This window comes from Pinus tabuliformis, chromosome 4_2, assembly GCF_031772625.1.
Source record: "Pinus tabuliformis cultivar Carrire ecotype Pingquan chromosome 4_2, CPIR1, whole genome shotgun sequence".
Classification (NCBI taxonomy): domain Eukaryota; kingdom Viridiplantae; phylum Streptophyta; class Pinopsida; order Pinales; family Pinaceae; genus Pinus; species Pinus tabuliformis.
This window is the reverse complement of record NC_142304.1, coordinates 341,044,552-341,116,640: the sequence shown is the minus strand read 5'-3', so window position 1 is coordinate 341,116,640 and position 72,089 is coordinate 341,044,552. Positions and strand designations below refer to the sequence as shown.

Here is a 72,089-nt window from a genome sequence, read left to right as displayed (position 1 = left end):
TGTACCACTTCTCCCCTACATTCAGAATCTTGGTTGAATCTAAAATGATAGAGGGTTAGACGGTGAATGCTACCCCAGCAAGAGTCACCTTGTTGTCTTGAAGATGAGCTGTAAAAAGGTTTGGTGAGCTCAGGGCGGTGTTGAACTCTCTCTACTTGCTCACAGAACTCATAGCAGCCAAGATATCTGAAACATGTGACAACCAACTGAGAGGCCTGCAATTCTCTAAGGTTTGATGGCCCTTCTTTGATAATCCTACCTACCTTGTGTGGTTTTCTCTGATGCTTAGCTCTATCTGCTGAAGTTTCATTGCCTGTGTCTTCCTCCTCCTCATAGTCTCGGTCTTATTTGTCCATGTTTGAAGGCTTGAGGTTGTATGAAGGGAATGAGTGAAAGTGTTTTAGGAGTGAGGGGATGGGAGATGAACTTATGGGCTAGAAAATGAATGGGGGAGTAGGAATCATAAAAATGAGAGTGAGGGCTTGTTTTGTTTGAGAAATTTCCCTTGGGGAAGAGGGATAAAGGGATGGGGATGTTATGGAATATGGATAAAGGGATATAGGGATAGGGAAAGAGTTTAGATTTGTAGTGATAGGTGATAGGAGGAACAATGGGGGTTTAGAGTTTTAGGCATAACTAGGGGAAAATTTAGGGTTTTAGGCATAACTAGGGGAAAATTTAAGGTTTCACACTTGCTATCGGGAATGATGTTTAAGAGTTTGATTTGCAAACCGTAGAATGAGAGGAAGACTTACTTGTATGAAGGTAAGAGAGGGCAAATTTGAAGCTTGTTTGAAGTTTTGTGGCCTTTTGGCCCTTCTGCTCAATGCGAAGTGCTGGTGCATAGACACGCAGTGCCACCCTAGAAGTGTAGCGCAGTATAAAATTACACTGGGAAATCCTCTAGATGCACAGTGCCGGGCCTAGACACGCAGTGCCACCCTCCAGAAGCATAGCGCCAACTCTCCTTCGTCCAAAACTCGCTGAAACTTTCCTCTTCTTCTCACTTTTTGACTTCTTGCTTGCCAAATGAGAATGATGAACTTGAAAATGAAATGTGAGGCTTTATATAGGAGTAAATTTTGTTTTTTCACTTGAAAAACCCACTTTCTTATGTTTCTTGACCTTTCTCAAAACTTTGTTTTTAATGCCCTTTCTCCTTTGTTTCTTTTCAGGTGGATAATGCTCTACTTGAACTGATTTTTGCAGTGTTTCTTTGTCTTGCAACAAGGAGAGATGCTTTGGTGTAGCTGGGATAATTTATTACATAAAGTGACTTAAAATTACATAAGAAATACAAATTAACTCAAAATCTGTTTTCACCTCAAAAACATGTTTTTGAGGTGAAAATTACATTAGGTTAAAAGATAATGATATAGTGACTATGACCTACAAGCCATCATGCTCGATTTATTTATCATCCTCATACCCTTGCTACCCCTTTATTTACACTTTTAAATCAGGCTCTTGACCTTGGTAATGAAACCTTAATACCTAATGAAAACATACCCTAAGACCTGATGAAAACATGTCCTATGACCTAATAAAATCATGATTGCAAATTGACCATGAAACCATAACTGAAGACAACCTGAAGAAGGGTCAGCAAGTATACTCTATGAGGGAGAAATTGAATTTTCTGAAGAGAGGACAACCATCAGTGGATCAGTTTGATATGACCTAATTAAATGATGTAAAATTTCAGTATGGGACCCCTAAGATGAAAATGCAAAGAGAAAATTTGATCCCTGATGGAAGTATGTAGATACTAACACTAACATCATCTACAACATCACAGACTCCTGTACCAGCAGAAAATCAGGACAAAAGGCTAAAGGACAGTGCTCCCCCTATGGTGAGAGAAATTTCAGCCAAGGAATTCAAAATATACAGTAAGAAGTAGAAGACAAATACTACAAGTGAAACACAACAAGAAGATACTACACAGCAGTGCCTAATTGTCATGACAGGCCGATTTGTGCCATCATCTTCTAGAAGAGAAGAAATGACTGTAGGAACCCCTATGTATTCAACCAGTCCATATGTATCATCATCTCAGTTAGGAGAATCACATCAAACTCAAAGAGAACAAAGCATATTTACATTTTACAAGGAAATTAAGCAGAGGAATGAGACTTTGAAAGCTTCCCTTATTTACAGTTCTGGAAGAAAACATCAAATTTACAACATATGATACTTTCTACCTTTGACACTGAGAAGGTAAAGATTCAAATGGCCTTCCTAAAACCCAAAATCACTCATCCTAGAAATGCAAATGATTACACTAAATCAGTTTTTTCTTTTGATGCAAACTTAATTCATCCTATTGATGAGATTGAATTACATGAACAATCTGGTAAGCTGATATAGTCTTCTCTCACAAACTCAGCTATGACAACATCTAAGATTCAAGCATCATTAGAAAATATTCAATCTTAGTTGAAGTTAGAAAAAATATCTTCCTTAACTAAAGATACAAGGATCAAATCTTTAGAGGATTTAGTGGTAAAGCTGGGATATGATCCCACCAATGTGAAAATAGCATAAGAGGTAATCAAGAGAAATAATGCAGACATAGTTTCTTTGAGAAAACAACTTAAGCTTCCTTCTACAGAAGAGCCACAGACTAAAGAAATAGGACATCTAGAAAAAGAGAATGAGAACATGTTCAAAATCATAATTGAATAGAATGCATAGATAGAAAAAATGGAAACTAAAATTGAAATGCTTTTAATGGAAAAAGAACAACACGGAACCTACAAATAAAATGTTGTTCTTTCAACAGTTCCAGGGACAATAATGCCAGTTACAGCTACAACAACAACAACATCTACATCAACAACAACTTTAGGAGTGGAAACTAAATTTACTGATTCAAAAATAGACCTTGCAAAAGCAATGGAAGATTTATCAATTAAGGGAAAGGAAATTGAGAAATTGAGAACTGAGCTTAATAATTTGCAAGAGAAGAAATTGAAGGTTGATAATGTATATTTAGCTGAGTTGCAGAAGACACATAAGCTTACGCAAATAATTGAATTCTTAGAAAGCTAATCTGTCATAGCTGACACCATTACACGGGCTAAGAAACATATCTGGATAGAAATAAATGAGGCCATCACTGATATATGGCCTTCAATTGAGATCATCTTTGAGCAAGATGAACTAGTGCACAGAACCAAAGAAGTAATAGACGATATGAATAAGGATTGGGTTTAAAACTAGGAAAAGAAAATGCATTAATAAGGGTTTTGAATTCCAAAACCAAAGATTAACTGGAGGAATATAACATAGGGATAGGACAGAAACTATTTTGGAAGTGAGAAGTATTCTCATGAAGAAAAATTTGATGATGCAACTAGAAAACAAGTTCCATGACCTCAAATCAAGTATCCAAAGGTTTCATTGAAAATTCTATGTGTTACATCGAAAAGGATTGCCTAGATTAAAGGGCATTGGAGATAAATTGATTAATTTAGAAGAATATCAAAAGAAATTATATTCAAATGCCAAAGATAAATCCATATTTTTAAAGATTAAAGGTACAATCACAGATAAAGATTTTATGGAAGGCCTTAGTTATGATTTACTCATCAAGCATGAGATAAATCATTTTTTCTTATTAAACCAACTTTCAAAAAATACACTAAGGTGCATGAAACGTTCAGAAAATTGGTCAAATATACAATTCCAGATGAAGAAAGGTGGGAAGAATTATGTAAGTGATTGGAGTAAATGAGTCAGTAGTCATCAACAATTATCAGCAGTAGAGTTGCAAATTAATCAACCCACACTAGCACCAGAATCCTCGAAAGCAGCGACAAAAACTTCAACAGTTTTATTTCCCTATGTTTTTGCACTATTTTTACAAAAAACAATTTTATATATTTTTCAAACAAATCTACATATTTTGGGAAAAAATTATATAAATATTTCCAAAATCAAATTTTGAAGTGTTGCACTCTTGGGATAAGTTCTATTGAGCAAAATTACATGTATCTAAAGTTGTTCGATATTAATAAAAGGATTCTAGATTTGCTTCAAACAACTTGTCATCTTTGTGAGTTCTTCTTAAGTTATTCATTTCATTTTGTTGTTTCTGCATGTATTTATTTTTATTGAAGAAATTTGGGTAAGATATAACTAAATATCAGTCTATCTTAAATCCCATGTGAAGTTATAACGTATTACAAAGATTAGTTTATTAGATTATCTATCAAAATTAACTCCTCTACATTAATTAATTGTCACTTCTTCATAAAATTAAATGCATTTTGTTGGGCAGTGAACATTGTTTACTAGCATCTTTTTCTTATGATAATTTTAAATATTCTGTTTGAATATTTAAAACTCGTAGTTTCTTATAATTCTTCCTTCCAAATCACATTAAATCTAAATTACTGTTTAGAGGTAAAGAATCAGCCCTTTCATTGTATTAAGATAATTTAGGATGCAATACATGTTTACATAAGTGTAAAACTGTTATGAAACCAGCTCACAAAAAGAAAGAAAAGAGAGATCCACGCCTTAGAATTCAGCCTCTTCGAGGGGGCAACCTCCTTTACATTACATAAATGAACAATTCTTGGATGATACAAATGAAAAAACCTCCTTTCTATATATAGGAGTCTAAGGAGTCACAATATAATCCAGCCGACCTAACAATAATAATATAAAGCCACAAAAATAACAATAGAGGGATTCTATGGGGCACAGAAATAACAATATGGGGGTAATAGGGGCACAACAATATAAATAGGGGGTATAACTACAATAGTAATGGGGTAATCACTAGTATTATAGGGACCCAACATGCCCCTCTCCTTCAAAAAAGTGTTGTCCTCAACGCTTGAGCAGTTCTGGATACTTCTGCATAAAATTCTCATCCTCCCATGTGGAATCTTCAGCGGATAAGTTCTTCCACTTGATAAGATACTCTGAAATTGATCGATTTCGTAGCTGTCGAGTTCTTGTTTCTGTGATTGCTTCCGGTTCCAATATAATTTTTCCTTCCTCGTCAAGTTCTGGCAATATTGTTTGAATTGGGAGCTTGTCACCTATAACCTTCTTTAAACATGAAACATGGAAAACTGGGTGCAATCGAGAAGTTGCAGGAAGCTCCAATTTGTATGCCATAGTACCAATATTTTCCAACACCTTGTACGAACCATAATACTTTGGTGATAATTTGTTATCTTTCTTAGCTTGCTTTAGGGACATTTGCTTATATGGTTGTAGCCGTAGGAATACCCAATCACCTACATCAAAACTTCTTTCACTGCGATGTTGATCTGCCTGTTGCTTCATTCTATTTTGTGCCAACACGAGGTTATCCTTTAAGAGTTGGAGGACTTGTTGTTGATGTTCGATGTGATGTTCCACTGCCTGAACCTTAGAATTTTCTCTTAAATATGATGTGATGGATGGTGGTTGATACCCATAAAGTGCCATAAATGGGGTCATTTTTGTTGATGTATGGAAGGAAGTGTTATACCACCATTCAGCTAGAGGCAACCATTTGACCCATTGTGTCTGTTTATCAGATACAAAGCAACGAAGATATCCTTCCAAACATTTGTTTACTATCTCAGTTTGCCCATCAGATTGAGGATGATAAGATGAGCTATGAGCTAACTGAGTACCAAGACAAGAAAATAATTCTGTCCAAAAATTTCCAGTGAAAATGGGATCTCTGTCACTTACAATAATCTTTGGGTTTCCATGTAGCTTTTGAACTGTTTCCATAAATGCAGTAGAAACTGTACTGGCTTTAAATGGATGTGATAATGCACAAAAGTGTGCATACTTGGTAAGTCTGTCAACTACCACCATGATGACACTCTTTCCCTCAGACTTGGGTAAACCTGTGATAAAATCCATTGAAACCTCCTCCCAACGTTGGCTTGGAATGGATAAAGGTTGTAATAGACCTGGTGTCTTAATTGTTTCAACTTTATTTTGCTGGAAAACCAAACATTCCGCCACAAACTTTTGAATATCTGATTTAAGGCCATCCCAAAAAAATTCCTTCTTAACCCTGTGGTAAGTTTTTAAAAATCCTGAGTGCCCTCCTAAGGGAGAAGTGTGCAATTCCATAAGAATCTTTTGTTTTAGCTGGGAATTCTTACAGAGGTATAAGCGATCTTTGTACCATAACGAATCATTTTGCCAGCTAAATGTATCAGAAGTACTGGAATCTTGTTGTAGCTTTTGAATAAGTGCCCACACTTCTTCGTCGTTCTTCCATTCCTCCCTTGCTTCGTTTATCCAATCTGGTTGGATAATAGAAATGGCACACAACAATGCTTCCACATCCTCATCCTTTCTTGAGAGTGCATCTGCCACCACATTTTGCTTCCCTTTTTTGTAGATGATTTCAAAGTCATAACCCAACATCTTTGTGACCCACTTTTGTTGCTCTTCAGAGGATAATCTTTGTTCTAAAAAGTATTTAAGGCTATCATGATCCGTTTTTACCTTGAAGTGTCTTCCCATTAGGTAGGGTCGCCATTTCTTAAGTGCATGGAGTATTGCCAACATTTCCTTCTCATAAATAGCTTTGTTTAAAAACTTTCCCTTGATTGGACGACTTTCAAAAGCAATGGGTCTTTCATCTTGCATTAGAACAGCACCAATTCCATTTCCTGAAGCATCACATTCCACAATAAAGGTTTTTGTGAAGTCCGGCGTAGCTAAGACCGGTGCTTGGCACATTGCCTCTTTAAGATGTTCAAAGGCCTTTGTTGCTTCCGAAGTCCATGAAAATGAATCTTTCTTCAATAATGTTGTTAGAGGTGCTGCTATTCTCCCATAATTCTTAACAAACTTGCGATAATACCCTGTCAACCCAAGAAATCCTCGCAGATGCTTTATGGATGTGGGGATTTTCCATTCCTTAATGGCTTTAATTTTGCTAGGGTCTACCTTAACTCCTTCATGAGATACAATATGACCCAAATATTCCACCTCCTGGACTCCAAAGAAACATTTGGATCTTTTTGCATATAATTGTTTCTCCTCCAATAGTTGTAACACCCTGTCAACATGTTCAACATGATCCTTCCAAGACTTGCTGTAGATTAGTATATCATCAAAAAATACTAACACAAATTTTCTAAGGAATGGTTTGAAAATTGAATTCATCAAACCTTGAAATGTTGAAGGTGCATTGGTAAGGCCAAAAGGCATGACCAAAAATTCATAATGACCCTCATGAGTTCTAAATGCTGTTTTCGGAATGTCTTCAATCTTCATTCTAATTTGATGATATCCCGAACGAAGATCCAACTTGGTGAAGTAAATTGATCCATGCAATTCATCCAGTAATTCATCAATAACAGGAATGGGGAACTTATCTTTAATAGTGAGCTTGTTGAGCTCCCTATAATCTGGACACATGCGCCATGATCCATCCTTCTTGTGCACCAATACTACTGGAGCTGAGAAAGAACTTTGACTCGGTTGAATTATACCAGCCTCTAGCATTTCTGCAACCATACGTTCAATTTCACTTTTTTGGACATATGGATATCTGTACGGCCTGATGTTTGGAGGAACACTTCCTGGAATCAGATGAATAGCATGATCATGATCACGCATAGGTGGGAGACCTTTGGGAGTCTCAAATACCTTGGAATGATTGTCCAGGACTTTTTGGAGATCTGGAGAAATAGATGATTCCAATGTGGAAACATCTAGCGAACATAATTGTGCAATTACACCTCTTTGCTCCTTTTTTAGAAGCTTTGTCATGCCATTAGAGCTGATTATCTTTCCTGGTTTCCCTGCAATACCCCTTAATTCAACTTCCTTTCCTTCCACATAAAATTTCATGAAAAGTTCTTGAAAATTAAAAGCTATTGTACCCAAGGATTGTAGCCATTGGACTCCTAGTACAACATCAGCACCTCCCATTGGAATGGAAAGCATTGGGCTAGTCAATACATATTCTCCCATGGATAGCTTGATATTATGGCATTTTCCAGAACAATTTATTGTTCCTCCATTTGCAATCATCACTTGACACTCTGGTGCTGGATATAGGAAGCAATTCAATTCTTTTGCTACCCTACAATGAATAAAATTGTGGGTGCTTCCTGAATCAATCAACACTATTACCTTTTTCTTCTTGATTTGTCCTTCTATCTTGATGGTTTGAGGAGTGGTAATTCCTGCCAATGCATTACAAGATATGGTCGGATTTATTTGTTCTTCATCTAGGCTTTGTTCCTGGAATATATCCTCTTCTTTTGACCTTTCTTGCTCCTTTTCTTCTTCCTCTTCACAATCTATGTAGAATAATTTCTTCTCAGCACACTTATGACCTTTTGTGTATTTGCTATCACAATTGTAACAAAGCCCTTTTGCTCTTTTTTCTTCCAATTGTTGTGGTGTCAACCTTGTAGGTTGTGGAAGACTATGGGCAACAAAACTTCCGTCTTTATAGTTGTGAACGGTATGCTTCCTAGTTGCCATAATTTTGCTTTCCATTTTTCTTGCTAACCTGAATGCCTTCTCTAATGAATCAGGTTCCCAAAGGCGCACATCATGTTGGATATTATCCTTTAAAGACCCTATGAACACATCAATCCTATGCTCCTCTGGAATATCTTTTACCCTTATGTTCAACTTTTGGAACTCATCAATGTGCTCCATTATTGAACCCTTTTGTTTGAGACTTATCAATTGGCTAAAAAAAGTGTTGCTTTTTGTATCCTCATAATGTGCTATCAATTCTTCCGTAAAAATTGCCCAAGTGATAAATTGTTTACGAGAACAAAGCCATTGATACCATACAAACTGATTTGGTTCCAAATATAAAGTTGCCATACGTACCTTTTGTGTGTTTTGCACATTATTGAGATCGAAGAATTGCTCCATCTGTAATATCCATGTGGCGGGATCCTTGCCATCAAACTTCCTCACATCGATTTTTGGAACATGGTGAGTCTTCGATCCAACATTAGAGTCTATGGAATCATGATTAACATTTCTTTTATTCTCATCATGAGTTTCATTTAGTACCCTTTCACCCTTAGGGACGATTTCTTGTAGCAACTTATTCATATTTATCTTCAATTCGTCCATGTCTGTCTTCAAATCTATCTTCAAGTCATCCATCTTAGCTTCCACACCTTTCTTTAAACCATCCATCTTAGCTTCTACATCTTTCTTTAGACCATCCATCTTAGATTCTGTTCCCTTTTGTGCAAGGGACAGTTGTTTCACTTGGTCTTGTAATTTTGATATATCATGTTGCATTTCTTCCTCTTCTTCATGAGTCATGCTAGAGCTTTCAGGTCCCTTACTAGGTGTTTGCATTTTCTTTCCTCGGGGCATCAGTTACCGATAATAATGCTTTACTATGCCCTTTGAATTCCTTCAAACCAAGCTTATGCAAAAATAAAAAATAAAAACTACACACCTTTTTTTTACTTTGTAGAAGCCTGATATTGAATCTGATGTATCTCTGTAATTTCGGATCATCCAATTCTGAAATTGCTACCTGAAGTAGCCTTCTGCGTCCTCTTTCCAATGCCACAAGTCTGAGCCAAATTAGATTCTCCAAGGAAGAGTTATGTGAAATCTCCCACAGTGACTTGCTTTTAGACTGGTTCAGTAGAGCGAATTTGTACGACGTGCCACGAGTCACTGTTTCAACTTTTGAATCTGAAACACATATAAAAGAAACTAAAGTTCGTCCTCTTTCTGTACCTTTTTACGAAATTTCAATCCGATCCTCAGAGAGAGAGTTATGACGATTTTCCCTAGGTCACCTGTTTTGAATGTAATTCAGGAGTCTGCAAAAATGCAACTTCCTCAGATCATATCTCCGAAAATATCGCGCGAAAAGCTCTGAAATTTGGACCCAAGGTTCAACGCCAATTCTTCGCAAATGGGTTTTTTTTGCGACTTCTGAAACGTCACAGAAAAAAAGTTATAGCGAAAATTCCACGATGACCTGTTTGGAGCAGCGAAACCCTAGAATCCAAAGCTCTGATACCAAATGTTATGAAACCAGCTCACAAAAAGAAAGAAAAGAGAGATCCACGCCTTAGAATTCAGCCTCTTCGAGGGGGAAACCTCCTTTACATTACATAAATGAACAATTCTTGGATGATACAAATGACAAAACCTCCTTTCTATATATAGGAGTCTAAGGAGTCACAATATAATCCAGCCGACCTAACAATAATAATATAAAGCCACAAAAATAACAATAGAGGGATTCTATGGGGCACAGAAATAACAATATGGGGGTAATAGGGGCACAACAATATAAATAGGGGGTATAACTACAATAGTAATGGGGTAATCACTAGTATTATAGGGACCCAACAAAAACATTGGTCCTCCATAAACTAAAAACAACAAAAAATTTTAGATGCTCTCGCATAGTTACCTAACCTAGAATTATCTCATAGGAAAACAGCTGTAATCCCTTAGGCTATACACTTTTTGGGCTTCTAGCATAATCCATTTGGGAAGTCTAAAAGAACGGTAACTCTAGGAGTTCCAACTACCCTCAAGGATCTTCTAGGAACCCCTCAAGCCTCACACTAGGAAATATTACCCAACAAGTTCCCCCTCCAAGCTCCATCCTTTCCCAAGATGAGAAAGGAAAATTTCCCACATATTCCAATGAGAAACTCCTAATAGTTTACATAGGTCATAAGCTTCAATGCATATCTAAGCTCATACTCAACTAGTCTCAACAAAACTAATGATGTTTGAATGATGACCAAAACTATGGAATGAAACCCCACAATCATGGAAAACATGACTTATGTATGAATGAAGTCATTTTTCCAAATGTCACCAAGGAGCTCACCCTCACCACATGGGAACTGCTATAGCCTTATTTGGACATTCACTTTTGGAATTAGGATAGAAAACCAAGGTATGACATAGACTTATACATTCCCTTTCTAATAAACTTTTGGTTATGTCCATAAAGTCACTTTTGGAATATAATATTATTGACATGGGTTACGAATCATGTCATAGTTCCACACCCTCACCTTTCTTACTATGGAGTCATATCCACCCATACTCTTTTCATGTGGTGTTTCGCATCCATGCTGTATTTTATTATAACATGGGTGTGATTACATATATTCATAGCTAGGCTCACTAGCATTTTAACATAAAATCTCTTTGGCCTTAATCACACAAGCATTCTAGCTTCAAGACATATAAACATAGGCACACACACCCGAAAAAAGAAATATGCACATATAAATACATGGGCACATACAATCAACACAACCTAGTCCACCAACCTAATAAAAGTATCTGCAAACATATACATGGGGTCATCTTGGGGGTGTTACATCCACAAACCAATTTTATTTCTTCCAACAAGCCATATTACAGGTCCACCTCAACCTAAGTCCATGCCCATCTTCTATCGTTTTTTGAATCCAAATTTAGCTCTAACTCCACAAATTTGTGGATCTTATTTCCTATTGAACTCAAGATTTATTTTCACCAAGGCACTAGAGGGAACCCCAACAAAATCTTACATATTGTTTGTGGAAAATTGGTTCCCTTGAGAAGTCAAAGTCTATGCTTCATCTTTGTACCACAAGACCTAATGGTCCCCAACTTTGAATTTTACCTTAAAGGTCATCTGCACCTAAGTCTGAAATGTAGAAGAAAACACATCCATCCTCTAGTTAAAACATGGACCACTAAAGCTTATCCATTAAAGAAACCTAATTATCCTCAATCCATATTTTAATGGATTCTAGCGAGATAATCTTACCATAGAAACACTACACTATAGTCTTTCCCAAGATGTCTAAGACCTCCTCAATCCACACATCCAACCCTAACACCATTTTCACCTTTGTTTTCTTTAGCACGAATGAACCTTTTCCTCCATTGCTTGGATTCCACTTTTTGAATGACCTCCTAGAAGAACTTCATCCTAATCTACTCTGAAGGATCTAGATATTCAATTTCCTGGGGAAGTGGAGAAAGGCATTCGAAGCTTAGAAATGATGCATGTACTACATGGTCTATTTGGAGATTTGTCTCAGTATAAAACAAAGGGCTCACCACCTCAATATTTTTCCTAGAGTTAATAGGGTTATTAACATTCTCATCTAGATTAGAATTGAGATTGACAAGTATCCCTCGAGACTTCGAGTGGAAAATTTTGGAGTTATATTTTGGGTGTGGTCAAAATATTTGGACATGGTAAGGGCTATCTACCCCATAGTCCACAATGTGTTCTTCCAAGATGGCTAACCTCCGAAAAAGGCCCGTCACAATAAAATTATCGAAAAAATCCGAATACGAGAACCATGGTAGATAAACCTTGTTAGAAAATCCTCCTAAAATGTTCCTTGCTAACGTGTTTGCTCTCATTTGGATTAGAGAGAGATGGAGAGAGATGATTGCACTAACCTTTCTCAAGTATGCTTGGACTTGTAACTTTAATCATTCTATATCAATGACCTCAAACTCAAGGCCACAAAACCCCTACCTCGTTGCCCATACCTTACACATTATCCTATATCTTTATATATATCCACAATATATTATAAGGTTAATATAAGATTTTAATAAATTATAATTAAATAAATATTATTTTATATTATTTTTAAAATAGTAAAATTATATCATAATTATGGTTTTTATATGTAATGAGAATAATCATTTGTAAATATTGATTAATTCATTATTTATATTTAAGAAAATTTTAGTTATTTTTAAAAAAATAGTGGTTTAATGGTCAAACTTAAAATATTATCCAATGTCTTTGAGTTGTGCGTTATTAATTTATTTCTTTGGATTTAAAGAAAATGTAATAAAAAATAATTTTATATATTACTCTACTACCAACCTAATTCAATCTTTTAATATAAAAATTATTTTCAATAAATTTAAAATTAAACCCATATAAAATCTAAATTAATACCTTGACATACATTAATTAATTAATAATAATAAAAGGATACATACATTGACATAGCTAAATTTGGACGAAGAAATCCCGCAAATAATAGGTTTTTCCAAAGGAATATTACCCTCACACATTAAGGTTTCCAAGGATCATTACCCTAGCAAATTATTATTAAATATTAATATAGTCAAATTTGCCGAATGTTTCGAGGCTTGTGAAGCCCAAAGAATACTGGAAACAAGAAACTGGTTTGGCTTTATGACCGTTGGCCTACTATTTAGCATCTTCACAGTTTCTCTCATCCTCATGTCATCATCAATTGACCTGGTTTGTCTGATTGTGCAGATAGCTTTGCTCCGGGGCAAGGAGAACGCCAAGAGGACACCAGGGGCTTCTGATACTTGGCTCGCTCGCTAACTTTTTGGAGAACCAGATGTCCTCATACTTTAAGGAACCGAAGCTTTTAGAATTGGAATTCATTTGGAACTACTGTTGTTTTTTTTTTCGTTTTGCAGAACCAAACATCCTCATTCTTTGAGGAACCCTAGTTTTTAGAATTAAAATTCCTTTGCAACTTTTGATTTTTTTTGTTTTGCAAGTTTAAATTTAGGCACATTGATTGTTTGTCATATATTGTTTTTTTTCTGGTTATTTTACTTGAGTAGGAGAAATGGAATCGTCTTTCAGTTCAATGAATTCCAACGGGCATTCCACAGAGAAGCGATGTCTCCGTCCTCTGCAGAAACAAGGTACTTCAATGAATATACACATTGTATGCATTCTCTAATTTTTTTGACAGATAATTTATATGCTGCAAACATGCCATTCCCCCAATTAGGTTTATTATAGTGAAAAGTGGCTAGGGGGCAACAGGTTATCCTAATTCAGTTGGAAGTCTGAATCAGAATTTGGTTTTATCGTTTTTGCTATCACAGAGCGATAGATTTATTCCGGCAAGAGGATCCATCGATTTGGACGTAGCTAGATTCATGGTCACGCAAAAGCAAAAGGACAATAACGATATCCATGCCCCCTCCCCTTCCCCTTCTCCTTCCAAAAAAGCATAGAAGAAGGAGATGGCAGCCACTTTATTGAAAAATGTCAGTGCTGCTGACAACAATTGCAGAATTCTTTCTTTCAATGGAAAATCATCGACTGTTTCCCAAGCTTCACAAGAAAATGTGTTGGCTAATCTCCCTATTTCTAGAAGAGCACGCAGATATATTCCTCAGGTAAGGCCCGGATTTCATAAAAAAAAATTATAGTCATTTTCGATATACTATAATCAGAGCCTGAATTCTATTGTTGTTTACTCATTATTGAATCAAAGCCCTTGATCATATTTGTCATTGCAACATTATCCCATCTTGAGGAATGTTTTACACAGATTTTTCCTTTTCTTTTTCATTTTCTAAGCTGAATTCGCTACCACACCCATTCCAATTTCTTAAAAAAAAGTTATTAACATAATGGTGTTAGAACTATATAGTATTTCTACACAAACCGAGCCATGATCCCATTTCGTTTTTTAAAAGCATTGATATACTCTTCTGACACTAGATAAACTACATTGTATTTGGGGTTTTTGTTATTAGTACACTGGATATGCCTATCTGAGGACCATTTTCCTTTGTCTTTCTTCCCTAACTTAGTAATTTAACTTATCCATGTTGATTGCAGTCTGCAGATAGAACCCTGGATGCGCACGACCTTCTAGATGATTATTACTTGAATCTATTGGATTGGAGTTCCACCAATGTTTTGTCCATAGCCCTGGACAACACTGTATACTTGTGGGATGCTTCTAATAGCTCTATATCTGAGATTCTGATTGCAGATGAAGAAGAGGGTCCCATTACCAGCGTTAGTTGGGCACCCGATGGGAGCCAAATTGCCGTTGGGTTGAATAATTCTGTTGTACAGTTATGGGATTCACAATCTAATAAAAAGGTATATAAAACCTGTTTATCCCTTCCAAGGTTTTCTCATTCTAATATAACTACAATCTCTAAATTTGACATGATACAATTGCAGCTAAGAGCCTTGAAAGGTCATCATGACCGCGTTGGTGCATTTTCTTGGAATGGTCCTATTCTCACCACAGGAGGGTTGGATGGGATTATAATCAATCATGATGTTCACAGTCGTGACCACATTGTTCAAACATACAGAGGACATACCCATGAGGTTTGTGGATTGAAATGGTCTCCTTCCGGCCAACAACTTGCAAGTGGGGGAAATGACAATCTACTCTATATTTGGTACAAGTGTTGAAAAGTGTGCAACAAGAAAGGCTTGTTGAGAATACAACAAGATGATGGAGCTTAGTGAAAAGAGTCGCCTTTACTAAGTGGTCCCGCAGGCTATTTTTGGCGCAAGTCTATTTTTAGACATATGGATCATGTCTATGTTTATGGATGATTGATCAAGTTGGGAAAAATAGATGGATTTCTATTTTTGATGAAAGTGTGAGTGATCACAGTGTGAGTGATCAAAGTCTATTTTAGACTGGCTGTCAAAAATAGAAAAGTCAAATATTATTATCTCACAATAATATTTGGACTATAAACTTGATCTTATTCTCTTGGAGCACTTCATTTTGAGCTACAGAGGTGGCACATGCAGCTGTCAGAAGGAAATACGCTTTTCTTATGAGTCAGTTGAGTTGTTGCATGCATGACTTCAGTTAGAACTCAAGTGAGTTGAGTTTAGTGGACTGGAGGTACAGTTGATGGAGTTGTGTTCAGTTTGACTTAGTTAAACTAGTTGTAGTTAGTCTAACTGCAGATAGACTAATGAGGAGTTGTTAAAATAATTATTAACTCATAATACAACTAAAGAATACATCAATTAACTCAGTTGCATGTCAGTGCATGTTCAGTTCAACAGGGACAAGTGGTAGAGAATCAGATTACTATCAGTTGTGACTATAGTTGTGCATCAGATATTGCACAATCAACGGATTGAGTATGCCAATGAGTTTGCTCACGTATTTGGCCCACATTTTAGCCTTTGCTCACGTCCAAAAGAGTGAGTGACTATTTTGCAGGTGAAAATCGAGTTTGGTGAGCCATTCTCATTAGTTCTTGAGCAGGTATTGAGCAGTGGAGGCAGGCAAGCAGCGGGAGAGATTTGGAGATCAAATATGAGTTGTATTATGTGTAACAGGTGGAGATACTTGTGAGAAGTATTATGTTGTGTAATGTTACATGATTCAATCAATATAATATATAGATAGTGTGGGGTTTTTAGCGAGATGCTTTCCCCGGGATACATACTGTGTTAATGAGTTTGATTGATGCTTCTATGTGTGCCTGTGAATGTTTATGCTTCTGTAAATTGATGATCAACGTAGAGGAGATTATGTATTATACATGTTCCGCTTATAATTGTATGATCAGGATAATCTTTCTGAATATGTGTCATATTATTCAAAATTTCTACATGGTATCGGAGCTATATAATTGTAGAAACAATTTCTACATGGTATCAGAGGTGCTTGATTTGTAGAAGAGATTTTTACAGGACATCAAGCGAGGATTGATCATCGGGTCTACTATTCAGGAAATGTTTACATTCTATTTCTTCAGGCAGAGTCTGTAATCGGGCCAGGTAGCCTCTGGATTCATCCTTCTTTTGGAAGGTGAGATATCCGGTGAATGCCCGTACAGTCGATCTCTGTACAAGAAATACTTTGTTCTCACGAATTCTAGATCGGAAGCGGTTGAGTTTTGAACTGGTGGAATTCAAATTTAATTCCAAAGCGAGAGAAAAACTCAGAAACATTCAGTATGAGAATGGAGACAGTATGCCCCAGTGTCTCACGAAGTTCACCCAATGCCGGGATGAGCTGGGAAGTGTGGGGGTGACTGTTGGATGAGGATGGTGAGTCTATCACTCCTTGACCTTCCTAAGAGTTGGCATAGCTACCAGGAGTCGGTGAATGGAAGGGAGAAACTGCCAGGATGGGAGAGACTTTGGTCGGATCTTGTGCAGGAGGAGATTAGATGGAGCACCAAAGACGGTTCTTCATCCATGCAGAATGAGAAGAACTGTGCCTTAGCGAGTAAGGCGAGGAAGGGGAAGGAGAAGGTTTCTCTTTCCGAATCTAGTTCTTCCGATGATGGGAAGAAGGTTGACAAGGCGAAGGTGAGATGCTTTCGTTGTTATGAGTTGGGTCATTATGCTACTAATTGCCCAAAGAAGAAGTCCAAGAAGGGATCCGGGGAAGGATCTGAAGGTGAGGCAACCTCACTTGCTTCACAGTTTGAGTTGGACTTCACACTCTTCGCATGCATGGTTTCATCCATGATGGGAAGTGGTTGGTTTCTTGACAGTGGAGCTTCTTTCCACATGACCGGTGACAAAAGTTTGTTCAGTACTTTGGAGGAGAAAGATCTCCAGATACTCATAGGGATGGGTAATGATGAGAAGTATAGTGTCTCAGGTGTAGGCACGGTTATTTTTCAGAGGGAGCATGGAGCTCGCCTTACCTTGACCGATGTCAAGTATGTACCAGGACTGAAGAGAAACTTGGTGTCAATCGCGATGCTGGAAGACAGAGGCTATGATGTAGTCTTCAATAAGGGAAAGGTTTTCCTTAGACACATCATCACCAGACAGGTGAAGAAGATTGGTTCACGGGTCAAGAACCTGTATGCTCTTAAGGTTCAAGATGCATGCAAAGCCTTGAGCAGCAATGCAACTGATGGAGACTTGGTGGTTGAGAGGGAGCGTATATTACCTCTCAACATGCAGAGCCAGAAGAAGTCTCAGACGATTGTGGAGGAGCCACGATTGGTGCAGCAGCTTCAGGAGGTTGTGGAGGAGCCACAACAAGGGAAGCTGAAAGGAGATCGAGTAGAGACATCTACTCATCCAGAGACCTCTAGTAGGGGGAAACTTCAAGCCAGGTGGGCTGAGGGATCGCATGCAGCCATACCTCCAGGTAGGAGGTGGGGTGATGTGGATTGATTGTCCCAAGGAGGAGGGGCAGGATCCTTGAGGTACCCAACCTCTTGGATGAGACCTTGCTACGGGAGCCCCGATGTGTAGTAGAAGGAACTGACTGATTGGGTAGAGACAGATGCGGATGGAGCGGCAGAGAGAGCGACAATGCAGGGAATCCCAGGACAGCGCATAACTATCAGGCTGTAGCAATGCGAGAGGCACAAGTGTTTTTCACAGTGCTAGGTGGCACAGAGAGGTATGAAATGGTGCGAGATGCATGGAGATGTTGCAGTAGCGCAGATGTCAGAGAGGGAGCACTTGTCAGCAGCAGGTAGAGCTTCAGCATCAGAGGGTGTTTCTATCCCAACAGGGAGGTCAGTTGGGAGGTGCAGTGCGGATGCAATGCTGGGAGATAGAACCAGCAGCAGCATGGATGCAGTCAGAGATCAAAGTGACAGAGGCTAGAGTAGTCAGATACTGAAGAGCACAGAGATGCAGAGTTTCAGTCGACAGAGGCAATAGCAGTCAGAGACTTTGATGACAGAGCAAGTGGACTGGCCAGATGTGTTGCATGGAGAACATTCCAGAGTTACAGGATCGGGTTTGAGAGGAAGCCTTTCTTGTTGAGAGGGAGTGTTGAAAAGTGTGCAACAAGAAATGCTTGTTGAGAATACAACAAGATGATGGAGCTTAGTGAAAAGAGTCGCCTTCACTAAGTGGGCCCGCAGGCTATTTTTGGCGCAAGTCTATTTTTAGACTATGTCTATTTTTAGACATATGGATCATGTCTATGTTTATGGATGATTGATCAAGTTGGGAAAAATAGATGGATTTCTATTTTTGATGAAAGTGTGAGTGATCACAGTGTGAGTGATCAAAGTCTATTTTTAGACTGGCTGTCAAAAATAGAAAAGTCAAATATTATTATCTCACAATAATATTTGGACTATAAACTTGATCTTATTCTCTTGGAGCACTTCAGTTTGAGCTACAGAGGTGGGACATGCAGCTGTTAGAAGGAAATACGCTTTTCTTATGAGTCAGTTGAGTTGTTGCATGCATGACTTCAGTTAGAACTCAAGTGAGTTGAGTTTAGTGGACTGGAGGTACAGTTGATGGAGTTGTGTTCAGTTTGACTTAGTTAAACTAGTTGTAGTTAGTCTAACTGCAGATAGACTAATGATGAGTTGTTAAACTAATTATTAACTCATAATACAACTAAAGAATACATCAGTTAACTCAGTTGCATGTCAGTGCATGTTCAGTTCAACAGGGACAAGTGGTAGAGAATCAGATTGCTATCAGTTGTGACTATAGTTGTGCATCAGATCTTGCACAATCAAGGGATTGAGTATGCCAATGAGTTTGCTCACGTATTTGGCCCACATTTTAGCCTTTGCTCACGTCCACAAAGAGTGAGTGACTATTTTGGAGGTGAAAATCGAGTTTGGTGAGCCATTCTCATTAGTTCTTGAGCAGGTATTGAGCAGTGGAGGCAGGCAAGCAGCGGGGGAGATTTGGAGATCAAATCTGAGCTGTATTATGTGTAACAGGTGGAGATACTTGTGAGAAGTATTATGCTTTGTAATGTTACATGATTCAATCAATATAATATACAGATAGTGTGGGGTTTTTAGCGAGATGCTTTCCCCGGGATACATACTGTGTTAATGAGTTTGATTGATGCTTCTATGTGTGCCTGTGAATGTGTTAACACCCAGGTTGTTCCCTATGACTCCCAAGGGAATACGGCCGGGGTAACCACTAACCAATCTTTGGATCACAGTTTCTAGCCAAACTGTAATCAGAGAGGGCTCTCTCTTTATGATTTGTCTCTGTTATGATAGAGTTTTAGGCTAGCTATTATGCTCAGGTTTTGGTTTATGTTTTGGTTGAAGGATTTCTTTCAGGTCTTATGATATAGTGTTTAGGTAGTGAAATACTATTGGGCAATGGAGTCTGGAGTTGTGAAATGACTTGATATGCAGGATTGGTGATGTTCAAACTGCAGGGCCTATTGTGTATTTTAGACAAACAAAATTAGCTTAAATGGTGATGTATGTCAACCAATAGAAAGCAATTAAGAATTTTCTATTAAGTTGGTGAGGTGAAGGTGAGCACACTGCACAGGAGCATAACTTGAATTCCTGTGACAAAGGCCACTGTGAAAGGTGTGTTCTGAAAGTGCAGCAATTAAGAATTACACTTATCTAGATTACAGCTGAAGAAAACATTCATAAACAACACAGATTGAACTCAGGGTACTCAGTGAATAAATCCTGAAAGTTATTCTTTTTCCTTGTTGCTTAGTATTGAAAATCAGATAACATATATGGATTTTTAACAAAACAACTAATTAACAGAGAGAGTTACAGAGACTTATTGTATGGTGAAATACACAGGAATCCAGCAGTTATCAACAGACACCAGCACGCATTCAACACTTCAGAAATCCGAGAAATTCCATCACTTTCTTTATTAGACTTCAGAAAGGATTACAGCATAAGAATTTCTTTAGGAGAAATCAACAACAACCCCTCAAGCTTATGCGAGGGGCAAATATATACTCTCGGTTTTTACAAAAATATCTGAGTTCTAAGTTATCTCAGATTTAATACTCTCACCAACTTCTAAGATATTAAAATCAGAAAGTTATTACAACATTGAATACAAAGTAAAGATGTCTTTATGCTTTGTCAGAAGATATTCTGGCCTTTGGAGGCCACTGAGTCGGTTGGAATGCTTTGATTAAATGCTGGAGAACACGTCTTTATGCTTGCTGCGCTGTATTTTCTCGGGTTTGCCACCTGTGATTGTGATTGCTGCTGTGGTGACCGAATAGCCCTGCTGAGTTGGCTCAGCCTCTGTCTTTCCTTTGTATGCTTATCTACCAAAATTCTGCCTGTGCATGACTACTTATAAACTGGACAAAAATTAACATTTACAGGTTCTGGCTTGACAATATTATCTGTGTCAAATTTTTCCAGACTTCCTGTGTGGGCAATTGGTGCTTCACAATTGCCTCTATGGTTTCATCTGCTTCTGTATACTTAAAGAAATTTGGAGGCACATCAAACAGATGATTGACCTCATTCATAATAAAAAATAGGTTGTCCACCCTATTGTACAAAATTTGCCCTGATGCTGGCCCTGATTTTGCTGAAGTGCTGGGCTGTCTTGCAATTTGTCCTGCAGCATGGGCATCAACCCTTTTGATGTAGTTTTCAAGGGTAAGCAGTCTTCCTACACTGCTTAATATGCTGGGGAGGCCTCTGTTCTGTAATGCCTGAAATCTGTCCATGAACTTGTTGATTTCAGTCTGCATATCCTGGGTTCTCCTTTCCAGTGTTCCAACCAGGTTTCGTAGTGTCAGGACCCTTTTAACCATTGAGATTGTCTCAGTCCTGTGAGCAATTCCCATGGTGGCCAGTTGAGAGCTTGTCCTGTTATTTAAAATATTTATCATTCTAGTGGCAGCATCAGGCATGTTGCCAAGGCTGGCCCTAGCTCTGTGTATTTCCCTGTTGGCCTTTGTAATGAGTACTGTTTGTTCATCTATAGTCTCAATATACTGCCACTGATTGGTGATAGACCGGCCAATATTGCCCCAAAGGACTGCTTTTAGCTCTGCAGTCACCTTTTCTAGTGTGAGCTCCTTCTCAAGCTCAGTTATCCTTTTCTTTAGAGCTTTTATTTCTCGTTCCTTTTCAGTTGCATTCTGTTTGCTCTTATCATATTTCTCATTTATTTTAGCCAAGGATTCTTTGGCTGAATTGAGCTCCAGCATTTGAGCTTCCAGGACTTGAATTTCATTTTGGAGTTTCTGCATATCCAGACTATGAGTCTGTTCTGTTGCTGGTGCAGTTGCAGTTGCTGATGTAGTTGGTGCTGTAGGCCCTGTTTGCTGAGGAGGAGGGGCAGTTGTTGGAGCAGCTTCTACAAGATTGATTATTTCAGGAGGAGGCTGGGAGGTTTGACCCTCTTCTTTTTGTTTTAATGCTGCCTGTAGTGCTGCCTTTGCAGCCTCTGATTCTCCTAGCTTGTCTTGAGTCCGGATTAGCTCCTTGTATAGAGATATCAACAGGGTTGTGGCCTCTTGATCATGCCTTTGCTGGGCCACATCATCTGTTTGAGGGTGGATTGTGGCAGGGAGTTTTATCTTTCTTCTCAATGCTGCCATGTCAGCATCCCTCAACTTCAATATCTCTTGGATCCCTTTGATATCTTTGGGATCATGTCCAATCTCAATGATTATTTCTTCCAAGGACCTTATTCTGTTGTCCTTTGCCTGGGATGATGCTCTCTCTAACTCCAGTTGAGAGGCTGTATTGTTAAGGCTATTTTGTAGCCTATAGTTATCCAAGGTCTGGTCTGCCAGAGAAGCATAGACCATCTCACCCGTTTTCTTGTGTAGTTCTATTTTGTCCATTGGGTGGATATCCTTGGCCATGACCTCCAGGTTGGTCCTGAGGTAATCTGAGGCAGATTGGGGCTGCAGTGCTGTGGGCATAAAATGACTCATGATCATCTTGCCTTCCCCTACATCAAAAGCAGACATAAGTCTCTGCTGATTGGTGGGAGCCATGTTTAGCAGATGGTTGTACAACTGTCTTTTGATGGGCTCATTTCTCATCTTAATATCGATGAACTGTTGTTTGATACTAGGCCCACCTTCCCTTTGCTGCCTGGAGGAACTTACTTCTCCTCCCATTCCCCTATCCTGTTCCTGTTGAAAGGAACTTGCTGATGTTTCCCTGCTGGGTGGGACTATACCCAGCGGCTGCCCTATTGGCATCTCTTCCTCTGAAAGAGGATTGAGTCTCTGCCTCTTCTCCCCATGAGTTGCTGACGTTGTAAGGGGAGTTTCTCTGTCCCTTTTCCTGCTTGTGTCCTCCTTTTGTGGTGTCTGGAGTGTGGATGCATCAGCTGAAGTCTCTTGCCTCGGAGGCTCAGTTTGTTCAGTGGATTTAGGGACTTCCACTGTTTGCTTTTGCTGGGCAGGCTGTTCCTGCCTTTGTTCTTTTTGTTGTTGCTGCTCCTCTTGCTGCTGTCCTTCACCCTGCTGCTCCATCTCTTCTTGTTGCTGCACTAGGGTTTCCATTTCCTCTTCGGTCATAGGAGGTGGCTGTTCCACCTGCTTTTCTTTGCCCTTGTTGACTGTCTGTGGAGGATTCATGGCAGCTTGAGGATGCTTTGTTGAGGACGAGGCAGCTGCTCCAAGTTGTTTGTTGTATGAGAGGGGAACCTGTCCACAAGATTCTAAGTCAGCTTCCTTTTGAATATTTCTAGCCTCTCTCTCTAGCAGCTCTTCGTTGGTAATTTCTTCTTTTAGGGTACCTTCTTCCCAGCTTAATGTATTAGCATACCGCTCAATCTCAGGTTGCCTCATGTGTGAATTGTTGCCCAATTTGTATTTTATCCTCCTGAGGGAGACAAAGTGATTGGGGTCATAGGGTATCCATTCAAAGCTAGTTTGCAGTCTGAGGGCCTCTAGGATACTGTTTGCCTCTTTCCACCCCTCCTCTTTTCTGTTGTATAGGAAAGGGCCCAGCTGGCTCCTTACTTTTAACTGTGACTTCTTGTTCTTGCTTTGAAAGTGGAGGTAGTCAGCATTCCCAAACTGCCTGAAATATTCTAAGGCAAAAAGCCTCATGGGGACATACCTTGGCAACCTAAAAGGCTTCAACTCACAGCCATATATTCTGATGACTGTGTGGTCTTGGTAGAGGTACCAATTACCAATGCTGTAGGTTTTGTTCAGGTGGAGAATTCTCCTCATCTCATCAGTTAACCTTGGAGGAGGAACACCATACAATACTGTCATGGCTGGATGAATGAATGAGTCAATGAACTCAGAGTATGTGTATGGTGATACTGAGGCACAATGAAAGACAGAGGTCCAAAACACAACTGACCTTGGATTTCCCTGGGCATTGACTTGCTTCAAGGGAATAGGGAAACTGGCTGGCTGATAAAACAAGAATAGGTGGTATATGTATGAAGTATACCTGAACAGTCTTTCCCTCTTTAAATTCATAAGCTGGTCATGGATCTTATCTGCAATGTATGTAGCATAATCATAGTGTACAGCTGGGGGCTTACCAGGAGAGAATATAGACAGCATTGCCATTATGATTTCATCCACATCCTCCAGTCCCTTGAACCCTAGGACATAGCTGATCAAATCTACTAGCATTCTCCCCAATTCATTCAAGTACTGATATCCAATGGGAGGAGTTCTGATGGCTTCAGAGCCTGGTTGTACAAACAGCTGATTGATTTTGATGAGTTGGTCATTTGACAACTTGTTCCCCTTCTTTATCAAGTTCTGCATGTGGAGGGGGGTCAATGGCTTTGCAGTATGGAAGTGCAGCATCTTATTTACACTCTCTGGGGTGATATGGAACAGGACTGAGCCTGTGGGGCTGATGACAGCTCTCTGGCCTGGGTCATAGCACTCCTGGCATCTGTAGATCAACTCTGGCATAGGATTCACCTGGGGGAGGTTGTAGATGGGCAAGTTTGAGTCCCAAATCCCTAAGATGTCTGCTCCACTAAGGTGCTGGGCTTTCAACTCATTCAGCATTTGAATATTATATTTGGAGCCCATTGGAAACCAGTCTAGCATTTGATAATCCATATCTCCCAGGGCTTTCCATTCTAATTCCTGGTGAGGGGCATTGAGAGGCTTGATGTTCAGTGCAATTGGAGTCTCCATGGTCTTCTTTAAGCTTGTAAACTGTAAGTGAACTGTTTGAAGGGAGCAGCACAACACAGAAGTGATTTTTATAATGACAGTTTGAGTTTTCAGGTACCAGAGGGAGAATTGATGCAACAGCAATTGAAATACTGTTTAAATTAGGAATAGGACTACTGTCTGGTCTCACTTTGTCTTCCTTAGCAGGTGAATTCAGTGTAAATGAGTCTTTCGCGAATGCGCGAACAGAATATTGTTTATTTGTGACAATGCGGGCAAACAAGGCTCAGCTAGTGTTTTTGGAATTCACAATTGTAAATGGGGTGTTTGCAGAGGGAAGTTGCCGGTGAAATTGTGAGTTTCGTCGTTCCTTAAGCCTTCTGAGTAATTTTATAGACAACTGCAGGCGTACGGAGGATAGAAGATGAAAAATACCTGGTAAACAGCGAGCAGAGGTCGCGTATGCGTGCAGGGTTGGTACTCTGGAGGTCTCCTTGGTCGACTTAGCAGGTTGGCGACAATTTGGACGTAAAAATAGCATGCACAGGAAGCAGTAGCGAATGAACGAAAAGTACAAAACAACGCGTTTTTTGGCTAAATATGGACTTTTTTGCACTTTGGCGCTTTTTTGTGATGACGTCAGCATGACGTCATTGGTGGGGTCAAGGTCGGATGACGTCAGCTGACGTCATCGGGTGACGTGGTGAGATGCTATTGGTCCATGGGGGATGGTGCGGTGGCAGCCACGTCGGCGGAGGGGCGGACAAAGGACTGATGCGATGGCAGGGTGGAGGTGACGTGGGCAAGACGTGGGATAGCAACTTGGCGGTTAGGGCCGTAGCGGTTACGGTTAAGGATAGCCGCCACGGTTTCTCGGGACGGTTAGGGTACGGCCCTGCAGTTGTCAGATTTTGCTCCGAGAGCCCTCAATGGGCGACGCGTGGCCGCGCCCTGACGTGACGCAACGTCACTTTCTCGGGCGCTAAACCTCTGTCGCGGGGGCCGCTCCGATATTAATACGGACCGTCGGATCTCTTGGATCTGATCCGACGGTGGACGGGGTAATGATGTGTTCGGGGGATATGCATGCGGGCGGAAACCTTCGGATATGGGTTTTTTATAAGGTTTTCAATGTATTTTAACAAATCAAAAATGCGCGCTGATACTTTGGATAAATGCCAAAGGTGGGTTTTTGGACTATGATACTTTGCAAAGGGGTTTATGGGTAAGGGGATTTATAAAGTTTTTCAATGCGCAATAATGCAGGCCCGATACATTGGATAAGAACAAAGTGGGTATTTTAGGGGTTATCTTTGCCAATAAAAGGGGTATAGGTAAAACAAGGTTAGTTATGAGGCTTCTTTTGGCAAATGAAGCTTTCCAAGGGGTCAAATGACTTCAGAAGAGGGGCTTAGGGTTAGGTTCATCAAAGTGACCAGATGCCATTTGATCCCTGACACAGAACTTATTGGCTATAATACCAAGGGGAGGGATATTTATACAAAATTTGGGGTTTATACACCATGGTGTTAATATTAGTAAGGGAAAAGGTAATGTAGGGGATTTACATAGTAGTGTTAGAGTTAATATGGATGAAGGGGTAAATGGGGGGGAAACCACTAAGCTTATTTGAAACTTACTTAGTTTAGAGAGTAGATCAAAATGAAAAGATTTTTACACAAGAAATGTGGCTTTTGAATGAACAAGAACCACCATGAAACCATGATCTTCTTCCATGACATCTCAGCTGATAAGGGGATGTTAGTAATGAAAAGAAAGGGGGAAGGAGGGAGGTTAGTCATGCTCCTTGCTGTAACTTAATGAAGATGAACACCTTGTCAATTGATAGACTTTGCCTTGGTAAGCACAGTTAACACATCTGTGATGGTAAAGATAACCTTTCTGCAACCCCAACTACTTACCCAACTACTTGCCTAGCATTTTTTATTTCTTCTTAGAGGGTGCACTTGGACTTGCAGACCCTTACTTGCCTTTTCTTTTCTCTGGCTTTTCCTTTGTTTTTTCTATCTACTTCTACCCTTATCTCATCCAAGGTCCCAGATTAAGCTGTTGGGAGCCTTTTCTTCTCTACCTGAACTACTTGTCTGCCAAGATTAAACAGTTTGGACAGACTCTTTTCTCTATTCTACAACTGCAAATTTAAACCATGGAATGATCCAGATTAAGCTGTTGAATCATCCATCAAAATTTGAAGCTCATACCAAGCTACAAGCATAGATTGAGTTCTCTTGGAAATATGTGATCTTTGAGTCATCAAAGCAGAGCATATTTGGTCCTTTCATAGCCAATCATGAAATATGAAACCTATTGGTATAGGTATCTAACAGTGGCTCCACATGGGGATGGTTTTTCTTTTGAAAGACCAAGAACAGCAGGTCAGAATGCCTTGGCCTTTTACTGCTTTTATGAACTTGAAGTTTTGCTGCTCTGAATTGCCCAAATTGTGTGCTTTTCTTCTTGGTAGACCTCTAATTCTATTTATTTTCCGCTGACAGTCAATAAACTTAAAAAAAAAATTGCATTATTACAATCTAAACAGAAAATCATCTATACAGTTGGGTATGTACAATGGAAGCCCATGCTGTACTCATGGGTGGTATTCAAAATAGTGCTTCAGCATCCTGCCATTCACAGGACCTTCATCCAAGTCAGTTTCACTAAGACTTTTTAGGAAGTAAGTGTTGTTACCTTGTACTGCTTGGACAGCAAATGGTCCTCTCCATAAGGAATCAAATTTTCCATGTTTTCCTTTCTCTTCTCTTCTTGCATCCCACTTGAGGACTTTATCACCAATATTGAAATCTTCTGCTTTGGTTCTTCTGTCAAAGGCTTTCTTTAGTTTTTCTTGTAATACCTGAACTCTGCTGAAAACTTGATCTCTGGTTTGATGCAGACAAATTATCTGATTGATCCTTCTTTGCATATCATTTGGTTCTGCTTGGCTTTCTTGAAGAAGCTTCATAACAGGCACTCCTAGTGAAGAGGGGAATTTGGCCTCTAATCCATAAACCAACTCATATGGGCTGGTCCCAATTGATCTCTTGGTTGTTAGTCTATCTGCCCATAAGGCATTGACTAGTTTCTTGTGCCAGTTCTTTTTGTTCTCTTCAAGTACCTTCTTTATGATGTTTACAAGGCTTTTGTTTGATGATTCAGCAAGGCCATTTCCTTGGGGATAGTATGCAGTAGAATGGCCCAAAGTAATATGGAATTTGTGACAGAAATTCACCATTTTCTTGGATCTGAAAGCAGCAGCATTGTCTGTAATGATTTTATCAGGGCAGCCAAATCTAGCCAGTATGTTGTTCTCCAAGAACTGAATGATTACTGAATCATTTGCTTGTCTGCACGGAATAGCTTCAATCCACTTAGTGAAATAGTCTGTGGCAGTTAAAATCCATCTGTGTTGTCCTGAAGATGAGGGATGAATTTCCCCAATGAAATCCAAGCCCCATTGTTGAAAAGGTCTCTCTGTTGCAACAGGCCTTAAAGGAAGTGGCAGCAGTTGTCTCTTTCCCTCAAACACTTGGCATTTATGACATGATGTGATAAATTTCTTGACATCAGAGAACATGGTGGGCCAGTAGTATCCAGCCCTTAGTATTTTATCCACAGTGGACTTCCAGTACAAGTGTCCACCGCAGTCTCCTGCATGAAACTCTTGCATGATATTGTTAGTTTCATTTTCAATTAAACAGTGCAGCAATATCCCTTCATGGTTTTTCCAAAGTAAATTGCCATCCATTACACAAAATCTTGATGTTTTCATTTTTAGGAACCTACACTTAGTTTTGGACAGTCCTGGGGGAGCACACAGGTTTTGTAACACATAACAGATATCAGAGTACCAGGGGGATTGTTCAAAGGCTACATTGATCTTTGGAGTCGCCAGCTCGGTTTCACTGTCCAGCTGATTGATGTCTAAGGCTTGAAAATTTGTTTCTGTCATTAATTTGGCCAAGCCTTGCCCTTTTATTAGTTTTGTAGGTTTTATCTCAATGTCAAATTCCAAGATACTGGCAATCCATTTTCCTCTTCTGCCTTCTAAATTTTCTTGGGTGAGAATGTCTTTGACAATAGGACTTGGCACATATGCTTTGACATGGGAATAAAGGATATAAATCCTAAAGTCTTTGATTGCTTTGACTAAAGCATAAGCTTGTTTTTCCATGATTTGATACTTCAAAGGTGCATCTCTGAGAGCTTTGCTAAAGAAAGCAATTGGCTTTTCATTTCCTTGGTCATCCTTTTGTAATAAAACAGCTGCAATAGTATGTTGGGAAGCAAAAGAGAAAATAATAAATTCTCTGTCAAACTGAGGGTTGGTTAAGACTGGGGTTTGAGTGAGGGCCAATTTTATACCTTCAAATGCTTGATTGGCTTCAACAGTCCACTTCACTTTTGAATCCTTTTTCAGCATGTTGTTTAATAATCTGGTTAGCTCCGCTAGGTTTGGGATAAACCTTCTCAAGAAATTGATTTTTCCCAAGAATCCTTGTAATTCTTTGACATTCCTTGGGTGAGGCATTTGCAGGATAGCTTGTATCCTATCTGGGTCAATTCTAATGCCATCCTTTGAGATGATGTGTCCTAAGAGCTTGCCTTCTTCTAAACCAAAGAGGGATTTCTTAGGGTTCAAGGAGATTCCATATTTTCTGCATTTTAGGAAGATCTGTCTCAAATGTTTTATATGTTCTTGGTCTGATTTTGAAAAAGGTGTTAGGTCATCTAGATAAATGACCAAAAAGTCATGAATCTCCTTTGCAAAAGCAATGTCCATTGCTCTTTGAAATGTTGCCCCTGCATTTTTCAATCCAAAAGGCATCTTTACATATTTGAAAGTTCCCCATGGAGTTGTAAATGCTGTTTTGTCCTGATCATCAGGGTGAACTAAGATCTGGTTAAAACCGGAAAATCCATCCAGTAATGAGATCCTTGAGGCCCCTACTACCCTTTGAAGAATGTGATCCATCTTGGGTAAGGGGTAGTTATCTTTTAAGGATACTTGGTTTAGATTCCTTAAGTCCACACACAGCCTGATCTCACCTGTCTTCTTTCTTGTAGGGACTAAGTTGGAAATCCATTCAGAGAATCTGATTGGTGCTATGATGCCTGCTTTGAACATTTTATGTACCTCTTGTTCCATTGCGCGGAGAAGCATAGGATTGATTCTCCTCATTTTTTGTTTAAAGGGCTTTTGATCAGGTTTGAGAGGGATAGTGTGTTGGATTACAGAGGTGTCATAGGACTTTAGGTCCTCATAGCTCCATGCAAAAACATCCTGGAACTCTTTGAAGAGGTCAATGTATTTTGGCTTTTGGTCAGGAGGTAAGGAAGCAGATAATTTAATTATCTTGGGTTTGTCAATTGTACCTATGTTGCACTCTTCAATGGCTGCATTCAGGGGCTGCATTTTTGGTTTCCTGGGAATATCATTTGAATCAAAGATGTCTTCTAGTGGGGTTAGGCCTGTTGGTAGAAAATTGTCTTTTAGCTCAATGATCTCAGTTTCAGCATTGGACACTCCTTCTTCCCAGTCAACTTGTTGAATTTGCTGGATGTTTTCTATATTGAAAATAGTTGGATTCAGCATTTGCTTTGCAGTCCTAGGTGATATTGGCTGAGCAGTCTGTTGAAACTGTATTTGTGATGGACTTGCTCCATTAAATATTTGTGATTGACTTGCTGTCTCAAGCATTTGTGATTGACATGCTGTCTCAAGCATTTGTGATTGACATGCTGTCTCATTGTCAATATTTAATCCTGCAAATTCTTGCTGTAGAGTTAAAAAATGGTTTATTTGCTTGTCATCCTCAAATACTTGCCAATCATTAATGTTGTTTGGTATGGAGGGTCTGTGTTTTACCTCAGCTGTAAAACAATGGTGGGGCTCAAAGGGTAACTTGCAGGTACTTGCAAAGGTGGCTAAACTATGGGCATGTAGATTTTGGGTTCTGGGAATTTTAGTAATTTGGAATTCAGAGAAAAAGTTTAGTACCTCAGCAACAGCAGACCTATAAGTCCTTAGTCTTTTGTCATTGGTGACGAAGTTTCCTTTCACTTGTTGGATAACTAAATCTGAATCTCCCATGATTGAAACTCTGGCAGCTTGTAAGAATTTTGCCAACTTGAGTCCTAGTAAAAGAGCTTCATATTCTGCCATGTTATTAGTACATCTGAAATTCAATCTATAGGCTCTGCCTTCTGCATGACTATTTTCTTTATTGTGTACCCAAACTCCAGCTCCTGCCCCTAATTTGTTGACCGAGCCATTAAATTCAAGGAACCATAGAATATCTTGTTGGGGAGGAGGTTTTATGATCTGTTCATGGGCTGGTAATGTGAGTAGCAATTGTGGTTTTTTCTCTAGCTTGTCTTCTAGGACAGTCTCATCATTTAATTGGATGTTCTTGACATTTAAGGCAGCAGCACTATCAGGTGTTTGTTTGACTATTGTTTCATGGGTGAGACTACTCTCATTTGCATCTTCCTCCTGTATGAATATCTTGGTTTCAACTTCACCTTTTGAGGGAGTAGTTGTATCATTGAAGAGAATGTATGAGTCTATGTCTGAATGGACAGCATATATAGGAAAATTTTGAGGTTTTTCTTCACTGCTGACCATGTACTTCATTAGTGTTTCTCTGTACAGTCTTTTTGGTTGCCCAAATACAGAGATGGTGGCATATGACATGTCTAATTGTAGGGAACCTTGGAGTTTGGCTCCCCATGATCTTGATAACAGCATTCCATACTTAGGTGGGATATCAGCAACTACCACATCCATTAGGATTGTCTTGTTTGGGTATTGAACTAGAGACACACATAAGTCTTTTATGAGACCTAGACACTTGACTTGGCTGGAGTCAAAGGAAAACAGGTCCTTGTATGGTCTTGTTATGTCTAAATTCAATCTCTCCATGACTGCTTTTGGCATAAGATTGTGAGAGGCACCTGAGTCAAACATTGCATTATGTAGTACTTTGTCATGAATATGTAAACTGACATAAAAAGGCAGTACCCCTGTGACTACTGTTTTTCCATCCACTTCTGGGCCAAACAGGAGTTCTGGGGTGTCATCCAGTACATTGACATCATCTTTGTTGCTAGTGAGTTGTAGGGACCTTTTGATTTGCAATTTATAGCTGTCATGCTTGGCTAATTCCGAGAGAGGAATAGCTATTTTTATTTTGCTAATTTCTGTTTCAAGATCAAAAGGTTTTTCAGATTGGGTTTTGGGGTTATAGGTGACAGTTCTTTCCTTGTTCATTACATATTCTTCTTGATTTTTATTTTGTCTTTGGGATTTATCCTTCTTAGCCATTTCTTGAGGAGTAATATTTGAATTAGGATGAGAAGATGAAGTGTCCAGAGACTGCTGTCTTGAGGACAGTGGTTCAGTGATCTCTTCAACAATCACTTCTTTGGTAGGTAAGTTTAGTTGGTCATTAGGTTCTGTGACTATAACTCTTTCAGGCCGCTGATTATCCTTTTTCTTTTCAGGCTGGTTGACATTCACAGTTCTGCTCCTCATCTTGTATTGTTTATGGACTTCATAAACAGCAGTGTCATAGCCTTGTTTAAAGTCAAAGGATTCACCTGATTTAGTTTGGAACAGTTTGATTTCCTCATCCTCATGATCTTCTTGTGTTAAGAAAACTTGACTTTCACCATCCAGCCCTATTAAATTAATCTCAGGATCTTCATTGGGCTCTGCTGATGTGGAAGTTTCTGCATAATTTTCTTGGAAAGGGGGTCTGATTTCTGGATCAGGGTTGGCCCTGCCAACATTCGGGTTTGGATTTCTCCTAAAATTTGGATTCCTAGGAGGATTGTTTTGTGGTGCTTCCCATGATGCTTTTCTTTCAACTGATTCCACCCTATCACCCAATCTTTTCATGCTATTGAGTATAGCATCAAGCTTTTGGTCAAAGGCTGTGGGTTCTTCTTTGTATATGCTTCTCTTTTCCAACCTTGCCCTGTTTCTTTTGGCAATCAGGTTTGCTTCTACTGTGACAGCAGCCTTCTGGGCGTCTTCAAGGGTCTCAGGTTCTCTTTCCTTCAACTGATATGCCATGTCAGAATCAAATCCATCAGGGAACTTGTACAAGGCCAAATCAGGAGGAGGTCTTAGGTTTTGTGGTATTGCATTGTACACATTGTTGAATCTGGCACAATACTCCAGAACGGTCTCTTGAGGACCTCTCTTGATTGTTTCATATTCACCAAGTATGTGCAGGGGATCTTTCTTCTTCTCCCACCTGGTAGTAAAGGCCTGATAAAGCTCATCAGGGGTCGTGATAGTATTTACAGCAATTGACCTGAACCAGGTTCTAACATCACCTGTCAGGCTTTGGACAAAAATTCTCATCCTCACATTGTCATCATCTATTTCATAGTTTTCAAAGTGATCTTGCATCCTCTTAGCATGTTGAATAGCAGAGTAAGGGCCAGTGGAGTCAAAATATGAGATTTTGGTTTGGTAATCCTGGGGTAAAGCTGCAGGATTAGCAGGTAGCTGCAAGGGTGCATATCTATTTGCCATATTTGGAGGGTTGGGTGTATTAATAGGTGTTGCTGGGATAATAGGAACAGTGGGTACCACAGGGGTAACAGGTGAAGCTGAACCTAAAGTGTGGTTCAAGGGGATATGTGCAATGGATGAAGATGGGGGAGGAGAACTTTGAGATGTAGATGGTGAACTAGGGGAACTTGGAACAGACCGAAAGAGGACTTTAAGGGGAGTAGAAAGGTTAGGAAAGTCTGTAACTAAGGTCAAAATAGCAGGCTGATCCTGCCTTTGTTGCTTCCTAATGTTTCTAGGGATGGTATTCGGATTATCAACAATGATGGGTGGATTTGGGTCAGGATTAGCCCTGGTATGCCGAGGATTTTTCTTAGGAGCCAGTTTCTAACTGCTTTTTAGGATTTTGTGGGAAATTTTTATATCTGAAGGGACTGGATGAAGATTTTTGGAATGGTTATATATTCTTAGAGCTAAGATGAAGATTCCCTAAACAAGCTCCTCCCTAAAACTGCTAATGTAATACAGAAACAGATTCAAGGCCTCTTGACTTATTTCCGGCTTGATAGTAGCTATATGGAAGACATACAGTAATTAAAATCTCAGTCCCCAGTGGAGTCGCCAATTATGTTAACACCCAGGTTGTTCCCTATGACTCCCAAGGGAATACGGCCGGGGTAACCACTAACCAATCTTTGGATCACAGTTTCTAGCCAAACTGTAATCAGAGAGGGCTCTCTCTTTATGATTTGTCTCTGTTAGGATAGAGTTTTAGGCTAGCTATTATGCTCAGGTTTTGGTTTATGTTTTGGTTGAAGGATTTCTTTCAGGTCTTATGATATAGTGTTTAGGTAGTGAAATACTATTGGGCAATGGAGTCTGGAGTTGTGAAATGACTTGATATGCAGGATTGGTGATGTTCAAACTGCAGGGCCTATTGTGTATTTTAGACAAACAAAATTAGCTTAAATGGTGATGTATGTCAACCAATAGAAAGCAATTAAGAATTTTCTATTAAGTTGGTGAGGTGAAGGTGAGCACACTGCACAGGAGCATAACTTGAATTCCTGTGACAAAGGCCACTGTGAAAGGTGTGTTCTGAAAGTGCAGCAATTAAGAATTACACTTATCTAGATTACAGCTGAAGAAAACATTCATAAACAACACAGATTGAACTCAGGGTACTCAGTGAATAAATCCTGAAAGTTATTCTTTTTCCTTGTTGCTTAGTATTGAAAATCAGATAACATATATGGATTTTTAACAAAACAACTAATTAACAGAGAGAGTTACAGAGACTTATTGTATGGTGAAATACACAGGAATCCAGCAGTTATCAACAGACACCAGCACGCATTCAACACTTCAGAAATCCGAGAAATTCCATCACTTTCTTTATTAGACTTCAGAAAGGATTACAGCATAAGAATTTCTTTAGGAGAAATCAACAACAACCCCTCAAGCTTATGCGAGGGGCAAATATATACTCTCGGTTTTTACAAAAATATCTGAGTTCTAAGTTATCTCAGATTTAATACTCTCACCAACTTCTAAGATATTAAAATCAGAAAGTTATTACAACATTGAATACAAAGTAAAGATGTCTTTATGCTTTGTCAGAAGATATTCTGGCCTTTGGAGGCCACTGAGTCGGTTGGAATGCTTTGATTAAATGCTGGAGAACACGTCTTTATGCTTGCTGCGCTGTATTTTCTCGGGTTTGCCACCTGTGATTGTGATTGCTGCTGTGGTGACCGAATAGCCCTGCTGAGTTGGCTCAGCCTCTGTCTTTCCTTTGTATGCTTATCTACCAAAATTCTGCCTGTGCATGACTACTTATAAACTGGACAAAAATTAACATTTACAGGTTCTGGCTTGACAATATTATCTGTGTCAAATTTTTCCAGACTTCCTGTGTGGGCAATTGGTGCTTCACAATTGCCTCTATGGTTTCATCTGCTTCTGTATACTTAAAGAAATTTGGAGGCACATCAAACAGATGATTGACCTCATTCATAATAAAAAATAGGTTGTCCACCCTATTGTACAAAATTTGCCCTGATGCTGGCCCTGATTCTGCTGAAGTGCTGGGCTGTCTTGCAATTTGTCCTGCAGCATGGGCATCAACCCTTTTGATGTAGTTTTCAAGGGTAAGCAGTCTTCCTACACTGCTTAATATGCTGGGGAGGCCTCTGTTCTGTAATGCCTGAAATCTGTCCATGAACTTGTTGATTTCAGTCTGCATATCCTGGGTTCTCCTTTCCAGTGTTCCAACCAGGTTTCGTAGTGTCAGGACCCTTTTAACCATTGAGATTGTCTCAGTCCTGTGAGCAATTCCCATGGTGGCCAGTTGAGAGCTTGTCCTGTTATTTAAAATATTTATCATTCTAGTGGCAGCATCAGGCATGTTGCCAAGGCTGGCCCTAGCTCTGTGTATTTCCCTGTTGGCCTTTGTAATGAGTACTGTTTGTTCATCTATAGTCTCAATATACTGCCACTGATTGGTGATAGACCGGCCAATATTGCCCCAAAGGACTGCTTTTAGCTTTGCAGTCACCTTTTCTAGTGTGAGCTCCTTCTCAAGCTCAGTTATCCTTTTCTTTAGAGCTTTTATTTCTCGTTCCTTTTCAGCTGCATTCTGTTTGCTCTTATCATATTTCTCATTTATTTTAGCCAAGGATTCTTTGGCTGAATTGAGCTCCAGCATTTGAGCTTCCAGGACTTGAATTTCATTTTGGAGTTTCTGCATATCCAGACTATGAGTCTGTTCTGTTGCTGGTGCAGTTGCAGTTGCTGATGTAGTTGGTGCTGTAGGCCCTGTTTGCTGAGGAGGAGGGGCAGTTGTTGGAGCAGCTTCTACAAGATTGATTATTTCAGGAGGAGGCTGGGAGGTTTGACCCTCTTCTTTTTGTTTTAATGCTGCCTGTAGTGCTGCCTTTGCAGCCTCTGATTCTCCTAGCTTGTCTTGAGTCCGGATTAGCTCCTTGTATAGAGATATCAACAGGGTTGTGGCCTCTTGATCATGCCTTTGCTGGGCCACATCATCTGTTTGAGGGTGGATTGTGGCAGGGAGTTTTATCTTTCTTCTCAATGCTGCCATGTCAGCATCCCTCAACTTCAATATCTCTTGGATCCCTTTGATATCTTTGGGATCATGTCCAATCTCAATGATTATTTCTTCCAAGGACCTTATTCTATTGTCCTTTGCCTGGGATGATGCTCTCTCTAACTCCAGTTGAGAGGCTGTATTGTTAAGGCTATTTTGTAGCCTATAGTTATCCAAGGTCTGGTCTGCCAGAGAAGCATAGACCATCTCACCCGTTTGCTTGTGTAGTTCTATTTTGTCCATTGGGTGGATATCCTTGGCCATGACCTCCAGGTTGGTCCTGAGGTAATCTGAGGCAGATTGGGGCTGCAGTGCTGTGGGCATAAAATGACTCATGATCATCTTGCCTTCCCCTACATCAAAAGCAGACATAAGTCTCTGCTGATTGGTGGGAGCCATGTTTAGCAGATGGTTGTACAACTGTCTTTTGATGGGCTCATTTCTCATCTTAATATCGATGAACTGTTGTTTGATACTAGGCCCACCTTCCCTTTGCTGCCTGGAGGAACTTACTTCTCCTCCCATTCCCCTATCCTGTTCCTGTTGAAAGGAACTTGCTGATGTTTCCCTGCTGGGTGGGACTATACCCAGCGGCTGCCCTATTGGCATCTCTTCCTCTGAAAGAGGATTGAGTCTCTGCCTCTTCTCCCCATGAGTTGCTGACGTTGTGAGGGGAGTTTCTCTGTCCCTTTTCCTGCTTGTGTCCTCCTTTTGTGGTGTCTGGAGTGTGGATGCATCAGCTGAAGTCTCTTGCCTCGGAGGCTCAGTTTGTTCAGTGGATTTAGGGACTTCCACTGTTTGCTTTTGCTGGGCAGGCTGTTCCTGCCTTTGTTCTTTTTGTTGTTGCTGCTCCTCTTGCTGCTGTCCTTCACCCTGCTGCTCCATCTCTTCTTGTTGCTGCACTAGGGTTTCCATTTCCTCTTCGGTCATAGGAGGTGGTTGTTCCACCTGCTTTTCTTTGCCCTTGTTGACTGTCTGTGGAGGATTCATGGCAGCTTGAGGATGCTTTGTTGAGGACGAGGCAGCTGCTCCAAGTTGTTTGTTGTATGAGAGGGGAACCTGTCCACAAGATTCTAAGTCAGCTTCCTTTTGAATATTTCTAGCCTCTCTCTCTAGCAGCTCTTCGTTGGTAATTTCTTCTTTTAGGGTACCTTCTTCCCAGCTTAATGTATTAGCATACCGCTCAATCTCAGGTTGCCTCATGTGTGAATAGTTGCCCAATTTGTATTTTATCCTCCTGAGGGAGACAAAGTGATTGGGGTCATAGGGTATCCATTCAAAGCTAGTTTGCAGTCTGAGGGCCTCTAGGATACTGTTTGCCTCTTTCCACCCCTCCTCTTTTCTGTTGTATAGGAAAGGGCCCAGCTGGCTCCTTACTTTTAACTGTGACTTCTTGTTCTTGCTTTGAAAGTGGAGGTAGTCAGCATTCCCAAACTGCCTGAAATATTCTAAGGCAAAAAGCCTCATGGGGACATACCTTGGCAACCTAAAAGGCTTCAACTCACAGCCATATATTCTGATGACTGTGTGGTCTTGGTAGAGGTACCAATTACCAATGCTGTAGGTTTTGTTCAGGTGGAGAATTCTCCTCATCTCATCAGTTAACCTTGGAGGAGGAACACCATACAATACTGTCATGGCTGGATGAATGAATGAGTCAATGAACTCAGAGTATGTGTATGGTGATACTGAGGCACAATGAAAGACAGAGGTCCAAAACACAACTGACCTTGGATTTCCCTGGGCATTGACTTGCTTCAAGGGAATAGGGAAACTGGCTGGCTGATAAAACAAGAATAGGTGGTATATGTATGAAGTATACCTGAACAGTCTTTCCCTCTTTAAATTCATAAGCTGGTCATGGATCTTATCTGCAATGTATGTAGCATAATCATAGTGTACAGCTGGGGGCTTACCAGGAGAGAATATAGACAGCATTGCCATTATGATTTCATCCACATCCTCCAGTCCCTTGAACCCTAGGACATAGCTGATCAAATCTACTAGCATTCTCCCCAATTCATTCAAGTACTGATATCCAATGGGAGGAGTTCTGATGGCTTCAGAGCCTGGTTGTACAAACAGCTGATTGATTTTGATGAGTTGGTCATTTGACAACTTGTTCCCCTTCTTTATCAAGTTCTGCATGTGGAGGGGGGTCAATGGCTTTGCAGTATGGAAGTGCAGCATCTTATTTACACTCTCTGGGGTGATATGGAACAGGACTGAGCCTGTGGGGCTGATGACAGCTCTCTGGCCTGGGTCATAGCACTCCTGGCATCTGTAGATCAACTCTGGCATAGGATTCACCTGGGGGAGGTTGTAGATGGGCAAGTTTGAGTCCCAAATCCCTAAGATGTCTGCTCCACTAAGGTGCTGGGCTTTCAACTCATTCAGCATTTGAATATTATATTTGGAGCCCATTGGAAACCAGTCTAGCATTTGATAATCCATATCTCCCAGGGCTTTCCATTCTAATTCCTGGTGAGGGGCATTGAGAGGCTTGATGTTCAGTGCAATTGGAGTCTCCATGGTCTTCTTTAAGCTTGTAAACTGTAAGTGAACTGTTTGAAGGGAGCAACACAGCACAGAAGTGATTTTTATAATGACAGTTTGAGTTTTCAGGTACCAGAGGGAGAATTGATGCAACAGCAATTGAAATACTGTTTAAATTAGGAATAGGACTACTGTCTGGTCTCACTTTGTCTTCCTTAGCAGGTGAATTCAGTGTAAATGAGTCTTTCGCGAATGCGCGAACAGAATATTGTTTATTTGTGACAATGCGGGAAAACAAGGCTCAGCTAGTGTTTTTGGAATTCACAATTGTAAATGGGGTGTTTGCAGAGGGAAGTTGCCGGTGAAATTGTGTTTCATCGTTCCTTAAGCCTTCTGAGTAATTTTATAGACAACTACAGGCGTACGGAGGATAGAAGATGAAAAATACCTGGTAAACAGCGAGCAGAGGTCGCGTATGCGTGCAGGGTTGGTACTCTGGAGGTCTCCTTGGTCGACTTAGCAGGTTGGCGACAATTTGGACGTAAAAATAGCATGCACAGGAAGCAGTAGCGAATGAACGAAAAGTACAAAACAACGCGTTTTTTGGCTAAATATGGACTTTTTTGCACTTTGGCGCTTTTTTGTGATGACGTCAGCATGACGTCATTGGTGGGGTCAAGGTCGGATGACGTCAGCTGACGTCATCGGGTGACGTGGTGAGATGCTATTGGTCCATGGGGGATGGTGCGGTGGCAGCCACGTCGGCGGAGGGGCGGACAAAGGACTAATGCGATGGCAGGGTGGAGGTGACGTGGGCAAGACGTGGGATAACAACTTGGCGGTTAGGGCCGTAGCGGTTACGGTTAAGGATAGCCGCCACGGTTTCTCGAGACGGTTAGGGTACGGCCCCGCAGTTGTCAGATTTTGCTCCGAGAGCCCTCAATGGGCGACGGGTGGCCGCGCCCTGACGTGACGCAACGTCACTTTCTCGGGCGCTAAACCTCTGTCGCGGGGGCCGCTCCGATATTAATACGGACCGTCGGATCTCTTGGATCTGATCCGACGGTGGACGGGGTAATGATGTGTTCGGGGGATATGCATGCGGGCGGAAACCTTCGGATATGGGTTTTTTATAAGGTTTTCAATGTATTTTAACAAATCAAAAATGCGCGCTGATACTTTGGATAAATGCCAAAGGTGGGTTTTTGGACTTTGATAATTTGCAAAGGGGTTTATGGGTAAGGGGATTTATAAAGTTTTTCAATGCGCAATAATGCAGGCCCGATACATTGGATAAGAACAAAGTGGGTATTTTAGGGGTTATCTTTGCAAATAAAAGGGGTATAGGTAAAACAAGGTTAGTTATGAGGCTTCTTTTGGCAAATGAAGCTTTCCAAGGGGCCAAATGACTTCAGAAGAGGGGTTTAGGGTTAGGTTCATCAAAGTGACCAGATGCCATTTGATCCCTGACACAGAACTTATTGGCTATAATACCAAGGGGAGGGATATTTATACAAAATTTGGGGTTTATACACCATGGTGTTAATATTAGTAAGGGAAAAGGTAATGTAGGGGATTTACATAGTAGTGTTAGAGTTAATATGGATGAAGGGGTAAATGGGGGGGAAACCACTAAGCTTATTTGAAACTTACTTAGTTTAGAGAGCAGATCAAAATGAAAAGATTTTTACACAAGAAATGTGGCTTTTGAATGAACAAGAACCACCATGAAACCATGATCTTCTTCCATGACATCTCAGCTGATAAGGGGATGTTAGTAATGAAAAGAAAGGGGGAAGGAGGGAGGTTAGTCATGCTCCTTGCTATAACTTAATGAAGATGAACACCTTGTCAATTGATAGACTTTGCCTTGGTAAGCACAGTTAACACATCTGTGATGGTAAAGATAACGTTTCTGCAACCCCAACTACTTACCCAACTACTTGCCTAGCATTTTTTATTTCTTCTTAGAGGGTGCACTTGGACTTGCAGACCCTTACTTGCCTTTTCTTTTCTCTGGCTTTTCCTTTGTTTTTTCTATCTACTTCTACCCTTATCTCATCCAAGGTCCCAGATTAAGCTGTTGGGAGCCTTTTCTTCTCTACCTGAACTACTTGTCTGCCAAGATTAAACAGTTTGGATAGACTCTTTTCTCTATTCTACAACTGCAAATTTAAACCATGGAATGATCCAGATTAAGCTGTTGAATCATCCATCAAAATTTGAAGCTCATACCAAGCTACAAGCATAGATTGAGTTCTCTTGGAAATATGTGATCTTTGAGTCATCAAAGCAGAGCATATTTGGTCCTTTCATAGCCAATCATGAAATATGAAACCTATTGGTATAGGTATCTAACAGAATGTTTATGCTTCTGTAAATTGATGATCAACGTAGAGGAGATTATGTATTATACTTGTTCCGCTTATAATTGTATGATCAGGATAATCTTTCTGAATATGTGTTAAATTATTCAAAATTTCTACAACAAGAGCATGGCATCCCATAATCCGTCCTCTCAATACTTCCACCAATTATATGAACATTGTGCAGCAGTCAAGGCCTTGGCATGGTGCCCCTTCCAGAAAAATCTTTTGGCCTCAGGTGGAGGGACTTCAGACGGTTCTATAAAGTTTTGGAACACTCAAACAGGTGCCTGCCTGAATACCGTCAACACCCATTCCCAGGTCTGTTCATTGTTGTGGAATATACATGAGCGTGAGTTATTGAGTTCGCATGGGCTAAATCAGAACTAGTTAACCTTATGGAAATACCCATCCATGGTGAAAATTACTGAACTTACAGGGCATATTGCTAGAGTTCTTCATATGGCACAGGTATGAAAATTCATGCTTTTTATGAGTAATTATGCATGCAATCCATGTTTTCCCTTTAAATTTGTCCTAATGACGCTTACCATTGTTTTACTTCTTCAGAGTCCTGATGGGTACACAGTTGCATCAGTTGCAGCAGATGAAACATTCAAGTTTTGGCAAGTTTTTGGGGCTCCTGGTGCCTCAAAGAAGACTAAGACTAAAGATGCAAAAGGGGCTTTCAGCATGTTTCATATGCACATCCACTAAGAAGTATGTGTCAAAATTCATGGAATCAAGATGGATGTTCAACTGAAGGTACTAATTAGATGTTTTTTTGTTTGTTTGTTTACAAAGCTCTTTTGCAGGCACTCTATAGTTCTATTGGATTTTCATGTAGTACATTCCAATTTCTTCTTTGTAATATATTATAATTTCTTAGTTTGTACTAATTGCATGAATTTTGTATAGAGGGGCTTTCAGCAAGTTTCATGCTTACATCCGCTAAGTATTTGTCCAGATTCATGGAATCAGAGCGGATGTTCAACTCAAGGTTGTATAAATTTTTAATAATTTAACACATATTCAACAGAGATTATCCTGATCATGTACTATTGCGAAATACATACACAATACATAAGCTCCTCTATGTTGATCATCAATATAGCAGCATCAATAACAATAAAACATCAAGAGCATTCACACATTAACACAGTATGTAACCCGGGGAAAGCATCCTATTTGTATATTAATGATTGAGACCATGTAACATTACAAAGTACAATTCTTATCACAAGCAATCCAGTACCAGCTCCACCTATTACACACAATACAGCTTAGATCTGATCTCCAAATCTATTCCACTGCTTGCCTGCCTCTCCAGCTCAATGATGAGAATGGTTTACCAAACTCGTATTTCACCTACAAAGAATCACTCACACTCTGTAAGACGTGAGAACAGGCTACAATTCTTTATATTGGCCAATTCATTGGCATACTCAATCCCTCTAATTGTGCAAGATCTGATGCACAACTATAGTCACAACTGATAGCAATCTGATTCTCTAACACCCGTCCCTGCTGAACTGAACATGCACTGACATGCAACTGAGTTAACTGATGTATTCTATAGTTGTGTTATGAGTTAATAATTAGTTTAACAACTCATCATTAGTCTATTTTCCAGTTAGACTAAATACAACCAGTTTAACAAAGCTAAACTGAACACAACTACATCAACTGCACCTCCAGTCCACTAAACTCAACTCACTTGAGTTCTAACTGAAGTCCTGCATGCAAATATTAGTCATCCCATAGGTAACCACGTATTTCCCTCTGGGATCTACATGTACCACATCCATAGCTCATCCTGAAGTGCTCCAAGAGAATAAGATCAAGTTTATAGTCCAAATATTATTATGAGACAATAATATTTGACTTTTCTATTTTTGACACCCAGTCTAAAAATAGACTTTGATCACTCACCCTGTGGTCACCCACACTATGATCACTCATACTGTGGTCACCCACACTGTGATCATCCCTGCTGGGATCAAAAATAGAACTTGCGCCATAATTTTCTTGCGGGCCCACTTAGTGAAAGCGACTCTTTTCACTAAGCTCCATCATCTTGTTGCAATCTCAACAAAGGTAGTAATTAGATGTTTTATTTTCTGCTTGCAAAGGTCTTTTCTGCAGGAGCTCTATAGTTTTGTACTCTAGCATAAGTGTGTATTTTATCTATTGTGGACCTTGATGGAACGATGTCGCAACAGCTTTGTGAGACAATGATCCATTTCTTCAGCTGCGTGATAAGCTTTAAAGTGGTTTTAGAAATTCTTTGGAGCTGCAAAGATGGTTCCAAAAATGATACTTTATGGCTGTTAGCAAGCATCTGATTCACAACTATAAAAAGGCCTCCATGCTTCTACACATGGAATGATGATGAGGGGATGCTCAATGTTGCAGGTAATGCTTGAATTATTTATTTTTTTCATTAGCTGTAAGGAACTTATATCTATATTTTTATCTGTTGTATATTTTATTTTTGTAATATGGTACACTATCCCATCATGCAATTCCTTTCACATGTGTGAATTCTGATAGGATATTGATATTAATCAGAGTAACTAATAACATACATATTGATTCATGTGGCTACAATTCTAACATTAAAAAATATTGATTGTGTTATCACTTAAGAATTCTAATTCCCAAATTTCTCACATCAGTTTGATGGTAAAGGTTCAGTGCTAGTCTAGGTTTGATTTTTTGTTTGCCTTAGATTCTGAGTCTTAGGAGTCTTGATGGCAGGCTTAAATAAAGGTCAACTATTCATTCTCATCCATCACTAGTCTCATAACTCACACAATTTCCATATGTCAACTTTGTTCAAAGGTTATTATGTGTTACAAAGCTCTTTAGGTGATTTCGTAGCGCATAAATCATTTTTAGGTGTTTTCGCAGTGCATAAATCCTTTTTAGGTGTTTTTGCAGCGCAACATGCTTTAGGTGATTTCATAGCGCATAATCCAGATTTTACACTGGCTGCGCTATGAAATCGGAGATTCGTGCAATCCGTAGCAAATCTTTCTTAACTGTCAGATCTATCAAGTTCAATTATGGTTGCATCATCCACTGTCAGATTATACACTTCACATATCATGTCCAACCGCTTATCTTCATTATTAATCTCGTTAGGTACCTTGGTACACTCGGATTGCAAGTTTCAATAAGAGCTAGACATTCACAGTCATAATTATGATTGTATTCATTGCATGAGGAACAAATTTGCAAGCGTTCAATTTGAATTCATTGTACATCAAGCGAGGCAGTTATCAAACGAGGCAACCATTCAAGCGAGGCAGAGATCGAAGATTAAGCAGTGCGAGTATTTCAAACCTTCATTACACTGAAGTCTCATGGAAGGATCTCCAGAAAGAAAAGAGCACAGGTCAGGTAGATGTTTGAGGAACGAACCTGAAGGGGTAGACATTATCTTGAGGAACAGAGAAGTTGAGCATGCATTCAAGCAGGTTGGATGTTGGAATTTTTGCGAGAAACTCCAGGGAGGTCATGTGCAAATAACCAAAGAATTTGCCTTGAATTTCACAGGACTGAATTCAAAGGTTGGGATGCTTGAATTGTAAATCTCACCAAAGGTAATATCCACAGTTACTGAGATTCCAAGGGGACAAGAAAGTTGGTTTAAAAATTTTAAATTTGATATGACTCCCTGCAAAGAATTTCTGAAGCCGGAGTTCATTGACTCAGATTTAAACAAGTCTGTGCCTAGAAATTATGTCAAGGACTCATATGCTAATCTGCTTACCTGCATACAGAGGTACCTTACCTGTGAAGGGAGATATAACAAGGTGTATTCATATCATTTCAAGCTTCTACTGCATTTCACAGGAAAGATATCTCTTGATTTACCTTTCTACTTATTTCGTAGCCTAAGAAAAATGTGTGACAAGGTGCAGCTAAGGAAAGAAGCCTGTGAGACCTCATTGTTTCACCATGGCTTAGTTAAGTTGATCATTCTGCATGAACTCTAGAGAGTAGGTAGGGACTGGCCCATGTTTATGTTTATGTCTGGTTTTAAAAATGAAACTGGTCTCAGTCCCCAAGCTGTGAAAAATTCTCCACCAACAACTGGTCATCATACAGAAAGATCCAAGAGATTCACCAAATTGAAAGCTAGGAAACAAGTAAGGGAGCCCGCCAGATCAATGGTTATCCAGGACACACCCCAGTAGTCCCTGAAAAAGAAAACTTAGGTCGAAGAAGGTAGACGTGAATCATCTGTATGAGAAGTAGTCCAGAGAAGAATGACCAGGAGTCAATTAGCTAAGGAAAAAGGCAAGAAGGTGGTTGCTGAGGAAAGCCCTGTTTCAAAGGGAAACTTGAATGACTTACTGCAAGCCATTGATATTGAAGAATCTCCCCTGGTTCAAGCAGATTTGATAGCATCAGGTAAAGACAAGACTAAAAGAACCAAAGCCTTGAAAAAGCTCAAGTTTGATGATCAGGTTGCTCAATTTGTCTTTAAGCCAAGAAGACCCATGACGAGGAATTTCAAACAGATACAGGAGATGCTACCAGAAACAGGTGAAACAGAGGAGATCACAAAAACCCATGACAGACCTGTGACTTCATTACAATCATCATCACAGCTGCATAAAGAAGATAAGGGAAAGGAAATCATCCCGCAAGAGGAATGTAGTGTTGAAGAATTGAAAAATAAGTTGAGGTTAGCTAATCTTGAGATTGCTAGATTGAAGAAAGCCTCTAGGAAGCATGCAATCAGGGAAGCTCATTTTGACAAAATGCAAGCTCTGTGGGAAGACAAAACAGTCCAAATACCCGAGGTGGTTGACTGTAATGCACAATATTATACTTGGTCAGTCCTTGCAATAAAGGAAGCGATGTTCATCAGGAGAGTTAATATGAAACTTAGAGCTGGGAATAGGGTTATGAAGAGGCAAATTGAAGAGTTGAAGTTGCAGTTAAGCCAGCGGGAAAGATCTCCTTAAGGAAACCACACAAAAAGTAAGGTTGTATTCATAATTTTGATAATCTACCTTGTTATAATTTCTTGAAGAAGGATACATCTCTACTTAGTTTTGATAGCCAATGACAGTTGAAAGGGATATGTCAAAATAAAAGAGGCTCAAGTCAGTTAGATTTTGGTGTTAAACTGTGTTTTTTGATTACACAACAGTTTCGTAGTGCGCTACGAAACTGCTGAAAAGAACGCATAATGCACAGCAGTTTCGTAGCGTGCTGTGAAACTGCTATAGCTGCATAATTAAATCTCAGTTGACCGAATTTTGAGGGACCAAGGGGACATTTTTGAAAGGAAAGCTTATAAAATATCATCTACAATATGCAAGCAACCAGCCACGGGAAAACAAGCGGAAAAAAGTTATATGAATTTTAAACCTTTTGTTATACAAATGATAGTATTGTAAATGACTTTTCAATCAGCTTTAAAAAGGGCTTTGTCATCACACATGTATATGGGTCAGGCTTACAGAACATGAGGAATGTGGCACTCAAATAGATGTTTGGGTAATTAAAAGAAGATCAACTTGGTTAGTTGGTTCCGAATATCTTTGAGGAAACCAAAAGCATAAAAACAGGGCAGTTTCCTACTTCTCAGCAGCAGTAAAGGGATCAAACATGAAGGCATTAAGGACCAGTAAGGAGCTTCGAAAATCCACCACAGCTAAATTGAAGGAGAACACCTATCAGAGAAAGAGATTTGATTGTAATTAATGTTATTACCAGCATGATCTGGAGTTAGACTCCTAATTGTCTTAGGTTTTTAAAACATCTAGTTAGCAGTTTGTTACATTTAATAAGTAGTTAAAGTTTGAATAGGTGTCATAGCAAGCAGACTTCGAGTTCCCCTCATGCTGGAGGAGGAATCTCAGTCTTGTAAAGAATACTATATATAGCAGGAACATCAATGTACTTGAGGTTGGAAAATTTCAGAGAAATTGGAACTATTGTGCTATTTATATGACTCTGTTTTAGTAATACAAGACTAGATTTTACTTCTCAGGAACCAGAAGGAGTTTACTGTTCAGAATGTTGTGTATTATCTTCTCTTCAATATTTGCAGTGGTATAGATGTGTGATTACTTAGAAATCACTGATTGTGCTCTAATTTCCTTCACATATTTATAAACTGTGTTGCCCTATATGTTTCTGGTGTGCTCTGAATGGTAGAAATCTAAATGCCCTGACTTCTATGTAAGGTTGATATCATTTTTATACTGAAACGATTGTGACTCCATAAGCCCAACAGATACCTTTTAATTGTGTTTCAACCACTCTCATTTTTTCTATCTTTGTTTCACAAGAGTTAGCCATCTTAATCATAATCAAAAACATTAATCCTTTGAGAGAGCCCTCTCAGGTTGGGGAGGCTAAGCCTCAGCCTAAAGTAGGTTTGAAATAGTTACTTAAGGTCTCCCTGGTCAGCAGCCTTCCAGGGTCTGATTTTGAGATAACAGACTGCACTGAACTGATTAAATCCTTAAATAAGCGGACAATCAAATGAGAGCTCATGTCCTGCCAGGACATGCACTACTGACATCTTGTGTTGCATCACTATTGCAAGGTCATGTACATGGATTTTAAACCTTCACTCTCATGGAACTACTGGCCTCAGCAATAATCTTTGTCCTCTGTCACCAAACAAATATTGATATTCTGTGGAAATTGTTTCTGCTTCTTGAGTGATCATCTCTTACCTCCAGTTATGTTATTGGGTTGTTTAACTGCTGAGCCATTATATTCTGTATTCCTCTGCTCTCATGAAACTGTCTTCCTGATCAATCATGATATCCATATGTTTCCAAACACATCTTGAATTTTAGTCAAAATTGTTCATGCTCATTGGCTCTATCTGGTCATTATATCTTGCCTATGATTACTGGCATCTATTATTGCGTTATTGGAGAGACCAGTCATTCTTATCCTATATTCCTTTGCATTTCAAATCGATTAAGTTCTGGCATTTTTTCTTTGTTCAATAGCCATCCTATGCCTGTATTTTACTATGAAACTTTGATGGTTTTTGGAGTTTTTGCGACTCCTCCATCTGGTTCCCATTGGATTCTTGCCGTATTTTGGATTGCGTTACACAATTATTTTTCATACTCTACGTTCAGCTAATTAGAATGTTTGCAGGTACCTCTGATTTAAGCATACCCATCTCTACTTTTTCATGGATGTTGCCATTTTTTTTTTCCAAATGTGTTTTGCAATACCTTTCTTACTAGATAATACAGGTTACCAATGCCATCAAATAAAATTAAGTTGAAATTTTAGACATGGTTTCATTTTTTCATTTACGAAACTGTCTTTGCCTGTTCTCAAATTACCTTCCAAGGTAATTTAAAGGAAATACTGATAGGTATACTGGCAACATTCAGTTGGTCAGATTTATTCAGAATTTGTAGATGATTTATAATTTACTATATATGGCTAATTGATACTCAATATTACCATTTACCAGATGTTTAGCAATTTTTTTTTATCCATTTAGTCATAATTAAAATTGGATCAATGAGATGTAATCTGCAAATGAGGTCGGTGAAGAATCAGTAGGAATAATTAAGATAAAATTCAAGGTTTTCCTCTAGCTTTGAAGGCTAAATGACACATGGTCAAGTATTTCAATCTAATGTAGCAGAATTTATTAAATGAGAGACATTTTGAGTTTGCAAGATATTGTTTAATTTGTTATGCATTTCTATACTTACCACTGCCATAACATTTGTCTAACACTATGAATTGTTTCTCTTTACTACACGTTACTACACATGTTACTACACATGTTACAGATGATTGTTCAAGGTGCCTTTAACGAACATGGGATCTTGCCAAGGTTTCTTTAACAAACATGGGATCTTGCCAGCATTCTAAGATGTTCGAGGATGGGTTTAACTCTCCGAAGAAGAATCATACAGAGAAGAGCAGCATGGTTCCTCAATTACATTTTTTTAATCTCAAGATCCTAAGGTACACTCTTTTGTTATTGGTAAGTGTTTTTGGGCTTCATCTTTATTATCTTTTATGCATGAATTGTCTTGTAATTTCATTTTATTGTTTTTCTTTCTTTATTGACAATTGCCTCATTGTAGCTCCTCCTTCCCTTTGGGCATTGATAATCAATATCTATCGATGTCTGCCCCATAATCTTCCCGTGACATTTTTCAATGGCACCAATCTTCCAACGGCATTTTTTCAATGCCACCAATCGATAGGAAAATTTTCCACCCTTCGAATTCTTAAATTGACATCAACTTTGAAGTCTTTCTCGGATTCTAGTTCAAGGCATTGGGAATGACAGAGATACAGGCAAAATGCTGATCAGTAGCCTCCATTACTTAAAGCTTTTGATAATTTTTTTGAAAGGGCAATGCCTGTTTGTGGATATAATTCCAAGTGTTTAGATACAAGTTTTCTAAAAACAGTTTAACTTTCGAAATTCTATTGTTATTTTGGTGCTTAGGGTTCTGAATTACAATTTAGCATTGAATCAAATAACTAAAACTTCACTCTGTCCTGTATTTTCCTCTACTGAATCTACAATATATACACTTCACTGGCATAAATTATAATATGATTGAAGTTCTAGCATTACATATCACATCTATCCAGTACAATTAATTCAGTTCTCACATTTTTTAATTACACTTTTAATAACTTATGAAAACAGCTACAAGTGGAAATTTCTCCAGAATTGCTTAATATTTTTTTTATTTTTATACATAATGGTGTAATTATTACAAATTCATAAATTAAATATCAAATATCTATAAATCATCATCATTAGTATTATTTTTTAATTTATCCTAAAAAATAGCTATTTTAACATGGTAACATGAACATAACTCTCAAAAGTTTCTGAACATGTACCGTGAATATTGTGAAAATCTAACAAATAGATATAAGGTTTATTATAAACATTTGGAATATTTGAAGATGGTACTGAAAACAATGGTATCATATTGGATAAATAAATGTATGTTTTGAATAGGCAAAATATTTGAAGATAGATTGAACAACAATTATATGGAATATGTATAACTCTAATATTTAGGTGTCATTATATGTTTTATTTTATATCTTAAAATTGCATTGCTGAATTTTCAATGTGACATATATATGGAATATATCACCTCTAAATTGTAATTATTTTTATTAGTTTAGAATAGTATTGAAAAACTTTCAATGTGACAAATCATCTATCAATTCTTAAAGCCTTATATATCAAGTTAGGGGTGGGGAGGTTTCAAAGATATTGCAATTACAAAGTATTGATAAAAATATCAAATTGTGCAAGACAACTAAAGTGATGGAGGGGTTAGCTTTGCAATGAGATGGATCATGATTTGAAATGTCACGAATAGGTCCATTGTGACATGTGGCTATTGAAACTAAAGGCTAGTCACAAGACCATTGTGACCTAGACTTGGTGATGGGCATACAAGCAAGCAAAGATTGTTGATTTAGAACTTTCATCAATAACAATAAGTGAAATTGTATATAAAGTAGTGTTGGATTTTGGCATACCTAACCTAAAATCTTTTTTATCATACTTTATGTTTAATAGATTGGAATGTTTGCTAGTACCTCTAAAATCTAACATACCCATCATATTATTTCATGGATGTTATACATTTTTCCTTTTCCAAAGTAGTGTGTTATACCTTTAGGTATGCCAAGTAGCAGAGATTTTCATTAGGAGATAAATTAGATTCACTCAAATTTGAATCATGGTTTAATCAGTTTATTTTCACTTCCCAATAAATTTTGGTAATGAATTTTGCAAATGATGAATAAGAAATACTTGGATGACACTTTTGTTGTTTTGTTCTTAATTCTAAGGTAATTTAAAGGAAATATTGGGAGGTGTCTCAACTTAATGTAGCAAAATTTAGTGTTTTGTATTAATTCATCAATAACAATAAGTGAAACTCTATAAGATTATGTAGCTACAGAATTTTTTTGTAGAGGGAAAAATCACAATTTTCATTAGGATGTTGAAAATTTCTTATTGTAGATGGTTTAGGAAGCATATGCAGTTATTGCTTGATCTGAAAATGGGGCACTAAAGGCTTCTTGTCAGCTTACAAGAACCTCTCCCACTTCCAAAGCTTAAATATTCCCAAGATCTAGTGATTAACCAATTGCGGAATTAAAAGTGCTTGAAAATAGGTGTATATTTATGTTTGTTTTAAAACTGTTTATGTGCTATAAGTTATGTTGTTTATGTTGATGTGTAAATACATGTAACAGTAAAACAGTGAAGCAAATAACAAACACATAAAGCAACAATTTAATTAGGAGTTCACCCAAAACTCTTGGACTACGTCTTTGTGAGCTCTAGTCAACTCAACTAGGCTCTCTGGGATTATGGCATAAGTTATTTTACAAGTTCCACGCCCAACTCCACTGATTTACACAGAACACGATGGGCTTAGAACACCATCTTATCCCTGGCTCTGAATCTCTCAGGCTTTCCGGCTCTGCCTCTCAGCTCTAGCTCGGGTTCTGGCTCTAGCTCTAGCTCTTCGGCTCTGGCTTCTCTGAGCTCTCTCTCGACCTCTACATGTCTCTATAATTCGCTTGATCTCCAAACGACTCTTCGGCAACCTTCCAACAACCATTTTCAATGACTTTCAGCTCTCTGGTTTTTCGCTCGACCTCCAAGCAACTCCAAAAACTCCCTCAGTTGCCTACGCTTCTAGCTACCTCATCAATTGATCTCTCTAGCTCTCTTGAGGCATCCTTCTGGCTCTGCAGCTTCACCATCCATTTCCCTGCGTGTAATCATTCCTCTGCGGCTCTGCGGCTTCTTCTACTCCTTGTCTCTTTGACTGGCCATCTGGCTTTGTGGCTCTGCGACTCTCTCTCTGCGTTACAAATGCATCATTGTCTATAAAACGCCCGCTTGCAGCGTGGTACAATGATCAGGGGAAGTTACAAAGGAATCGGGGCTTTCTTCCAAGCGAAAACCCGAAAACGGAACGAAATTCCAATACACAAAGATTTACAGGAAATACACTATCAGGCACGAAATTCGGACTTCAAACATTATGAAATTGCCCCTATAAACCCTATCGATACACCCTTCATCGGCATATCGCAATCGCATATGCGGGAGGTCCAAAACCTCAATACACGGGAATACAAAGAAATCCTGAAAAACTGGATTTCAAATTTTATGCAATCGGGTCTTTAAATCCCACTAGTCCGTGCCTTATTGCTTATCGAAATCGCAATTGCATTGCCCTTGGCATCGAGGATCGTCGATCAAATCTTGACCGTTGATTTGCTCCTTGATCGGACGGTCGATATCGCATCACATGTCGCTATTGCAATGACCCTTTGTATTGGGGATCACCGATCTCCCGACCGCCGATTGAATCTAGACCGTTGATCTGCGCACCTGATGCAACGGTCAATATTGCATCAGCATATCGCATTCGCTACAGCCCATGGGTTCTTCCCTTATACCATGGCATATGCCGATGCCGATATCGCAATCACTCCATCGCATATTGCATATCGCCTAGTCGCTTGTCACTATGCTTGGGGTTCTAATATCAGGCGAAGGCCTACCCCCGATGTGATAAGTTGAAGGTCGTAGTCGGGGGTTCCTTTTGCCCTTGCCTTAAGTCCTCCGCTTCACCCTTCTGATGTGATTTTCCTTTATAAGGCCTTTAGCCCATTTTTGGAAGAATTTGCCTCATTTCCAAAGGAACAAAGGCAAACTTTGTTTTGCAATAACTTCATCATTCGAAGTCCGTTTTAGCCCATTCAAGTTGCAGTAGATTCAAAATGAAAATATCTACGCAATGGGACTATTTCCAGGAGCATCCTTGGAATTTCATTTTCCTCTGTGAGGAACACTTTAGACTTAGAAGTCTATCCAAGATCCATTTTGGATCACGCCTTCCCACTAAAGAAATTTTGGTCTCCAAAAGACTGATATACTGATCTGAGTAGTAAATGAGAGTAAAAACACCCTTTTCTTTCAGCCTCCATACAGTTGCCTCTACATAGTTTCTCTGAACCAATGTCTCTGACCACTTTCCTTCCTGGATGTGCTAGTTCTCCTAGGAAGAGCTATCTTCCTCTTGACTTCATGCAGATCTCCTGCTGAGAAGGTTACAAAAGGTAGTTTGAACTTCTCTGCCTTGATCATTGATCCAAGGTGGCTCAAACAAATGTGAAGTACATCTGCTCCAAATTTTTTCATTTGTACCTGTTTGAAAAGTTGTCGAAAACAACTGTTAACAACAACAAAATACAGACAACAACTGGATGGCTTAACCTCCTGCTTCAAAAAAATAAACAAATTTCACATCTTGTGAACACTTCCATGTCTTACATCTGCATACAAATGATGGACTAGACAACAAGCCCACAAAACATGCCTTTAAAAACAAATGACTCTTCAAGTCAAGCATGCAGAAAAAGACCATTAGGACTCTTTTTCAAACGATGAAATACTCCATCATTATCTCCATCTTGGAGACCAAGTTAACTTCTTCCAAGTAAACACTGCATGCATGTTTACAACAAAGCAATCAACCCTTCAAGTTAATTACACATACATCTTCAAATAAAAAGGAAATCATCAACATCTCTGTGTTCATGCACATCATCCTCATGCATGCATTTCATCCTTCAACTTTCGCTTAAGCACACTTTACTTACGAAGCTGAAATGAAATATAATGTTGTAGCAACAAAGTGAGTCTCCTACTCAACCTTTTTCCATTCACCATCTTGGTAAAAACCTGCAACTTGCATTCCATCAACAAAGAAATGCAAACAGATGCCTTATATCAATAGACATGCAATATTAAATGGATAAGAACTCTATCCATTTCTTATAAATCCATTTCAAAGGTCTTTCCTTTGTCTGCACATCAGCATCAACATGTAAATCATCCTGTGACACATCATTATTGAATCAAAGCCCTTGATTGTATTTGTCATTGCAACATTATCCCATCTTGAGGAATGTTTTACACAAATTTTTCATTTTCTTTTTCATTTGCTATGTTGAATTCGCTATCACACCCATTCCAATTTCTTAAAAAAAAATTATTAACATAATGGTGTTAGAACTACATAGTATTTCTTCACAAACCGAGCCATGATCCCATTTCGTTTTTCAAAAGCATTTATATACTTTTCTGACACCAGATAAACTACATTGTGTTTGGGGCTTTTGTTATTAGTACACTGGATATGCCTATCTGAGGACCATTATCCTTTGTCTTTCTTCATTCACCTAGTAATTTAACTTATCCATGTTGATTGCAGTCTGCAGATAGAACCCTGTATGCGCCCGACCTTCTAGATGATTATTACTTGAATCTATTGGATTGGAGTTCCACCAATGTTTTGTCCATAGCCCTGGACAACACTGTATACTTGTGGGATGCTTCTAATAGCTCTATATCTGAGCTTCTGATTGCAGATGAAGAAGAGGGCCCCATTACCAGCGTTAGTTGGGCACTCGATGGGAGCCAAATTGCCGTTGGGTAGAATAATTTTGTTGTACAGTTATGGGATTTGCAATCTAATAAAAAGGTAAATAAAATATATTTATCTCTTCCAAGGTTTTCTCATTCTAATATAATGGCAATCTCTAAATTTTACATGACACAATTGCAGCTAAGAGCCTTGAAAGGTCATCATGACCGTGTTGGTGCACTTTCTTGGAATGGTCCTATTCTCACCACAGGAGGGCTTGATGGGATTATAATCAATCATGATGTTCACACCCATGAACACATTGTTCAAACATACAAAGGACATACCCAGGAGGTTTGTGGATTGAAATGGTCTCCTTCCGGCCAACAACTTGCAAGTGGGAGAAATGACAATCTAATCTATATTTGGGACAAGAGCATGGCATCCCATAATCCGTCCTCTCAATACTTCCACCAAATAGGTGAACATTGTGCAGCAATCAATGCCTTGGCATGGTGCCCCTTCTAGAACAATCTTTTGGCCTCTAGTGGAGGGACTTCAGATGGTTCTATAAAGTTTTGGAACACTCAAACAGGGGCCTACCTAAATACCATCGACACCCATTCCCAGGTCTATTCATTGTTGTGGAATAGACATGAGTGTGAGTTATTGAGTTCGCATGGGCTAAATCAGAACCAGTTAACCTTATGGAAATACCCATCCATGGTGAAATTACTGAACTTACAGGGCATACTGCTAGAGTTCTTCATATGGCACAGGTATGAAAATTCATGCTTTTTATGAGTACTTATGCATGCAATCCATGTTTTCCCTTTAAATTTGTCCTAATCACCCATACCATTGTTTTACTTCTTCAGAGTCCTAATGGGTACACAGTTACATCAACTGCAGCAGATGAAACACTCAAGTTTTGGTAAGTTTTTGGGGCTCCTGATGCCTCAAAGAAGACTAAGACTAAAGATGCAAAAGGGGCTTTCAACATGTTTCATATGCACATCAGCTAAGAATTATTTGTCAAAATTCATGGAATCAGGATGAATGTTCAACTGAAGGTACTAATTAGATGTTCTATTTTTTGTTTACAAAGCTCTTTTGCAAGCACTCTATAGTTCTAACTTATGTTGGATTTTCATGTAGTACATTCCAATTCCTTCTTTGTAATATATTATAATTTCTTAGTTTGTGCTAAGTGCATGAATTGTGTATAGAGGGGCTTTCAGCAAGTTTCATGCTCACATCCGCTAAGTATTTGTCTAGATTCATGGAATCAGAGCGGATTTTCAACTCAAGGTAGTAATTAGATGTTTTATTTTCTACTTCCAAAGGTCTTTTGCAGGAGCTCTATAGTTCTGTACTCTAACATGAAGTGTGTTTTTTATCTTTTGTGGACCTTGATGGAATGATGTCGCAACAGCTTTGTGAGACAATGATCCATTTCTTCAGCTGTGTGATAAGCTTTAAAGTGGTTTTAGCAATTCTTTGGAGCTTCAAAGACAGTTCCAAAAATGATACTTTATGGCTGTTAGCAAGCATCTGATTCACAACTATAAAAAGACCTCCATGCTTCTACACATGGAATGATGATGAGGGGATGCTCAATGTTGGAGGTAATGCTTGAATTATTTATTTTTTTCATTAGCTATAAGGAACTTATATCTATATTTTTATCTGTTGTATATTTTATTTTTGTAATATGGTACACTATCCCATCATGCAATTCTTGTCACATGTGTGAATTCTGATAGGATATTGATATCAATCAGAGTAACTAATCACATACATATTGATTCATGTGGCTACAAATCTAACATTAAAAAATATTGACTGCACTGAACTGACTAAATCCTTAAATAAGCAGACAATAAATTGAGAGCTCATGTCCTGCTAGGACAGGCAATACTAATATCTTGTGTTGCATCCCTATTGCGAGGTCATGTCCATGGATTATAAACTTTCGCTCTCATGGAACTGCTGGCCTCAACAATAATCTTTGTCCTATGTCTCCAAACAAATCTTGATATTCTGTGGAAATTGTATCTGCTTCTTGTATCCAGTGATCATATCTTGCCTCCAGTTATGTTATTGGGTTGTTTAACTGATGAGCCATTATATTTTGTATTCCTCTGCTCTCATGAAACTATCTTCCTGATCAATCATGATTGCCATATGTTGCCAAACACATCTTGAATGTTAGTCAAAATTGTTCACGCTCATTGGCTCTATCTGGTCATTTTATCTTGCCTATGATTACTGGCATCTATTATTGTGCTGTTGGAGAGACCAACCATTCTTATCCTGTATTCCTTTTCATTTCAAATCGGTTAAGTTCTGGCATTTTTTCTTTGTTCGATAGCCATCCTGTGCCTGTATTTTCCTATGAAACTTTGATGGTTTTTGGAGTTTTTGCGACTCCTCCATCTAGTTCCCGCTAGATTCTTGCCATATTTTGGATTGCATTACAAAATTATTTTTCATACTCTACGTTCAGCTAATTAGAATATTTGCAGGTACCTTGATTTAAGCATACCCATCTCTACTTTTTCATGGATGTTGCCATTTTTTTTCCAAATTTGTTTTGCAATACCTTTCTTACTCGATAATATAGGTTACCAATGCCATCAAATCAAATTAAGTAGAAATTTCAGTCATGGTTTCATTTTTTCATTTACGAAACTGTCTTTGCTTGTTCTTAAATTACCTTCCAAGGTAATTTAAAGGAAATACTGATAGGTATACTGGCAGCATTCAGTTGGTCAGATTTATTCAGAATTTGCAGATGATTTATAATTTATTATATATGGTTGATTGATACTCAATATTGCCATTTACCAGATGTCCAGCAATTTTTCTTTTATCCCTTTAGTCAATTAAAATTGGATCAATGAGATGTAATCTGCAAATGAGGTCGGTGAAGAATCAGTGGGAATAATTAAGATAAAATTCAAGGTTTTCCTCTAGCTTTGAAGGCTAAATGACACATTGTCAAGTATTTCAATCTAATGTAGCAGAATTTATTAAATGAGAGACATTTTGAGTTTGCAAGATATTGTTTAATTTGTTATGCATTGCTATACTTACCACTACCATAACATTTGTCTACCACTATGAATTGTTTCTCTTTACTATACATGTTACAGAAGATCGTTCAAGGTGCCTTTAACGAACATGGGATCTTGCCAGCATTCTAAGATGTTCGAGGATGGGTTCAACTCTCCAAAGAAGAATCATACAGAGAAGAACGACATGGTTCCTCAATTTCATTTTTAATCTCAATATCCTAAGGTACACTCTTTTGTTATTGATTCTGTACTTAGCTAGTTGCACTACAATTTTCCAGCACAACTAAATTAGTAAGTGTTTCTCGGCTTCATCTTTATCATCTTTTATGCATGAATTGTCTTGTAATTTCATTTTATTGTTTTTCTTTCTTTAGTGACAATTGCCTCATTGTAGCTCCTCCTTCCCTTTGGGCATTGATAATCAATATCTATTGATGTCTGCCCCATAATCTTCCCATGGCATTTTTCAATGCCACCAATCGATAGGAAAATTTTCCACCCTTCGACTTCTTAAATTGACATCAACTTTGAAGTATTTCTTGGATTATATTTCAAGGCATTGGGAATAACGGAGATACAGGAAAAATGTTTATCAGCAGCCTCCATTACATCAAAGATTTTGATAATTTTTTTGAAAGGGAAATGCTTGTTTGTGGATATAAATCCAAGTGTTTAGATACAAGTTTTCTTAAAACAGTTTAACTTTCGAAATTCTATTGTTATTTTGGTGCTTAGGGTTCTAAATTACAATGTAGCATTGAATCAAATAACTAAAAAATCAGCGTGTCCTGTACTTTCCTTTACTGAATCTACAATATTTACACTTCACTGGCATAAATTATAATATGAATGAAGTTCTAGCATTACATATCCCATCTATCTAGTACAATTAATTCAGTTCTCACATTTTTTAATTACACTTTTAACAACATATGAAAATAGCTACAAGTGAACATTTCTCCAGAATTGCTTAATATTTTTTTATTTTTATACATAATGGTGTAATTATTACAAATTCATAAATTAAATATCAAATATTTATAAATTATCATCATTAGTATTATTTTTAAATTTATCCTAAAAAATAGCTATTTTAACATGGTAACGTGAACATAACTCTCAAAAGTTTCTGAATATGTACAATGAATATTGTGAAAATGTAACAAATAGATATAAGGTTTTTTATAAACGTTTGGAATATTTGAATATGGTATTGAAAACAATGGTATCATATTGGATAAATAAATGTATGTTTTGAATAGGCAAAATATTTAAAGATAGATTGGACAACAATTATATGGAATATGTATAACTCTAATATTTAGGTGTCATTATATGTTTTATTTTATATGGACCTGAGATATGAACATTGCAGGGATTTTATGAATATTTATTTGTATATCTTAAAATTGCATTGCCGAATTTTCAATGTGACATATATATGGAATATATCACCTCTAAATTGTAATTATTTTTATTAGTTTAGAAAAGTATTGCGAAACTTTCAATGTGACAAATCATCTATCAATTCTTAAAGCCTTATATATCAAGTTAGGGGTGGGGAGGTTTCAAAAATATTGCAATTACAATGTATTGATAAAAATATCAAATTGTGCAAGACAACTAAAGGGATGGAGGGGTTAGCTTTGCAATGAGATGGATCATGATTTGAAATGTCACGAATAGGTCCATTGTGACATGTGGATATTGAAACTAAAGGTTAGTCACAAGACCATTGTGACCTAGACTTGGTGATGGGCTTACAAGCAAGCAAAGATTGTTGATTTAGAACTTTCATCAATAACAATAAGTGAAATTGTATATAAAGTAGTGTTGGATTTTGGCATACCTAACCTAAAATCTTTTTTATCATACTTTATGTTTAATAGATTGGAATGTTTGCTAGTACCTCTAAAATCTAACATACCCATCACTATTTCATGGATGTTATACATTTTTCCTTTTCCAAAGTAGTGTGTCATACCTTTATGTATGCCAAGTAGTGGAGATTTTCATTAGGAGATAAATTAGATTCACTCAAATTTGAATCATGGTTTAATTAGTTTATTTTCACTTCCCAATAAATTTTGGTAATGAATTTTGCAAATGATGAATAAGAAATACTTGGATGAATATTGGGAGGTGTCTTAACTTAATGTAGCAGAATTTAGTGTTTTGTATTAATTCATCAATAACAATAAGTGAAACTCTATAAGATTATGTAGCTACACAATTTTTTTGTGGAGGGAAAAATCACAATTTTCATTAGGATGTTGAAAATTGCTTATTGTAGATGGTTCAGGAAGCATATGCAGTTATTGCTTGATCTGAAAATGGGGCACTGAAGGCTTCTTGTCAGCTTACAAGAACCTCTCCCACTTCCAAAGCTTAAATATTCCCAAGACCTAGTGACTAGCCAATTGCGGAATTAAAAGTGCTTGAAAAAAGTTTTATGTTGATGTTTGTTTTAAAACTGTTTATGTGTTGTAAGTTCTTTTGTTTATGCTGATATGTAAATACATGTAACAGTAAAACAATGCAGCAAATAACAAACACATAAGACAACAATTTAATTAGGATTTCACTCAAAACTCTTGGGCTACATCTCTGTGAGCTCTAGTCAACTCAACTAGGCTCCCTGGGATTATGGCATAAGTTATTTTACAAGCTCCATACTCAACTCCATTGGTTTACACAGAACACAATGGGCTTAGAACACCACCTTATCCCTAGCTTTGAAGCTCTCAGGCTTTCTGGCTCTCGCTCTGACTCTGGCTCTCGGCTCTAGCTCGGGCTCTGGCTCTAGCTCTGGCTCTTGGCTCTGGCTCGTGGCTCTAGCTCTGGCTCTAGCTCTGGCTCTGGCTTTGGCTTTGGCTCTTTAGCTTTGGCTTCTCTGAGCTCTCTCTCGGCCTCTGTGTGCCTCTGTAATTTTCTTGACTTCCAAGCGACTATTCGACAACCTTCCAATGACCCTTTTAAGAAACTTTTAGCTCTCTGGTTTTTCGCTCGACCTCCAAGCGACTCCAAAAACTCCCTCAATTGCCTGCGCTTCTAGCTACCTCGTCAATTGAGCTTTCTGGCTCTCTTAAGGCATCCTTCCGGATCTATGGCTACCCTAGCCATTTCTTTGCATGTAATCATTCGTTTGTGGCTCTGCGGCTTCTTCTGCTTGTTGTCTCTTCGACTGGCCATCTGGCTCTATGGCTCTGCGGCTCTCTCTTTGCATCACAAATGCATCATTTTCTATAAAACACCTGCTTGCAGCGTGGCACAATGATAAGGGGCAATTACAAAGGAATTGGGGCCTTCTTCTAGGCAAAAAACCGAAAATGGAACAAAATTCCAATACACAACGATTTACTGGAAATACACTATCGAGCGCAAAATCCAGACTTCAAACATTATGAAATTGCCCCTATAAACCCTATCAGGTCTACCTTTCATTGGCATATCGCAATTGCATAGGCGGGAGGTGTAAAAACCTCAATACACGAGAATACACAAAAATCCTAAAAAACTAGATTTCAAATTTTATGCAATTAGGTCTTTAAATCCCATCGGATCTGTGCTTTATCACTTATCGCAATCGCAATTGCATTGGCCCTAGCATCAAGGATCACCGATCAAATCCTAACCGTTGATCTGCTCCTTGATCGGGCAGTCGATATCGCAACGACCCTTTGTATTGGGGATCACCGATCTCCTGACCGCCAATTGAATTTGGACCATTGATCTGCGCACTCAATACAACGGTCGATATCGCACCTTGACATATCGCATTTGCTATGGCCCAGGGGTTCTTCCCTTATACCATGGCATATGCCAATGCCGATCCGTCGATTCTGTTATCACAATCACTCCATCACATATCACATATCGCCCAGTCGCATGTCGCCCTGGTGTCCTGATATCAGGCGAAGGCCTACCTCCAATGCAATAAGTCGGAGGTCACAGTCAAGGGTTCCTTCCACCCTTGCCTCAAGTCCTCCGCTTAACCCTTCCGATGTGATTTTCCTTTATAACGCCTTTAGCCCATTTTTGGAAGAATTTGCCTCATTTTCAAAGCAACAAAGGCAAACTTCTTTTTGCGATAACATCATAATCTGAAGTCTGTTTTAGCCCATTCAAGTTGCAGTAGATTCAAAATGAAAAGATCTACGTAATTGGACTATTTCAAGGAGCATCCTTGGACTTTCATTTTCCTCTGTGAGGAACACTTTAGACTTAGAAGTCTATCCAAGATCCATCCTAGATCACGCCTTCCCACTAAAGAGATTTTAGTCTCCAAAAGACTGATATACTGATCTGAACAGTAAATGAGTGTAACAACACCCTCTTCTTTCAGCCTCCATATACTTGCCTCTACATAGTGCCTCTGAACCGAAGTCTCTAACCACTTTCCTTCTTGGATGTGCTAGTTCTCCTGGGAAGAGCTGTCTTCCTCCTGACTTCATGTAGAACTCCTGCTAAGAAGGTTACAGAAAATAGTTTGAACTTCTTGTAGAAATTTTGAATAATTTAACACATATTCAACAGAGATTATCCTGATCATGTACTATTGCGGAATACATACACAATACATAAGCTCCTCTATGTTGATCATCAAGATAGCAGCATCAATAACAATAAAACATCAAGAGCATTCACACATTAACACAGTATGTAACCCGGGGAAAGCATCTCGCTAAAAACCCCAACTATCTGTATATTAATGATTGAGACCATGTAACATTACAAAGTATAATGCTTATCACAAGCAATCCAGTACCATCTCCACCTGTTACACACAATACAACTCAGATCTGATCTCCAAATCTATTCCACTGCTTGCCTGCCTCCACTGCTCAATACCTGCTCAAGAATGAATGAGAATGGTTTACCAAACTCGTATTTCACCTCCAAATAATCACTCACATCATGTAAGACGTGAGAAAAGGCTATAATACTGGGAAAATACATGAGAAAACTCATTGGCATACTCAATCCCTTGATTGTGCAAGATCTGATGCACAACTATAGTCACAACTGATAGCAATCTGATCCTCTAACACCTGTCACTGTTGAACTGAACATGCACTGACATGCCACTGAGTTAACTGATGTATTCTATAGTTTTATTATGAGTTAATAATTATTTTAACAACTCATCATTAGTCTATTTGCAGTTATACTAACTACAACTAGTTTAACCAAGTCAAACTGAACACAACTCCATCAACTCCACAATCAACTCCACCTAACTCAACTGATTGAGTTCTAACTGAAGTCATGCATGCAACAACTCAATTGACTCATAATAAAAGCGTAATTCCTTCTGACAGCTGCATGGGCCACATCTGTAGCTTAAACTGAAGTGCTCCAAGAGAATAAGATCAATTTTATAGTCCAAATATTATTATGAGACAATATTATTTGACTTTTCTATTTTGGACAGCTAGTCTAAAAATAGACTTTGATCACTCCTGTTGTGATCACTCCTGTTGTGGTCACTCCTACTGTGGTCACTCCTACTATGATCATCCCTGCTGTGGTCACTCCTGTTGTGATCATCCCTGTTGTGGTCACTCTTGTTGTGATCATCCCTGCTGTGATCCAAAAATAGAACTTGCACCATAATTTGCCTACGGGCCCACTTAGTGAAGGCGACTCTTTTCACTAAGCTCCATCATCTTGTTGCAATATCAACACTCCCTCTCGAAAAGATATGGATTATCAGCAACCCCTATCCTGCCTCGGTGGTACTCGAATTTGCTCCTGGTGAGAGCCTTCGTCAGAATATCAGCATCCTGATCCTCCGTTGGAATGTATGAAAGCAACATGATCCTCTGCTGCACACAATCTCTGATATGATGGTACCTGATGTTGTCCGTTGAGCTCCCTGCCCAATCTGCAGCATCCTGTCTGTACTAATATCCATATCCCTATGTGCCTCTCAAGTAGCGAAATACATGCTTTCCTACCTTCCAGAATAGCTTGGTAGGCTTAACCATAGCTTGTGAAAGCTGGTTAACTGCATAGCATATATCGGGTCGTGTATTGACCAAATACATCAGCGACCCCACCAACTGTCGATAAATAGTGGCATCCACTTCTTCTCCCGAAGTGGCATCCTCCTTCCTCCAACCTCCAGGAAGAGGAGTATCAATAGGCTTGCAGCCATGCATGTTGAACTTCTCAAGTATCTCCCGAGCATACTTGCCCTGAGAAAGAAATAGTCCACCACTACGCTGCCATATTTCCAATCCTAGGAAATAGTGAAGGAGGCCCAAGTCCTTCATCTCAAACTCTGTAGCAAGATCCTTCTTGCATGACAATATCAATAGCTCATCACCCGTTAGAATCAAATCATCAACATACAGTACAATGATAAGCAACTTACCCTCCACCACAATCTGGTATAGGTTAGGATCCGCCTCGCTCTTGGAGAATCCAAGTCCTATGAAATAGTTGTCTATCTATGTGTACCAAGCAAGTGGTGCTTGCTTCAATCCATACAGCGATCTCTTGAGCCTGCACACATGCGACTCGCTGCTGAAGACCTCAAAGCCTTCGGGCTGCTCAATGTACACCTCCTCCTCAATGACTCCATTGAGGAACGCAGTCTTCACATCCATCTGATGAATGTGCCATGCCATCTGCACTGAGAGAGCAAGAATCATTCGTATGGAAGAATACCTTGCGATAGGTGCAAAGGTCTCCTCATAATCAATCCCTTCTATCTGTGAAAAGCCTCGGGCAACAAATCTTGCCTTGTACTTCTCTACACTCCCGTCAGCTGCCTGCTTAACTTTGTAGATCCATCTCGAACCCACCACTGATTTCCCTTCCGGTCTAGGAACAATCTCCCATGCACTATTTCTGATAATAGAATCATACTCTTCCACCATGGCGTCTACCCATGCGGGATCCTCCACAACTTCCTCGAAATAGGATGGCTCAGTCACAACACACTTGCTCATAAGAGCCATGTATCCAGTGTATCGATCAGGTGACTGTCTCTATCTTCGTTGGGCTGTAGGTGGTCCTACAACTTTCTCTGCATCTTGAGCCAGTCGCTCAGCTTTTGTCAAGCGCTTTCGCCCTCTGATGGTTGGCGCTGCATGAGTGGTCTCTTCCACTCCATGAACCTCGTCCTGTGGCTGATCCACGTCCTGAAGCTAATCCTTAGGAACTAATAGCTCCTCATCTGCATGTAAGTGTAGCTCCCTCTCAAGCGAACACTTCATGGCTTTCTCCTCCTGAAATTTTATATCCCGTCGCACAACAATTTTACCACTGTCTGGAAAATACACATGATAGTTGTGGGGCGTATCAGTGTACCCCACAAATATCCCAACCTCTGCGGTTAGCTCCAACTTCTTCCTGGCATCCTTCGTCACATGCATGTAAATGTTAGCACCAAAAATCCTCAAATGAGAAATATCGGGCTTCTTACCAAAATAAGCCTCCTCGGGTATACTCATGCCAAGTATCCTATGAGGACAACGGTTCTGCACATAAACTGTTGTATTGCATGCTTCCGCCCACAAGTGAAGGGGTAGGCCCTGATCATGCAACATTGCCTGTGCAGCACCCACAATTGTTCTATTCTTCAGCTCAGCTACCCCGTTCTGTTGTGGGTTATGGGGAGCTATGAGCTCTCTTCGAATCCCTTCTGCCTTGCAGAAATCCTTGAACTCGTCCAAGATGTATTCACCACCATTATCGCTCCTAAGAGCCTTCACTTTCTTCCCCGACTCCTTCTCGACCAGTGCTTTGAATTCACAAAACTTTGAATATGTCTCGCTCTTCTTCTGCATGAAGAAGATCCAACACTTACAAGAGAAATCATCAACAAAAATCACATAATACTGTGTTTTGCCGTCGAAGCAACTGAGAAAGGTCCACACACATCTATGTGAATTCTCTCAAGGATCGTCGTGGCGCGACTATCCTTCTCGTGAAAGGTGGCTTTCACAAACTTCCCTAAAGTACACCCCTTGCACTGATCTGACTGCGTAAGAGTGCCTTTAGGAAGTCCTGTAGTGATCTGCTGCAGTATCTTCAAGGCTCCATGGTGAAGGTGACCCAATCTCCTGTGCCACAACTCGCCATCATCCCGGCTCACCAATCCTTCTGCCTTGCCTGCCATTGTTGCACATCCATCTACATGCAATTGATGAAGGTTCCTCACTCGAACCCCTATCTTCCGGGTCTCACCAGTGGTCTTGCTGCGCAGGAAAGCCTTTCCCTCGCTGAAAACAACATCATACCCCTTGTCTTCTAACATCGCCACTGAGATAAGATTCTTCTTCAATCCTGGAACATGCATGACTTCCTTCAATACGAAGGGTTTACCAGACTCCCTCTCAAAGGAAATGGTACCGATAGCGGTTGCACTGTATCTACCATCATCGCCCATCTCGATGTGGACTCCAAAATCTTTGTCCTCCAGATCAAAGAACAAATCTCTATCTCCCGTCATGTGAAAAGACGCACCACTATCCAAGAACCACACCGATCCCATAACACTTGAAACCAAGCATGCGATCAATGAAAAATCAAGCTCAACCTGTGAGGCTAGAGCCTCTCTTGCTGAAGATCCAGCAGCTTGCTTGTTCTTCTTCTTCTGCGGAATACATACACAATACATAAGCTCCTCTACGTTGATCATCAAGATAGCAGCATCAATAACAATAAAACATTAAGAGCATTCACACATTAACACAATATGTAACCCAGGGAAAGCATCTCGCTAAAAACCCCAACTATCTGTATATTAATGATTGAGACCATGTAACATTATAAAGTACAATGCTTATCACAAGCAATCTAGTACCAGCTCCACCTGTTACACACAATACAACTCAGATCTGATCTCCAAATCTATTCCATTGCTTTCCTGCCTCCACTGCTCAATACCTGCTCAAGAATGAATGGGAATGGTTTACCAAACTCGTATTTCACCTCCAAAGAATCACTCACACTGTGTAAGAAGTGAGCAGAGGCTATAATACTAGGCAAATACATGAGCAAACCCATCGGCATACTCAATCCCTTGATTGTGCAAGATCTGATGCACAACTATAGTCACAACTGATAGCAATCTGATCCTCTAACATCTGTCCCTGTTGAACTGAACATGCACTGACGTGCAACTGAGTTAACTAATGTATTCTATTGTTGTATTGTGAGTTAATAATTAGTTTAACAACTCATCATTAGTTTATTTGTAGTTATACTAACTACAACTAGTTTAACCAAGTCAAAGTGAACACAACTCCATCAACTCCACAATCAACTCGACCAAACTCAACTGATTGAGTTCTAACTGAAGTCATGCATGCAACAACTCAAATGACTCATAAGAAAAGCATACCTCCTTCTGACAACTGCATGGGCCACATCTGTAGCTCAAACTGAAGTGCTCCAAGAGAATAAGTTCAAGTTTATAGTCCAAATATTATTATGAGACAATAATGTTTGACTTTTCTATTTTGGACAGCCAGTCTAAAAATAGACTTTGATCACTCCTGCTGTGGTCACTCCTGCTGTGGTCACTCCTGCTATGATCATCCCTGTTGTGGTCACTCCTGCTGTGATCATCCCTGCTGTGGTCACTCCTGTTGTGATCATCCCTGCTGGGATCCAAAAATAGAACTTGCGCCATAATTTGCCTGTGGGCCCACTTAGTGAAGGCGACTCTTTTCACTAAGATCCATCATCTTGTTGCAATCTCAACACTTCTCTACCTTGATCATTGATCCAAGGTGGCTCAAACAAATATGAAGTACATCTGCTCCACAAAAATTTCATTTGTACCTGTTTAGAAATTTGTCAACAACAACTATTAACAACAATACAAATACAGTGTTAGGCCCCTATACTACTAGTGTAACCCCTTATTATTATTATTACAACCCTCTTATTATATTGATGTACCCATGTGGTGCCCATATTGTTACTATTGTGCCCCATAGAAGCCCACTATTGTTATTATTGTGCCCTTACATTATTATCGTTATGTAGGCTCTGATTATATAATAACCCCTTAGACTCCTATATATAGAAAGGAGGTCTTTTCATTTGTATCATACAAAGAATTGTTCATTTATGTAATGTAAAGGAGGTTTCCCCCTCGAAGAGGTTGAATTATAAGGCGTTGATCTATCTTTTCTATCTTTTCTTGAGCTGGTTTCATAAGATTTGGTATCAGAGCTTTGGATTCTAGGGTTTCGCTGTTCCAAACAGGTCATCGTGGAATTTTCGCTATAACTTTTTTCCTGTGACGTTTCAGAAGTCGCAAAAAAAACCCATTTGAGAAGAAATTGCGCTGAACCTTGGGTTCAAATTTCAGAGCTTTTTTTGCGGTATTTGCGGAGATATGATTTGAGGAAGTTGGTCTTTTTGAAGACTCCTAAATTACATTCAAAACAGCTGACCTCGGGAAAATCGTCATAACTTTCTCTCTGTGCATCGGATTGAAATTTTGCAAAAAGCTATAGAAAGAGGATGGACTATAGTTTCTTGTATATCTTTTTCAGAACCAAATATTGAAAATAGTACACGTGGCACTTCATACAACTTCGCTCTTCTGGAAAGGTCTATAATCAGGTCATCTTGGGAGATTTTGCATAACTCTTTCTTGGAGAATCCAATTGGGGTCAGACTGGTGGCATTGGAAAGAGAACATAGAGGGCTACTGTAGGTCACAATTGCATAACTTGAAGATCTGAAAGTACAGAGTTACAGTCGTTTCAAGATCGAGCTTCTAAAATCAAGAAAAGACAAGATGAGGAAGTTTGATGGGAAGGATCCAGTAAATTGGATACTTCAGATGGAGCAATATTTTGATCTACATGGTGTACCATTGTTACAGAAGGTATGTATTGCATCCAAATATTTAGAACCGGATCAATTTTTATGGTATAAAGGGCTTTGTTCTCGTAAACAAATTGTTACGTGGTCAATTATCACAGAGGAAATGATAGCACATTATGAGGATACAAAGAGCAACACCACAACAATTGGAAAGAGTAAAAGGGCTTTGTGACATACTAGAAAGTAAAATTATGGCAACAATGAATTATACCCCTCACAGCTATGAAGATGGAAGTGTTGTTTCTCCTAGCCTTCCACAACCTACAAGGGTTACACCACAACAATTGGAAGAAAAAAGAGAAAAAGGGCTTTACGAGATAGAAGGACATATCAAAAAGAAAAATGTTCAAGAAGTGAAAGATCACATCGAGCATCAAGAAATGAATCTGACCATATCTTGTAAAGGATTGGAAGAAATTATCACTCCTCAAACTCTAAAGATAGAAGGACATATCAAGAAGAAAAAGGTTCAAGTGGTGAAAGATCACATCGTGCATCAACAACAAGTTCTCCAACTTTTAAAGGATAATGCCACTTTGGTGCAAAATCAAACGAAACAATAGGTAGATCAACATCATAGTGAAAAATGTTTTGATGTAGGTGATTGGGTATTTTTACTGCTACATCTCAAGCAAGCTATTTATGAGAAGCAAATGTTGGCAATACTACATGCACTTAAAAAATGGCGACCTTACCGAATGGGAAGACTCTTCAAGGATGAGGATTTGGAAGCATTGTTTTGTGCTATCTCTATTATCCAACTAGATTGGATAAACGAAGAAAGGGATGAATCGAAGAAGGATGAAGAAGTATGTCCACTTATTCAAAAGTTGCAAAAGATCCCAATGCAAACAATATTGCCAGGAATTGAAGAGGAAGGAAAAATCATATTGGAACCTGGAGTAGTCATAGAAACAAGAACCTGACAGCTACGAAATCAATCAATTTCAGAGTATCTCATCAAGTGGAAGAACTTACCCGCTGAAGATTCCACATCGGAGGACAAGAAGTTTATACAGAAGCATCAAGAACTACTCAAGCGTTGAGGACAACACTTTTTGAAGGAGAGGGGCATGTTAGGCCCCTATACTACTAGTGTAACCCCTTATTATTATTAGTACAACCCTCTTATTATATTGATGTACCCATGTAGTGCCCATATTGTTACTATTGTGCCCCATAGAAGCCCACTATTGTTATTATTGTGCCCTTACATTATTATTGTTATGTAGGCTCTGATTATATAATAACCCCTTAGACTCCTATATATAGAAAGGAGGTCTTTTCATTTGTATCATCCAAGAATTGTTCATTTATGTAATGTAAAGGAGGTTGCCCCCTCGAAGAGGCTGAATTCTAAGGCATTGATCTATCTTTTCTATCTTTTCTTGAGCTGGTTTCATAACATACAAACAACAACTAGATGGTTTAACTTCATGCTTCAACAAAAAACAAATTTCACATCTTGTGAACACCTCCATGTCTTACATCTGCATACAAATGATGGACTAAACAACAAGCCAACAAAACATGCCTTTAAAAACAAATGACCCTTCAAGTCAAGCATGTAGAAAAAGACCATTAGGACTCTTTTTCAAAAGATGAAACACTCCATCATTATCTCCATCTTGGAGACTAAGTTAACTTCTCCCAAGTCAACACTGCATGCATGTTTACAACAAAGCAATCAACCCTTCAAGTTAATTACACACTTGTTCAAATACAACATCCCTGTGTTCATGCACATCATCCTCATGCATGCATTTCATCCTTCAAAATACTCTTAAGCACACTATACTTTTGAAGCTGAAATGAAATATAATGTTGCAGCAACAAAGTGAGTCTCCTACTCAACCTTTTTCCATTCACCATTTTGGTAAAAACCTGCAACTTGCATTCCGTCAATAAAGAAATGCAAACAGATGCCTTATATCAATACACATGCAATCTTAATGGATAAGAACTCTAGCCATTTCTTACCAATCCATTTCAAAGGTCTTTCTTTATTTGCACATCAGCATCAACATGTGAATCATCCTGAGACACATCATTCATGGAATATTCCTTTCCATTTCTACCATCTTCTCTTTCCACCTTCTTCAGCTTTTGTGGAAGCATTGTTGGATTCAGAGTCCAACACTTTTCAGCAAGATGCCCTTGCTTATGGCAGTAAGTGCAAAACATGGGCATCCTCTTGACAGCATGATTTGCCTTGTCTAATGGACCTTTGGCTTCTTGCTTCCTTTCCTTCAAAAGTTTCATGCATGTGTCTATCCTCTTCCAACATCTAGAAACATTATGGTTATCCAAACCACAAAAGGAACATGCAATTCTTTTTCCATATCTAAGTGGAAATTTATCATGCTTTGCAAAATCAAAAGGAAGATGATTAGAACTAGATTTATACCTTTCTCTTTCACCTTTGTTGCCTTCATGAGGAGGTGAATCAAATGAAGAAGTGGCTCCCTTTGGAACGCCATCAATATCTTCAAGGCTGTCAGATTTTCCACAACTCTCTGGTTCAAGTGTGTGCTTCTAAACACCTGCATCTTGCAAATGATGTTTGAAGCTATTTCATTCTTCCTGAATACAATCTTCACACTTTTGAGGTAGAATACTTGAAATGAAACTCCTTCTTGGAACTGTTTCAGTTGCCTTCATGGTAGCTTTGGAACTCTTTCCATAAGACTGTCCATAGCCAAGACCCAAATACTTAGGCTTTCTCAACCATTATTGGCTCAACAATACCTTGTGCATGTTTACCCAAGCCTTTTCCCTCATAGCCCATCTTGGACATTAGCTTGGAACCTATGCCTCTGGTATGCTTTTCAAAAGAACCAATATAAGCATTCTTAGAAGAATTTGAAGACAAACTGGAATGGTTTACCTCTTCTTCAAACTGATACTTGACCAAGGCTTCTTTGGCAACAAAGAGTTGTGTCTCCAACTCATTCATCCTTTTCACGTTCATATTTGCAATATGAAGTTGCCTCTCCATTTCTTGCAATCTGTCAGAAAGCAACTACTTCTCTTCCTCCACGGAATTCAACTGCTCCCTAAGTACGTTGCTCTTCCTTCTGTCCTCATACATTTCTCTCACCTTTTCCATCATGGTGAACAAGTCTTCCTTCATGTCTCCATGAAAGAATCTTGTGATGAAGGATGAATTTGAGGACTCACTTGTAGAAGTTGTCATTATGCAAATGAGCAAAAGAACTTCAAACGAGATTAACAAAGAGCTTATTCAAGAAACCTTTTGCAACAAACCTATTGTGCTTCAAGGATTCCCTTGAGGTCCTTTGGGATGAGAAGACTGCCTTCAGCCCTTCTTCCTTATTGTCCTCTCCTGCACTGAGCTGTCAATAGCTTTCCCTTCACCTCTGCAAACTCAAACAATAGTTACTCTGCAAACAAGCATACAATCAATCAGAAAATCAATTCCTGACTGCCCAAATACCTTTCCAACAAGCAATCTTTGCTCTGTCAATCAACCATTCTGATCTAATACCACTTGCTCTGGTATAACCAGCTTTGATATCACCTTCCTGAAGGTGGGTTTAATTAATCTCAGGCTTTGATAATGGGGCACTAAAGGCTTCTTGTCAGCTTACAACAA

General features: G+C 39.0%; 2 pseudogenes; both read left to right on the top strand.

Annotated features, from left to right (window-relative positions):
• The first annotated feature begins 13,583 nt into the window (after nucleotides 1-13,583).
• LOC149169332 (cell division cycle 20.2, cofactor of APC complex-like) lies at nucleotides 13,584-41,790 on the top strand (annotated as a pseudogene).
• A 7,147-nt stretch (nucleotides 41,791-48,937) lies between these two features.
• On the top strand, nucleotides 48,938-55,558 carry LOC149169331 (cell division cycle 20.2, cofactor of APC complex-like; annotated as a pseudogene).
• The last annotated feature ends 16,531 nt before the right edge of the window (nucleotides 55,559-72,089 follow it).